Genomic DNA, 72,089 nt, shown 5'->3' with positions numbered 1-72,089 from the left:
CATAGAACATAGAACATTACAGCACCGTACAGGCCCTTCGGCCCTTGATGTTGTGCCGACCTGTCATACCGATCTCAAGCCCATCTAACCTACACTATTCCATGTACGTCCATATGCTTATCCAATGACGAGTTAGATGTACCTAAAGTTGGCAAATCTACTACCGTTGCAGGCAAAGCGTTCCATTCCCTTACTACTCTCTGAGTAAAGAAACTACCTCTGACATCTGTCCTATATCTTTCACCCGTCAATTTAAAGCTATGCCCCCTCATGCTCGCCGTCACCATCCTAGGAAAAAGGTTCTCCCTATCCACCCTATCTAACCTCTGATTATTTTATATGTCTCAATTAAGTCACCTCTCAACCTTCTTCTCTCTAACGAAAACAGCCTCAAGTCCCTCAGCCTTTCCTCGTAAGACCTTCCCTCCATACCAGGCAACATCCTAGTAAATCTCCTCTGCACCCTTTCCAAAGCTTCCAAATCTTTCTTATAGTGCGGTGACCAGAACCGTACGCAATACTCCGAGTGCGGCCGCACCAGAGTTTTGTACAGAGTTATGTCTGCTCCATAAATTGATTACTCCTCACATTGTGGGCTAAGGCCCTTGTGCCAGGTAAAATGGGGTCTGTCTGAAGTCAGCACCATGTTAAAATAGCCCCATGATGTGCAGTGTTTCCTCTTGCTCAACAATGTTCCGACCTGCAAAAAAAGATCTGTTTCAAATGAACTTTCGATGTTTCGATATCCACATGCTGCCCACTATTTCTGCAGGCCACAGTCTTCTTGTTTCAGAAAATCCAGGCTTTAATCTTCAATTACTCAACCAAGGAACAAGGAGTTGATGAGTATGGGTGGAATCAGGTTTAAAGGCAGAGAGTCCTATAAAAGGCAGTGCTTGGTCAGTCATCACTTATCCATTTGCCCTGACTTGTCATTCATTTTACAGGGGCTAGTGAGGTATGGGGAGCACTGCCTTCTTTCTTTAAATGCCTCTGCTTACCTCTTTTATTATTTTACCCATAGGAAGTAGAACACCACACCAGGTGGCTAGTCTGGTGGCTTTTACTGAACAACCTTTTGGAGCTCGTCTTTGCCTACAAGAGGCACCACGTGGTCATTTCCAACCTTGCCCCATACCTCTCAAACTAAGTGATACTCAACAATAACCTTCCCACTGACTTTCAATTGATGTTCTGTCAGGTGACTCACGTCCTGACAATACCCTTTGGACTGTATGTATATGATGGAGCTGAATTTCACAGGAAAATTGTGACTACCCTTGACATCAAGGTCACTTTTAACCCCGTTTGGCATCAAGAAACGTCATCAAAATTAGAGTCAATGAAAATGAAGAGGTATCTCCTTGCCAGCTAGAGTTATACTGAACAAAAACAGGGATGGTTACGAATGTTCAAAGTCAATCATCTCAACCACAGGACATCTCTGCATGAGTTCCTCAGACCGGTATCCTCGGCTCAACCAGCTTTAGTACCTTCATCAGTGATCTTTCTACCATCATAAGGTCAGAAGTTAGGATGTTTTCTGATGATTGCAAGAGGTAAAGCATTGTTCACAACTCCCAAAGTGCAACAAGACCTGGGAAATGTTCAGGCTTGGAATGATAAATAGCAAGTATGGACAAAAACACCAGGCAATATCCTCCTCCAACACAAGAGAATTCAGCTGTTGTCTTTTGATATTCAATCCACTGCTCTCAACTTTCAGGAGGTTATCATTGACCATAAACTGAACTAGAATAGCCTAATGAGCACTGGTTACAAGGACAGTTCAAAGGTAAGGAATTTTGCAGCAAGTAACTCACTTCCTGACTCCCTAAAGCTTGCTCACTATCTACAAGGCATAAATCAAGTGTGTTGGAATAATATCCGTATACTTGGATAAGTGCAACTTCAACAACATTCAAGAAGTTGGATATCATTGAGACCAAATTCTGCCTTAGGAGATCAAGGATACATTCTAAGGTGATGCTGGAGGTATCAGTCCAGGGAAGGAAAGTACTTACACCAAGACTCTGTGGCCGCAATTGGAGTGGTGAAAATTGAACACATTGGAGATAATCTTACAGAGTAGAGCAAGAGGATTTGGTTAACAGCATTGGTCGAACATGTGTAAGGCCACAGTGAGGTCAAGGAAGATGAGAGAAATACTGTATTATGATTCCAAGCTCAGAGGAGGTATTTGTCGCTTTGATGAGAGCCACTTAAGCTCTGCTGCAAGGACAAAAGCCAAACTGGACACATTTATATATGTTAGAAAGTTGCAGATTGATTTGAGCTGACAAAATGCTCAAGAGCCATGACAAGTGCCCCTGAGTTCTTAAATCAGGAGACAGAGCCTGGCTATTTTTTAAGGTTGACTTTGATTAGTATTGCCTCACAGAGATGCCTATCTACATTCTGCAAGGACCAAAAATACAACCTAGAGTGCTTTTGACACAGTAGGACACTGCTTGCATTTCATGTACATGATGCTATGTTTGCAAATGACTCCAGCCTGTACTCTGCAGGTCAGTGATTGATACATTTTCCTTTTGAGGGGCCTTCCATTGCTCACAAGTGGAGCATGCATTGTCCCCCAGAGAAAAAAGAATGGACTCTGCCAGTCTGGGTGCAGTCACAGCCATTTCCCATTCATAGGGCACAATTAGGGATCAAGAGATCGTGGAAGGTAAAGCAGGGATTGAGAATCCCAGGCTTAGGATGGTCATCAGCACCCCTTCTACAAACCTCCATGTCCATTTCTATCTAACATTCCCGGGACAGCCCATCATAACACATTCTCCACATGTGGAGACAATAAGAACTGCTGATGCTGGAGTCAGAGATAACACAGTTTGGAGCTGGAGGAGCATTCCAGGCCAGGCAGCATCAGAGGAGCAGGAAAGTTGACATTTCGGGGCCATTTCTGAAGACGAGTCCTGACCTGAGTTGTCAGCTTTCCTGTTCCTCTGATGCTGCCCAGCCTGCTGTGTTCCTCCAGCTCCACACGGTGTTACCTCATATTCCCCCGTGTTCCCATCCACCATCTGGAGCTATGACTGCAACTTTCATCCTAATTGTCAGAAGTCAAATCCATGGATGAGCATGTGACAAGTGCCCTAGAACGTACCATAAGATGTTACTTTCTCATGAGGAATGCTTGCATCTAGTTCCTATCTGGCAGGTGACGAATAGGAGTTTACATATTCCTGAGATGAGGTAAGGTCATAATGAAGATGATAATCAGTGATTATCCACTTTAATAGGCCTCTTGCCCCTCACTTGTGAGAATCTCATCTCAACATCCAGGACTTGGTTGGAAAATAAGACTGGTCAGTCCTGGTGTCATAAAAGTCCTCAATCAACGTCTTGCTTGATTCTCACAAATTGTTTGCCATAACCCACATTGTTCACAGCCAAAGAAGATTCTACCCAATGTCTTATCAGTAGTGGGTCCAGCCTAGGACTAAAACAAGGCATTAAAAAGTTCCTGATGCTGAAACTGTTAATAAAAGTGAGATAATGAGGTGTAGAGCTGGATGAACACAGCAGGCCAAGCAGCATCAGAGGAGCAAGAAGGCTGACGTTTCGGACCTAGACCCATCTTCAGAGGCCTGAAACATCAGCCTTCCTGTTCTTCTGATGCTGCTTGGCCTGTTGTGTTCATCCAGCTCTACACCTTGTTATCTCAGATTCTCCAGCACCTGCAGTTCCTGCTATCTCAGTTATTAAAAGTGTTCAAGTTTTATGCACTTGAACAGAGGAAGCCCTGTGGAAATGGCCTTCATACTCCTAACTCCCAAATATAAGTTCCTAATTTTTGACACTCTTGCTCTCGTCAGAGACACTGTTTAATTCTGCTTTGCTGCCCTTTCACACAGTGCGTGTTGTATTATCCTATAATAATACTCGACAACATCTCCACATATGCCGCAAGGTTGAAGGTCATTCATTAACATCTACAATGAACTGTCAACGAGGAAAGCAAGCCTGTGCCTGGTGACCCAAACAACAACTCTAGCCACTGCAAATGTTGTGCTAAAAGCTCTGTGAATGTTATCAACAGAATTGATTGAATTCTACCTCCAGGCGTTCTGAGCAACCTGTAGCCAATGGCTGTCTTCCAAGACAGGATCTTCCTAGCAGTCCTCAGCAATCTCACAGCTTGAATTCTAAAGCTCATCTTAACATATTTTCAGCCGATCTTGAAAACTGGTTTAAAAACAGAAAATACCAGGGAAACTCAGCAGGTTTGGCAACATCTGTAAACAGAGAAGAAGAGTTAAACAGAGTTTCAAGTTTGATGTAACTCTTCTTGAAAACTGAAAAGTGATCAGCCTATCTCATATTATCCTCGAAGGATGGAGCATCTCATAAGTTTGAGCAACAGGTAAAGCTGGCTGTTTCACACTGCTACTATCTAGCAGCAGCATGAATGTTATTTGCCACTAACAAGATGCCACCATCAAGCCAGAACACAAATGAGTGATGTGGCATATGAATTTCAGTGCCGGTATGTTGCCAAGTATATGTGCCACAGAGATTTGTGTATCAATTCAATGTACATATCCGTTCTTCTGTTCACAACAAGAAACACACTGACTGTAAGATAATAAAATGTGAGGCTGGATGAACACAGCAGGCCAAGCAGCATCTCAGGAGCACAAAAGCTGACATTTTGGGCTTAGACCCTTCATCAGAGAGGGGGATGGGGAGAGGGAACTGGAATAAATAGGGAGAAAGGGGGAGGCGGACCGAAGATGGAGAGTAAAGAAGATAGGTGGAGAGGAGAGTATAGGTGGGGAGGTAGGGAGGGGATAGGTCGGTCCGGGGAAGACGGACAGGTCAAGGAGGTGGGATGAGGTTAGTAGGTAGATGGGGGTGCGGCTTGGGGTGGGAGGAAGGGATGGGTGAGAGGAAGAACCGGTTAGGGAGGCAGAGACAGGTTGGACTGGTTTTGGGATGCAGTGGGTGGGGGGGAAAGCAGGGGTGGTTGTGTGGTGCAGTGGGGGCAGGGGACGAACTGGGCTGGTTTAGGGATGCAGTAGGGGAAGGGGAGATTTTGAAACTGGAGACGTCCACATTGATACCATTAGGCTGCAGGGTTCCCAGGCGGAATATGAGTTGCTGTTCCTGCAACCTTCGGGTGGCATCATTGTGGCACTGCAGGAGGCCCATGACGGACATGTCATCTAGAGAATGGGAGGGGGAGTGGAAATGGTTTGCGACTGGGAGGTGCAGTTGTTTGTTGCAAACTGAGTGGAGGTGTTCTGCAAAGCGGTCTCCAAGCCTCCGCTTGGTTTCCCCAATGTAGAGGAAGCCACACCGGGTACAGTGGATGCATTATACCACATTGGCAGATGTGCAGGTGAACCTCTGCTTAATGTGGAATGTCATCTTGGGGCCTGGGATAGGGGTGAGGGAGGAGGTGTGGGGGCAAGTGTAGCATTTCCTGCGGTTGCAGGGGAAGGTGCCGGGTGTGGTGGGGTTGGAGGGTAGTGTGGAGCGAACAAGGGAGTCTCATTGTTCCCCAACCCCGCACGGCCCGTTTCTATCTCCTTCCCAAAATCCACAAACCTGCCTGCCCTGGTCGACCCATCGTCTCAGCCTGCTCCTGCCCCACCGAACTCATCTCCACCTATCTGGACTCCATTTTCTCCCCTTTGGTCCAGGAACTCCCCACCTATGTCCGTGACACCACCCACGCCCTCCTCCTCCTCCAGGACTTCCAATTCCCTGGCTCCCAACACCTCATCTTCACCATGGACGTCCAGTCCCTATACACTTGCATTCCGCATGCAGATGGCCTCAAGGCCCTCCGCTTCTTCCTGTCCCGCAGGCCCAACCAGTCCCCCTCCACCGACACCCTCATCTGCCTAGCTGAACTCGTCCTCACACTCAACAACTTCTCTTTTGACTCCTCCCACTTCCTACAGACTAAGGGGGTGGCCATGGGCACCCGCATGGGCCCCAGCTATGCCTGCCTCTTTGTAGGTCACGTGGAACAGTCCCTCGTCCGCACCTACGCAGGCCCCAAACCCCACCTCTTCCTCCAGTACATTGATGACTGTATCGGCGCCGCCTCTTGCTCCCCAGAGGAGCTCGAACAGTTCATCCACTTCACCAACACCTTCCACCCCAACCTTCAGTTCACCTGGGCCATCTCCAGCACATCCCTCACCTTCCTGGGCCTCTCAGTCTCCATCTCAGGCAACCAGCTTGTAACTGATGTCCATTTCAAGCCCACTGGCTCCCATAGCTACCTAGAATACACCTCCTCCCACCCAACATCCTACAAAAATCCCATCCCCTATTCCCAATTCCTCCGCCTCCGCCGCATCTGCTCCCACGATAAGACATTCCAATCCCGCACATCCCAGACGTCCAAGTTCTTCAAGGACGGCAACTTTCCCCCCACAGTGATCGAGAACGCCCTTGACCGCGTCTCCCGTATTTCCCGCAACACATCCCTCACACCCCCCCCCCCCCCCCCCCACAACCGCCCAAAGAGGATCCCCCTCGTTCTCACACACCACCCTACCAACCTCCGGATACAACGCATCATCCTCCGACACTTCCGCCATTTACAATCTGACCCCACCACCCAAGACATTTTTCCATCCCCACCCCTGTCTGCTTTCCGGAGAGACCGCTCTCTCCGTGACTCCCTTGTTCGCTCCACACTACCCTCCAACCCCACCACACCCGGCACCTTCCCCTGCAACCGCAGGAAATGCTACACTTGCCCCCACACCTCCTCCCTCACCCCTATCCCAGGCCCCAAGATGACATTCCACATTAAGCAGAGGTTCACCTGCACATCTGCCAATGTGGTATACTGCATCCACTGTACCCGGTGTGGCTTCCTCTACATTGGGGAAACCAAGCGGAAGCTTGGAGACCGCTTTGCAGAACACCTCCACTCAGTTTGCAACAAACAACTGCACCTCCCAGTCGCAAACCATTTCCACTCCCCCTCCCATTCTTTAGATGACATGTCCATCATGGGCCTCCTGCAGTGCCACAATGATGCCACCCGAAGGTTGCAGGAACAGCAACTCATATTCCGCCTGGGAACCCTGTAGCCTAATGGTATCAATGTGGACTTCACCAGTTTCAAAATCTTCCCTTCCCCTACTGCATCCCTAAACCAGCCCAGTTCGTCCCCTCCCCCCACTGCACCACACAACCAGCCCAGCTCTTCCCCCCCACCCACTGCATCCCAAAGCCAGTCCAACCTGTCTCTGCCTCCCTAACCGGTTCTTCCTCTCACCCATCCCTTCCTCCCACCCCAAGCCGCACCCCCATCCACCTACTAACCTCATCCCACCTCCTTGACCTGTCCGTCTTCCCCGGACTGACCTATCCCCTCCCTACCTCCCCACCTATACTCTCTCCACCTATCTCCTTTACTCTCCATTTTCGGTCCGCCTCCCCCTCTCTCCCTACATATTCCAGTTCCCTCTCCCCATCCCCCTCTCTGATGAAGGGTCTAGGCCCGAAACGTCAGCTTTTGTGCTCCTGAGATGCTGCTTGGCCTGCTGTGTTCATCCAGCCTCACATTTTATTATCTTGGAATTCTCCAGCATCTGCAGTTCCCATTATCTCTAACACACTGACTGTACCCAGCCCATCTGCACGTGAAAAGTTTGCAGCAGTGTCCAACATTGGATGACTCTAAAATTGGATATCATTTGCTAAATAGCCTTAAATATGTTAAGAATTACATTGACATCTAATTAAGGATTATCAGTCAGGCTCACGGTGAGGTGTGCTTATGTGTACTAGAAGCTACATATATATTTATCCACAGGCCCCTGTTCTTTGCAGGTAGAAGAACAAGTGCAAAAGCTGAGATAACAAGGTGTAGAGCTGGATAAACACAGCAGGCCAAGTAGCATCATAGGAGCAGGAAGGCTGACGTTTCGGGTTTAGGCCCTTCTTCATACAATTTTCCAAAGAAGAATCTAGGCCCAAAACATCAGCTTTCCTGCTGCTCTGATGCTGTTTGGCTTGCTGTGTTCATCCAGCTCTAGGCCTTGTTATCTCAGATTGTCCAGCATCTGCAATTCCTACTATCTCTGCTCTTGTTTCAATGCCACATTATAAGTGATCACTGTTCACTAGTTTATTTTACAGGCCCTTGACCAATCAGAGTCAACATGTCTGGTTTAAAGTCTGGTAATTAAGAGTCATTCATCATTAACTGGAGTCTTCTCCGTGGCAATGCATCTACCAGTCAGAGCCTATTTGCTAATTAATTAGCATTTTCCCTACATACAGTAGAAATGTTGATTTTTCTCTTAAATTAGCATTCTTTTGAATGATCCTGACGAGTGTCACATGAAAACCTTTGACATAATCTCTTTTTCAATCATACTCATAGTCAGGTTTGTGAACGGTGTGATTTTCAACTTGCCTTATACCTGATTTCACAGTCATATTCTTACAGGCAGTTGATTGATGAAATTGTGTCATCATGATCTGCTCGACCACAGTGGGTTTGGTTTGAACCACGTGAATTGTGACTATACCAATATCCGTGCATACTGGTAGCCCTGTCACTGCTGGACCATTGGTATTTACTCAGTAAAAGATTTCAGTCAACCAAAGTGAGTTATATATTTAAATTGCAGTGGATAATTCTGCCAATGTGTGGAATTGGTGATTTGATATATACTGTAGAATGGTCTCTTACAGGTTGTACAATGGAGTGTTTCTGGTTGAGATACGTATCCTTCAGGAGGTGCAGCAGTAAAATGTTAGCACCAGGTCCTGTGTCAATTTTAGCTTTGGAGTGCATAATTGTGCCATTTCAGGGCATGATATTCAAGGTTGTAAATGTTTATGACCATCTTATACGAACCTCATGGGTTAACAAAATGGAAAGCTTGGGAATTTGTTTTTTGCTTGTTTGTCTCTGAATTTTATTTATGTGGTTGCCTTTATGAACCTTCTTAACACTTTCCTTGCTGCTAAAATTGTGGTGTTACACCAACTTGTTAGCCACCTGAGCTTTGCTCTGGGCTTTCGACATGATCCTTGGAGCCACGTTTCCAGCATATAAATGCTAGCCCTAACCCTGACCTTTGGTGACACATGCTTTACAAATAACAAGAAAAGCTGGATAGCTTTTGGGTAGATTTGATCATCTGCACCAGCCACAAGTTTTGGCGGTTAGGTGCAGTTTTGCTCACTATAGAAAGATTGTTGATTGCACCTAGAACATGTAATTGTTGTTAACATGCCACTATGGTTTCATAATGCAGTTTCAAATAATAGGTCAATGATATGGCCCTTTTCTTGCCTATAAGATACTTCCCACCAGCTCTAATTCATATAAACATGTTACTAACTCAATGAATCTTCCTTATAGTTCCCCGGTGGAAAAGTCACACTAAGGCCCTGCACAGCATCTTCTGACAGGCTAGTGAATAGATTTTAGTGGTTTCTATCTGTGTGACATGAATTGGATTCTATTAACCCTGATGATAGTTTTTCCCTTGTGCTGGTCTTTGAGAACTTTCTAGATCTTTTCTGGATTTTTCTGAGAGAATGACTTGATGTGTTAGTTCATAATTAAGTGCTTGCATTCCATTTCTCTTTGCAAATATTTCCTTCTATTTAAGTACAATGTAGTGCAGTGATTATTTATTTCTGCTACTAGTTTTCTTCTGTCTTGTTTTAGTTTTTGTATTTTCCTTGCTCCTGGTTCTCTTTTTTTTCTTGATTGCTGATCCTTTTCTGGTTTTGGTCCCTTTAAACCTATTGCTTTAAGAACGTCAGACTTGTCATAACAGGTTTCAGCATGAAGAGGGAATTTGCATCAGGTAAGGAGTGATGACATCATGATATTTTTATATTTACATCAATTTGGATCAAGAAAATTGTGGGACTGACTGACCTCTGGACCCAGGAAAAGCTTTTCATGTAGAAATACACAGTTGCTTAATGCTTTAAAGACAAACTTTCTTCTAGGAGAGCTATGAAACTGTGCTTTCAGGTGTATTTAGCGGATTATTTCTTTAAAATCATTTCTGACTGGTGTATAGCCTTTAGTTTTGAATTAATTTGTACCTTTCGCATTTGTATTTTTAAGTAAAGGTAATCTTTGAATTTATGATATCTTGGAAGACTTATCTTCTAATCAAAAGGAATGAGCTGTGTTTTCTGGCTGATCTTTAGATATCTATGACTGGCTATCACAGAAACTGACTCCAAGAAACTGATGCTGATGATTGTCAGAATTCTCTGATGTTGAAAAAACTGTTGTCTAGTTAGCCTTCAATTAGTTTTCCCAATATCTACCACCAAGATATTGCAGTCTTTTTTAAATTACTTTTTCATTGGATGTTGGCTTCATTAGCTCGGCTACTATTTATTGCCCAGTCTTTGTTACACTAGAGTAGGCAATGACGACTTGCCTTTTTGAACTGCTATATCCCATTTTGTGTAGGTACACTCACAATTCAATTCGGGATTTCTAGGGTTTAGATTCCGTGATACGGGAGGAACATTGTTCGATTTCCAAGTTAGGATGGTAAGTAGCTTGGACAGGAACTTGCTGGTTTTGGTGCATCTATTGTATCTGTTACCCTCATCCTTCCAGATGGCAGTGAATGTGAGGGTTGAATGGTGTTGCTGAAAGAGCACTAGTGAATTGTGGCAGTCTATCTAGTAAATGGTACTTTGATGTAATCTGTGGGGTTTAAATGTATAAGTTTTAATGTTAATTGTTGCAAGTTCAGATTTAAGCTAATAACTGGTGAATTTTCTGTGCATCTGAAGTTAATAATTAACTTGAAAGTATTTCTGTAAACATAGTGATTTACTTAAAAATCACAGTCTTTGAATCCTGAATATAGAGTGCATTAGTTTCATGGTCTTTTATTTATTATTAAGTTGTTTGTGGCCCAGCGTGGTAAGTAATGGGGCCTCAAAGGTATGTTAGAGAGTTCTGGAACAGAAACCTGGAAAATAGGAGTAGGAGTATTTCATTCAGCACTCTGCCTCACTCAATATGACCATGACTGATTGTTCAACTCAGTACCCTGTTTATGCATTCTCCCCATTCCCTTTGGTCCCTTTAGCCCTAAAAACTTTTTTTTGAATACATTAAATACTTTGGACTCAACCACTTTTTATGGTAGTGAGTTCCACAGGTTCACCTCATTCTGGGTGAAGAGATTTCTTCTCATCTCAGTTCTAAATGGCCTACCCTATGTCCTTAGATTGTAACCCTTGGATTCCCTATCATGGGAGCATCCTTCTGCATTTATACTGTCTAATTCCATTGGAATTTTATGGGTCACTGTGAGATTCCCCCTTTATTCTTCTAAACTCCAGTGAATACACTCATAACCAGTTCAATATCTCTTAAAGTGTTAGTCCTGCCATCTCAGAAGTCAATCTAGTAAATCTTTGTTGTACTCCTTCCATAGACAGAACATCATTCCTCAGATATGGAGGCCAGAACTGTAAATAATATTCCAGATGTGGTCCTATCAAGACCGTGTAGAATTGCAGCATGGTGTTCCTGCTCCTACACTGCTGAAATCATGGCTATTCACTTTCAGCTCACTGTGATGTGCTCTCCTACCTCATCATTACACAGTCCCACATAGTAACCCCAATAAACCCTAATTCTATAGTGTCAGCCTTTCTGGGCCTTGGAAAATGTGTTCATATCAGGTGTTTTGCCAACTTCCACAAGCGAAATACTATAGATGTTCTGAAATCAAAAATACTGACAGTCTCGTTGAGTATTTCCAGTGTTTTCTGAACTTCCATTATTTGTGTTATTGCTTGAAGAAGGGCCATATGTCCTTAGTTGACCTTCTGGGATCAATGCAACAACTGTGGCCATGAAAATCATAAATTACTGAATTTTATTAACACCATATTAAAAAGCATGAATACCTGCTACTTCTCAAGGGTTTTGGATGTTGCCTCTCAATTCCTAGAGAAAGGAATAGGAAAAAACAGATCCCTCTTACTTCTTAAAGTATTGAATTTGTACAAGTTTAAAACAGAAACAACACTTTTGTGGGCATCTGCTTAAAGAGTATGGATGTAAGACATTGTTGATACTTGTTTAAGAAAAGAAGCAATCAAATGAGTCATTATCTCATCATAATGGCCTGGTCAGTCCCACTCCTTTGTTATCTTTGAATCTCCCAAAATCAAAGCTGAATCTCCCAGGCAAAACTCCAAGCTGTCGAGGTGAATGAAAGTTGCAGCAGTGCACTGTGTTCAAACTTTGAATAATATCTAGCTTGCATGGTTTTCTCATTGTTTTCCAGTTGGTAGAAAAAGTTTGAAAAGTCGACCCAACATATCAGTGAAGGCAAACTCTCTCCTTATGCTTCCTTGAAACCACTAAATTTTAATTTGGAGGTTAAGATTTGTTTGAACATCTTGCAAAAAGTGGCAAGTTCATAGTTTGGTTGGCTCTTCTTAACCTCTGCATAAGAAATGGACTTGCGCAGTCAGGCATGGGAGTGAACAAATCTCAAAACCATCTGCCAATACTTATTGACTGTACTTTCTACCAGAGTGTGGAGATGTTAGATCAGTTGAAAGCTACAGCTTGATGATTGTTTCGCTATTGAGTTTAAGAGATGTTTAAAGTGTGCTATAGAGATATCTATAACTACAATATAAACTAATGACTGCTATTTGGTACAGTGTTTCAAGTGAAATCGGCAGTGTTTTTGAAGAGTTGGTCTATCCATGCAAGGTATCTTGCTTCATCAGTTTTGACAGTTTTCTCTTCCCAGCTCAAGCTAGGATGTGGTCTGAGGATCAACCTATAGTCTCCTTTGCAAGAAAACTGAATACAGGAGAGCAGAATTAGCAAATTAGTTTTAAATAAAGCAAGAAAACCTATTGCAGTAGAATAGTATACATTCATTAGATTCTGATGTAAAGTTGCTGATTTGAAATGCTAACTTTGTTACTCTCCACAGTCGCTGCTTGAGCTGTTTTATTCTAGCCTATTCGTTTTTTCTTTTCATGACACAAAGACAATAGTTTTCTTCTGGCTGAATAAAAATTGTTGCCCAGTAAATTCACCCTGTACTGAAAGACATCTGTGCCTTCGTCAAATCACAAGTAAGAGCCACTGTTAATTCCTGTGTATAAGTAGATACAGGGCAGAGTGAGTCAACTCTCATGGAAGTTAGAACAGTAAGGGGGAACCGTAACTGATTACTTTGTTACACTTGAGAAGGCAATGAAGAATTGGTTCTTTGAACCGCTACATCCCATTTTGTGCAGGTACACAAATCATTTAGGGAATTCTAGCGTTTGGATCCAGCGATACTGGAGGAACATTGTTCGATTTCCAAGTTAGGATGGTAAGTAGCTTGGACAGGAACTTGCTGGTTTTGGTGCATCTATTGTATCTGTTACCCTTGTCCTTCCAGATGGCAGTGAATGTGAGTTTGAATGGCTCTGTTGAAGGAGCACTGGTGAATTGTTGCAGTCTATCTTGTAAAGGGTGCTCTGATGTAATCTGTGGGGTTTAAATGTATAATTTTTAATGTTAATTGTTGCAAGTTCAGATTTGAGCTAATAGCTGATGTCTTTTCTGTGCATCTGAAGTTAATAATTAACTTGAAAGTATTTCTGTAACCATAGTGATTTACTTAAAAATCATAGTCTTTGAAGTCTGAATATAGAGTGCATTAGTTTCAGTAACCAATTACATCAATTTTATGGCAGCTGGAAGCATGGTTAGAAACCAAAGGCCTATGTGTGCTTCCAATTTGGGGACATTAATAACTATTCCCTTTGGTATTTATTGTGTTTGGGACGATGAATATAGACTGCAGAGAGGACGAACTGCTGGAGGAAGGCACTATATATATATCAAGGCTGTTCAAGGAGCAATTCTCCCACCTGCACCCCAGCAAGGACTAAAGTATGAAATGCCTGAGGATGTCCTTGTGGAAATCTGTCAATGTTTGCAGGCAAACTACACATCAGAGCAGGGCTAACACCACAATGTCGTTGAATGTGAGTGTGGCAATTAACCGTTATATTTCAGGCTACTTCTAGGCTGGATATTTGTAACGTCTCGCACTTTGCTATCAATTGTTGTGGAAGCGAGATAACTGAGTCTCTTTACAATAGAAGATAACGTCTATTCTCAATTAACCAGATAGAAACACGGAAAGTTGGCGCATAGCTTTCTCAATATTGCAGGCATCCCTGTGCTGTAGGATGTCCTTGAATTTATATACTCTGCTTTAAGAGCCCTGTTTTTCAATGTGCTTTATTGGAATTGAGAGTCTGTCAGATATTCTCAGAATTCATTTAGTGGGTTCTCTTGCTGGACCAGCATTATGGCCCATCCCTAATTGCCCTCAGAATTCTTGAAATATTGCAGTCAATTTGGTGTAGGTCGATCCATAATACTGTTAGGGAGGGGAGTTCTAGGATTTTGGCACAGTGGCTCTGAAGGAACTGTCAGGAGGCTAACTGGCTTGGAGGGGCTTTTACAGGTGGTCAGTGGCCCATATATCTGTTGCCCAAGTCTTTTTAGGTGGGAGTGGTCACAGGTTGGGTAAGAGCAAAAGTAGGCTACTCAGCCAATCACGCCTGCTTCGCCATTCAGTGAGAGCATGGCTGGTCTGATCATCTTCACTTTCACTTTCCTGACTTGTCCCTGTGATCCTTGATTCCATTAATGATTAAAAACCTGTCTATCTCAGTCATGAACATCATTTATGACTCATCCTTGACAGTTCTCTATGAGAAAGAATTCTGCAGATTCTCTACCCTCTGGAATTAGAAATTCCTTCATATCGCTGCCTTAAATGGGTGCCCCCAGTCCTGGACTCTGCTGTAAGGGGAAACACTCTCTCCAAACCCACCCAATCATGCTCCCAAAAAATCCTATATGTTTCAATCAGTTCTACCAGTTCATCTTTGACTGGCTGGCTGACAACAGTGTGTTTCTGAACTGGTTATTTTCTAGGTGGCATTTGAAGTCCCTTTATACTCTTTAAAGAAAATGAAATCAAGATGTGTGCAGACCCAAAGGGGGACAGTGTTGATTGTGAATTAAATAAATCACTTATAGTCAAGAGTGTAACTTATACATACATATGCCCTTAACAGTAATTCCACTTGCGTCACCTATCCTCATCGCGAAAGATGGTAATTTCTGATTCTTCTGCTACAGTATCTGTCTGGCAGGACAGTGACATTGAACCATGCTTCAAAGTAATGAGATGTTCAGTGGCATAAATAGGTTCTGAGGATAGCTGATGCAAGTGGAATTACTGTTAAGGGCATATGTATGTATAAGTTGCACTCTTGACCAAAAGTGATTTATTTAAGTCACAATCAACACTGTCCCCCTTTGAGCCTGCACACGTCTTGATTTCATTTTCATCGTTGGCATCACAAATTTTCCCCTATGGATACCTCAGTTATCCATTCTAAAGAAATTTCTCTTTCATATTGAGCTCTGTGTACTTCCAATGTACAAACTTCCAATGTATAAATTTTTAAATAAAGTTCTGTGACTGTTGCCTTTATAAATCCTCCTTTTGGAATCATCATCTAAATATTGAGAATCGGTCCATTAAATTTGAAATTTCTTCTGATTTTTATTCTTTAAACTGTATTGCCCAAATTTCTCTAAATTTGCTTTTTTTTTTAACCATCTTAAATAAATTCTGAAGCCATCCCAATGCTCTAGCCCAGCATAAAATATTATTCTGGCCCTTTCACTCTCTTGTAGGTGTCTCTGTCTAGCCTACTTGTGATAATGACAGTGCTGATTTTGGTGAGGAGAGGGTTCTTTTTTGTTACTCCCTGTTTTCCTTTTCTACTCTTTATGTCATTTCATAGTTTTCACTGTTTTCTTTCAGGGATATCTAACATTACTTCTGGAGACTTCCTCACTTCCCACAGACCTTCCTTCACTAAGGGCTTTGCCTTCAACTCAGTACGACTGGCTTTTTCACTTCCTCCAGTTCACTTCCTCCACTGTTGTGTCCATGTCTCCTATCATCTCCTTGGTGAAATTTTGTCTTTGGACTGCTAAATTCACTTGGTTCCTGTTCCAACTCTGCTACTACTTAGGGGAGGTGTTGTAGTGGTATTGTTGCTAGGCTAACAATTCAGCCCACCATGGTAACGTTCTGGGGAGCAGAAACAGAATGCTGGAGAAACTCAGCAGGTTTGGCAGCATCTGCAGAGAGAAAACAAAGTTAACATTTTGAGTCCAGTGACCCTTCATTGAAACAAATGTTCTGGGAACGTGGGTTCAAATCCCACCACTGCAGACGGTGAAATTTGAATTCAATAAACAAAAATCCAGATTAAAAGGCTAGCCTAATGGTGACCATGTAAACCGCTGTCAATTATTGTAAAAATCCATCAGGTTCGTCAGTGTTCTTCAAGGAAGTAAAACCTGCTGCCCTTGCCTGTTTTGGCATGGATGTGACTCCAAGCCCATCGCAATGTGCTTGATTCTTAACTGCCTTCAGGGATGAGAAATAAATGGCAACTTAGCCAGAAATACCAAGGTCTCGTGATTTTTTAACCACATTTCAGTAACTGACTGACTATCTGTCTATACCTTCCAACAGCAACAATAATCTTAATGTGGTGAATTCACTTTTCTTCAAAAAATCTTTTCTGTTATCCTTGGGGTCAAAGGGATTCTGTATGTCTGCCACGAATGACCATATTGTATTTTCAGATATTAATGCTGTCAGTATTTGATATTCTTATGGGAGTAATCTGGTGCCACAAATACTTCTTTCCCTATGCTGGGCCTATGGCTATCTAATAAACAGCGGGAGAAGATGACTACTAGTGAGCCTGAACAGAAGAAGCACTTGTCTGACATAAATGAGTTTATTGCTTAGTAGAAATAGATACAATTTATGTTGTTAATCAGACATAATTACTAAAGACTCTCAGGAGCTGTACAGAAAACATCTGCTCCTTGGAAGTACTCATGCAGAACCCAACTGTTTCAACCCAAAGATTGTGATGTACCATCAGTTTAGTTGGAGCTCAATATGATGTGAACATTAACTAATTCAGTGCCATCAGCAGATATAGCATGAAACAATGCTTATGCAAATTCTACTGTTCAGAAAGACCCCTGAAGCACTTAGCAGGATGTTTATCAAGATTTCTGGGAACATGTTGCACAACTATGCTGTGGATGACTGAGGAACAGGAATACAAGGAGAAGGAAGAGGCACAAAGCAGGCAGTCTAGATAGCTCATTACGTAAGATGCCGGAAATTTCAATCCAAATTCCTTTTTCACCAACAATTGCATATCTTCATGTTCCTAATGTTGCTGAACTCAACTACATCAGCTTGGCTACAGTGTAAGACAAAAGTTATCAGAAAAAAAAGTTATTTGTTTTCGAACTGCCACTACCTGTCTTTGTCAGCAGCTATTCACTAACAAGTATGATTGCCTACTTAGGAAATTCTGTTTCACTGGCCAAGGGCTCTATAGGTCGTTGTGTGGCTGGTAAGTCTGATCCTAGAGCCACATTTCCCACCATGCATTTGGCGTATGTTTCCTGGTGGTGGAAATGGCCCTTGGCCTCAAAAACATTGGCAATCCTTTCTCCAGTTCCTTTTCCATACAGTAGTTTCCTCTAAGGCATGTTTGTTTTTATGAATGAGGGTCTCTGATGCGTTGATATCTGTGTTGCATCTCTTGAGGGAAAACTTCTGGGAGTCTTTGAAATGCTTCCTTTGTCCTTGTCTTGTTCAAGTGCTTTCCTTGAACTGGATGACAATTTGCTTTAGTAATCAGACCTCAGGCATCCTCGGCAAATGGCCAGCCCAGCAGAGTTGGTTTCAGATGATCCTGACCTTAATGCCGGCCCTGTTAGATCCTTCAACAACACTGATGTTAGTGTGCCTGTCCCTCCAGCTGCTGTGGAAAATCTGTCTAAAACAATGTTCATGGTACTTATCAAGGCCCTGAGGCGGTATCAATATGAAATTCAACTTTTGAAGTAACTTAGAAGAGACAGAAGGATGCCTGTCTAATACAGAAGGATCTTCGCCTCAGCATGGGTGCCACAGTCATCAAAGACACTCATCCTTCAGTGTCCCAAGGTGGTGCTCAGAGATGGATACAATATTGAATTTCCACATCAATGTCAGCCTCACCTGAGTGGTAACTTCCCAGATGGTGGAAATGTTCCAAGTTTAGAAGGATTTCTCCATTGATCTTAATGGAAGAACAGGTCAGAACATGGCTTGGGGTGTGTTGGTAAAGGATTTGAGTCTTCTGCAGGTTGAGGCTGAGACCAACTTTTCGGGATGCTTCTGCAAAGATATTAAGTAAGGTTTGAAGATTCTCTTCGAGAGAGCAGAGTTGACATTGTCATATGCACACTGAAGTTCTATAAGTGAGGTCAGTGTCATTTTCTTCTTGAACTTGAACCAGTTGAGGTTGAAAAGTATTCCACCGTCCTGTAGCCAATGTTCACACCACTGGGAGGCTTAGTAAGACCGTAAAACACAGGAGCAGAAATTAGGTCATTCAGCCCATTGAGTCCGCTCTGCTATTCAATCATGGCTAATAAACTTCTCAACCTCACTCTCCCACTTTCTCCCCATAACCTTTGATCCCCTTGACAATCAAGAACCTATCTCTCTCCATCTTAAATATACTCAGTGACCTGGCTTCCACAGCCTTCTGTGGCAGTGAATTCCATACATTCATCACTTTCTGGCTAAAGATGTTCCTCTTTATCTCTGTTCTAAAAGGTCTTCCCTTTTACTCTAAGGCTGTGCCTTCAGTTCTGAGACTTCTATCAATGGAAACATCTTCCCAACATCAACTCTGTCCAGGCTGTTCAATATTTTGTAAATTTCAATTAGATGCCCCTTATCCTTCTAAACTCCATTGAGTATAGACCCAAAGCCCTCAAACGTTCCTCACATGTTCAGCTTTTCTATCCTGGGGCCATTCTTGTGAACCTCCTTTGAACCCGGCCCAGAGCCAGTACATCATTCCTTAGATATGGGGCCCAAAACTGCACACAATACACCAAATGTGGCCAGACCAGAACCTTCTAGAGACTCAGAAGTATATCCCTGCTTTTATATTCAAGCCCACTCAAAATAAATGCCAAAGTTACATTTGCCTTCCTGACTACTGACTCAATCTGCAAGTTTACCTTGAGAATCCTGGACTAGAAATCTTAAGTCTCTTTGCACTTCTGAATTTTCTCCCCATTTAGAAAATAGTCCATGCTTTTATTCTTCTTACCAAAGTGCATGCCCTCACACTTTCCCACATTGTACTTCACCTTCCACTTCTTTGCCCACTCTCCTAATCTGCCAAAATCCTTCTGCAGCCTCCCTGTTTCCCCAATACTACCTGTCGTTCTACCTATCTTTATACCATCTGCAAACTGAGCCAGAATGCCCTCAGTTCCTTCCGGATCATTAAAGAATAAAGTGAAAAGTTGTGGCCCCAACATTCATCAACAGAACACCACTTATCACCAGCTGCCATCCAGAGAAAGACACCTTTAGCCCCACTCTCTGCTTTCTGCCAGACAGCCAATCTTCTATCCATGCTAGCACCTTGCCTCTAACACCATGGGACCTTATCTTACTCAGCAGCCTCTTATGCGGCACCTTGTCAAATGCCTTCTTGAAGTCCAGGTAGATAACATTCGTTGGCTTTCCTTGGTCTTACCTGCTCATTATTTCCTCAAAAAATTCTAACAGATTTGTCGGGCATGACCTTCTTTTGATGAAGCCATGCTAACTTTGCCCTATTTTACCACGCACTTCCAAGTATACAGAAATCTCATCCTTCACATTAGACTCTAAAATCTTATCTATGACTGAGGTTAGGCTAATTGGCCTTTAATTTTGAGTCTTTTCCTTACTCCCTTTGTAAAGAGTGGTGTTACGTTAGCAATTTTCCATTCCTCTGGGACTATCCCTGACTCTAGTGATTCCTGAAAGATCACCACCAACACTTCCACTATCTCTTCAGCTATCTCCTTAAGAACTCTTGGGTGCAGTCCATCTGGTCCTGGTGATTTATTCACCTTCAGGCCATTCAGTTTTTCTAGCACATTCTCCTTGGTGATGGCCACCATACTCAGCTCTGCCCCCTGACTTCCTTGAATTTCTGAGACATTACTCATGCCTTCGACTGTGAAGACTGATACAAAGTGCTCTTGGCAAGGGGAAGAATGATTGTGATGAAAACAGAAAGAACGATGGGGCAATGACACATTCCTGCTTGAACTCAAAGGATTCTATCATATTGCAGTTGCTGAGGACTGTTGCTGACATTTTTCGTGGAGGAGTTGATGAATTTCATGTTGATGAATTTCACTGGGCAGCCAGCTTTTGACAAGATCGTCTATAGCAGTCCCGTTGTAGAAATTTTTATTTCTACTTACCTAGTAATGAGACTTGACTCCAGCTTCCATTCAAAGCAGTTTATTTTCTTACTTGGTGTAAACACTGTAAATACCAACACAAAATAACTGTATATTGTCTCGGCTATTTCCTCATTCCCAATTATTAAATTGGCCTTCTTACCCTCTAAAGGACCAATGTTTACCTTCACCACTCTTTTACAATTTACATATTTATAGAAACTTTTGCTGCCTGTTTTTATAAATTCTGAGCTAGTTTACTCTCATAATCTATCTTGCTTTCCTTTATAACTTTTTTTGTGGTGTTCTGTTGGCCTTTAAAGATTTCCCAGTCTACTGGTTTCCCACTACTCTTAGTTTTTTTGTATTTTTTTTTTCCCAGTCTGATACTTACCTTTATTTCCTTAGACATCCATGGCTGGCTCTCTCTTTTCCAACAGTTCTTCCTTATCACTGGAGTATACTTCTGCTGAGCACTGTGAAAAATTGTTTTGAAAGTCCTCCACTGTTCCTAAATTGACCCACCATAAAGTTTGTGCTCCCCTTCTACCTTAGCTAACTCCTTCCTCATTCCTTCATAGTCTCCTTTGTTTAAGCACAGGACACAGGTACTGGATTTAACCTTCTCACGCTCCATCTGCATTTTATATTCGACCATACTGTGATCGTTCCTTCTGAGAGGATCCCTAACTGTGAGATCATTAATTATTCCTGTCTCATTACACAGGTCTAGATCTAGGATAGTTTGCTCCCTCATAGGTTCCATTACATATTGTTCAACGAAGTTATTGCAGATGCGTTCAATGAACCCCTCCTCAAGGCTGCCATGATTGATCTGATTTGACCATTCGATATGTAGATTACAATCCCTCATGCTAATTGCTGTACCATTTTTACATGCATTAGCTTTTTCTACGTTTCTTGCCCACCCCACCATGATGTCATTATTTGGTGGCCTATAGACCACACCTATCAGTAACTACTTCCCCTTGCTATTCCTAATTTCCACCCAAATGGATTCAACGTTTTGTTCAGTACAGCCTATATCATCTCTGACTATTGCCCTGATATCATCCTTAAAAATCAGAGCAACACCGCCTTCCCTTACCTTCCTGTCTGTCCTTCCGAACAGTTTGATACCCCTGGATATTTAACTCCCAGTCATGACCATCCTGTAACCATGTCTCTGTAATGGCCACTAAATCACACCCACTTGCCATGATTTGCACCGTCCACTCATCCACCTTGTTTCGAATGATCCGAGCATTCAGATAAAGTGCCCTCATGCCAGTTTTTACATCTTCTTTTTGGGTCCTATCACCTCCATTACCAACAGCTCTTGAGTTCTCCTTCCCTTTAACATTTTTCCTAATTTTCCATGGAGTTGAAACTTCCTCATCACCTGCTAACCTGCTGTTTTGCCTTATATTTATTGTTATTCTCCCTCTACTCGTGCTTCTCCCTTCCCCCGTTACTTACTAGTTTAAAGCCCTATTAGCCACCCTATTTACCCTTTTCACACGAACACTGGACCCAGCCCTGTTCAGGCAGAGTCCATCCCAGCGGTATAGATCCCTCCTGTCCCAGAACTGATGCAGTGCCCCAGGAAAAGGAAATCCTCTTTCTCACACCACTCCTGGCCATGTGTTTACTTCTCTGATCCTTGCCTCCCTATGCCAATTTGCATAGGGAGCTCAGGCAGTAATCCAGAGATTATGACCCTTGACCTGTTTTTTTTTAATTTTGTTCCTAGCATTTCATAATCCCAAAATAGGTCTTTTTTCCTAGTCCTGCCTATGTTGTTGGTACCTAAATGGCCACAACAACTGGGTCCTCCCCCTCCCTCTCTAGTATCTTCTCAAGCCGGTCAGAGATGTGTCATATCCTGGCACTAGGCAGGCAACACACCCTCCGGGATTCCCTATCCTGCTCTCAAAGGATACTGTCCATCCCCTGATGATGGAATCCTGTGCAACTACAATCTGTCTTTTTGCTCCCCCCCTCTTGAATGGCCTCCTGGACCATGGTGTTATGGCCAGTTGATTCATCCTTCCTACAGCCCTATTCCTCATCCACATAGGGAGCAAGTGCCTCATACCTGTGGGACATTGTCAAGATCTGTGGGTCCAGTATTCCCATCTGCAGTTAACTCCCAAATTTAATGGGTGGAAGCTTACCCCGCGCTTCCTCCTGGACTCCTGCCACTGAAACAACTGAAAGGCCGCAGGTGGTTACATTGTCATTTAATTGATTAAAAAAAAAGTTCAGATTATCATCAAAAATGATGTGTGCTCTCATTTGAAGAGAGGAGCATTGACAAAAGTGGCAGAAACTTGTATATGAGTATCAGCAAAGGCTCAGTGACTGCTGGAGCCATACAGTCATAGAGATGTACGGCCTGGAAACAGACCTTTCGGTCCAACTTGTTCATACTGACCAGACACCCTAAATTAATCTGGCCCCATTTGCCAGAATTTGTCCCAAACCCTCTCATCCCTTCCTATTCATATACATTTCCAGATGCCTCTTAAATGTAATTGTACCAGTTCCACTGACAGTTCATCCCATACACGTACTGCCCTCTGCATGTAAAAGTTGTCTTTTAAATCTTTCCCCTCTCACTTTAAACCTATGCTCTGTAGTTTTGGACACCCCTGCTCTGGGGAAAAGACCTTGACTATTCACCCTATCTATGCCCTTCATGGTTTTATAAAACTCTATAAGATCACTCCTCAGCCTTTGACATTCCAGGGCAAATAACCCCAGCCTATTCAGCCTCTCCCTTTAGCTCATACTCTCCAACCCTGGCAACATCCTTGAAAATCTTTTCTGAGCCCTTTCAAGTTTAAGAGCATCTTTCCTCTGGCAAGGAGACCAGAATTGAACACAGTCTTCCAAATTTGGTCTAACTAATGTTCTGTACACCCACAACATGACCTGCCAATTCCTCTCAGCTCTCAATCAAAACATACTACGGTCTATCCATAGTCCATGGACTTTGTTCAGGTTAATACCCTGGTGTTCTTCAAAAGGAGAACTATATTGTTTTCATTCCATAGATGTTAAACTGACAATGTTCTCCCAGGTGAATGAAGCTCCCATGCACTATTTATGGGATCAGGGATAAGCAAGAGAACCCTTGACATGGCCTCAGCAATATTTATCTCTAAACCAAAGGCAGCAGCAAATTAACAGTTTTTTGGGGGGATTCTGCTACATGCAAATTGACAACCATACTTGTTTACACTTGCTTTTAGGTTTTCTGAGATTGCAAAATGCAAGTTCTTTCTCTAAATTGTCTAACCTTAAACATCCCAAAGTACTTTATAGAGGCACAGTTAAACACTAAAGAACATGGGAATTACTGAGCCCAGGCATTGCCACTGCACTGAATTAAGGACCAAATTACAATCAACAATCTAGGATGTTTTGTAATGATGTGATGATTAACTAATTAGAATCTCCAAGGGAGTTCCACAGTTGTATAGTTAAACAAAACCTTGGAAAAAAAATTAACAGAATTAATAACAAGAGGATGTTTAAGCTAATCACAGCTCTTTGTGATTAATTTTAAAAAAAGGACACAAGAGATATCCTTCCGGCATCTGGTTGTAACTCCACCTGGCAAATCCAGAAAATAATTGTTGACATGAAGGCATTGTGGTGACCTCATGTAGCATGGGAAATGTTGAATGAGGAACCAATTTGTGATATGATGCTGCACTCTGGAGAGTGCAAACCAAGAAGCCTGTCACTCTTTATGCTATAGGAACTGCCCTTTTTAATGCTTTATGCAAGTCTGCTCGAGACAGGCCTAACTTAAATCAACACTAAATGAGCAGTTTTGTTAAAGTTGAAACAGGAATAATTTTGTTGCATTGATGGCTACCCCAACAGCTGGGAAGTGCCCTTACTGGCCAATAACAGCAGGCTGTCATTTTGCTTCTAGAAGTTGATTGACACGTTTGAACTACTCTCAGTTCATCATTGGATGTGTCCTTTAAATGTCCCAACAACCTTTAGCAACAGGATTAACACAGAAATTATTGCCCTGCCATCAGAGAACAAATGAAAATTAAATCCTTCGGTAGTAGGAATGGTACTTAGCTTATGTTGCCAGTAACTTTGGCAATGTCAGGGAGTCATAAACCTCTAAAGGCATCCTAGTAGGGCTTTGAAGAATTTCTGCAAATTCTAACATTATGATGAAATGGACAAGTAATTTATCCTACTATTTATATCATGATAATGTGAAATTAAGATTGTCCATGCACATAATTTTCTGCCCTAATAAACCTATTTAAAATATGTAGCCTCTGAGTCATACACAACTGGCAGAGATTGATGGAGTCAATAAACTGCAGGTTAGCTACACAGATCCAAGACAGAAAAAGCTTTAGTGAAATTGTGAAATCTCAGAAAATTGAATTTAAACCCATGGATTATAATATTGAATTTAATGTTGCAGCATTTCATTTATCTTAATCTATTCTCATGTCATTGATAATTCCCAGTTAAAGATTATCAGTAAATTATTCATAGCTATGCATCATTTGAAGTTTTCATATTAATTTCTGTAGGTTGACTCATTCCTTCACGCACTCAGTTAAAAGATCCTGGAAAAATAATTTTAATGCTGATTTTTGTTTTGAAAAAGAGATGTTAAAAAAAGGCATCTGTAAAATAGTAATGAATTTCACAAAATACAAACACAAAGTTATAAGAATGTCTGCTTTAAATTCATTTGTTCTTGAAAGTGTGCATTGTCATCTTCGAAATGGCGGTAGAGAACTGATGTTTAAATGTGTTCAAGCTTGATTTAGATAAATAATTGTTGGAAAACTGGGTCAAGGGTTATGGGGTGCAGACAAGAAAATGAAGCAGAGACCATAACTGGATCAGCATTGGTTTTATGGAATGGTGGAGCAGGCTCAAGGGCCAAATGCCCCATTCTTCACCTCAGTGCTAAGTCCTAGATCTGCATTTATTGTCCCTTCTTAATTGTTCATTAAGCGGTTGTACTGAAACTAATATTTTAACTCTTGAAATATTTGGGGTGATGCTTTTTACAATAGTTTTAACTAGAGATTCCGACTGATCCAATATTGAAAGTCATCCATGTCAGGATAGCATACGATTTAGAGGTGAGAGTTCCAATGATTTTTATGCTCCTTTTTTCCTTCTTGTTAATCATTGGAGAATAACATTTGTGCCATATACTGGCAGTTAATGACCATCTTGAACAAATAAAAGTTCAGTCATTGCCTCTAAACTGCAGTTGCACAAGGATCTATAAATTCACCACACCGTCATTATCTTTATCTTGTGGGCAACTGCTAACCAGCTTAACATGACAAGTCAGATCAGATCAGCACGATGGCTATTAGAACTCTTGACAGATTGATGCTGTGATATAAATGGTCTACCTCTGAATCAGTGAAGAATCTAACCCACTTCTCTCCAGAACTGGCAAGGTGAATTTTCGAATTTATTAACCACCCTTCAAAAGTAATTAACAGAAAAATCAGAGGTAACATGAGGAAAAATAAAAGCCTTTACACAATACTTTATTATGAACTGGAATACACTGCCTAAAATTGTAATTGAAACAAAGTCAATAGTAACATTCGACAGGAAATTGGAATAACAACAGAGAAGAAAAGCATTTTTGAAGAATGGGGAAAGATCAAGGGCATGTGACAAATTGGATCAATCATTCACAGAATGAGTACAGGCAACACAACTCATATGGTCTCCATTATGCTCTATGATTCTGTAATTAGAAAACAGCTCCATGAAAAGAAATCTGTTCTCTAGTATAAGAAATGGAGGTGGTCTTACTGTGGAGTCGGTACTACTTGAACTTGGGCCTCCAGATTCAGAAATGGGGACACTACCACAGTGCCACAAGAGTGCTTAAATGGTTGGACAAAGTGACAATTTTAAATCCTTAAACCTGACTAGAAACTGGTCACATGATTACTGTGGCTATGAAAGCTAGTTAAAGTCGAGGATTCCTGCAGCGAGTAATTCCCGTCTGACTCCCCAGATCCTGTCAACTATCAGTAAGGCACAATTCAGGAGTGTGATAGAATACTCCCAATTATGTGGATAAGTGCAGCTCCAACAACACTCAAGAAGCTGAGCACCTTTCAGAACAAAGCAGTCTTACTCGATTGGTACCATATCCATAACCATCCACTCCCTCTACCACAAACATTTATTGGCAGCAGTGTCACCACCTACTGCAGAAATTCAACAAGGCTCCTTAGACAGCATCTTTCAAACCAATTACCACTTCCATCTGGAAAGACAAGAGCAGCCGATACATGGGAATACTATCACCTGCAATCTTTCCTCCAGTTACTACCATCCAAACTTGGAAATATGCTACCGTTCCTTTAGGTCAAAATTTCCTGGAATTCCCTCCCTAGTAGCATCACATGTGCATTTACACCAGATGGGCTACAGCAGTTCAAGAAGGCAGCTCACCACCACCTTTTCAATGGGAACTAGCAACAAGTAACAAATGTTGGCCCTATTGGTGAGGACTATATCACATGAATGGTTGCATGGAGTGTTTTTCAGTCACGTTTCCCCTTGTTCTTGCAATTCCAGATGGGAAACCTCAAGCTATTAATGACCTGGGTGAGGAGGGGTGAACTGACTCCCCTCCAGCCTCCCCTTTGGTTAGTCAATGTTAATTTTGAATAGGATGCCTTCGCTTGAGGATAACTTTCCTCCAGACCTAAATGAACATATGTTTTAAACAGAATAATTTTTGCTTAGGCTTTCTTGAATCAACAAAAGTTAACAACAAACTGCAAGACACAAATAGAATTAGTAGCATAACACAAAAATATGGACATCAGAAATAATAGGAGATTCCAAATACATAAAAGCTTTGTTTTAACAAAATTCATACGGATCAGCCGCTGAATTGTCCTTGAAGAATGGTAAGTTGAACATTGTGACCATTGCAGTAGACATCACCCATAACACTGATGTTCATAGTTGAACAGTCGATTTTGAGCTCCTTTCCTTTGTAAGCTCGTCGGCCCATTTTTGTCCTGAATCACTTCGGCAGTGGCTCACTAGCATTCAGAGTGAGACAGAATATCTTTCCCTTTTTTTACCTGCAGGCCAGGAATGTTTAAATGGATGTTCACAAACCTGTGACCCTTATTACACACTAGTCCAGACATGAAGATGTCAGGATGTCAGGCTGTTAATCTAGACAGATGAGTGTTACTGTCAGTTTATTTTTTAACTCTTTGTTATACATTTCTGGGAAGCTAAAACACAAACATTCCGTGAGACGTTACCTTCTGCTGAGAGGATGAAAATAGTTGGCCCAGCTATAATTGTTTCCAGTTACATTTCTCTCTCTGTTTGAGATTTCCTGAGACTTGAAAAGTGCAACATTCGATGAGCCCCAGAAGGGACTTTGCCTCCACAATGACTTAGCATATACGTGCACACAAGTTTTGGTTGTCACAGATTTCTTTTAAAAGTTATATTTTGAAGTTAAAAGCTATCAAAGTCCATGACATGTAAGGGTCCTGACCCATCACCATGATAAATAGAAGGGGGCGGAAGTAAAACAATCGCAGAGATTTTACTTTGTGTGCAACTCACATCAGCAGCAATTCACTTCTGAACTTCAGTTTCACTGTGGAGATGGCCTTAAGGAGTTTGAGAAATATTTGACAATGAGTGTCTAATTACTTCATTTTAACTTTGAGCTAAATGAATAGGGAAAAGGTGCTGAAATTTAAATCCAGAGCCACAAGGGTTAAGTGACAACGTACAATCTTTTTCAACAAAAGTTTGTTTCTGAATCAGGAAGTAGGGTGTGAATATCTCAGACTATGTTTGCATAGAGCGCTGGAGTGGGGTCTCTCACCACATGATTCATAGCTTCTCAGGTTTCAGAGTTTGGCTATGCTTTGAAAGGTATCTTTCAAATTTTTGTTGCTGAAGCAAATAGCTCGAGTTGGGAAATTTCCAAGCTCACCACATCACCTTGGTGCTACAACACTTAAATTCTGGGGCAGGTGCGAGATAAACTCAAGATGGCCACCCACCAGAAGCATAGTATAGACAGGCCTGGTTAAAATGCCACCTTGGTTCTCTGTGACTTCAGCCCAGTTGTTTGGTTACACTTTATTGCCTCTAGCTCTCACCCCTTACAGCCCTCCACTTACAAATTACTGAGCTCTACCATCTACCAACAACAGCAGGAATATTGAAATCTGCAAGTTTCCCTTCAAACCACACACCATCCTGACTGTGATCACTCTGTAACCTCGGAAGTCAATTGTTTATGGAACAAATGTGCAACGGCCCATGTTCAACATTAAGCTGTGTTCGAGTAGAGTGAGCAGCACTGGTAACTGCTCATTGTGATTTGCTTTGACTCTTCCATGTACATCAAGAAGATTGAGCAACCCCTCAACATCTGACAAGACTGAACCAATGATCTTCTGTTTGATTCTGTTTGATTTATTTATTGTCATGTATATCTTGTTGAAAAATACAGTGAAAATTGTTGTGTAGCGTCGCCACTCTCTGGCACCATCTTAAAACACAGAAAAATAAACCAAAGCATAGAATATGATGGCAGAAAAATGAAGAAATTAAGCAAGTGTCCAACTTTACAGTCCTTCATGTTAAGTGCTCTGTAATGGGCCATGGGCCTGGTGTGTGTTCCTCTTGCTGCACTCTCGCTGCTGGAACAAAAGTCATCACTGTTTCACACCATTGCCTCCACCCAACATGCTCGCCACAAAGAGACTTTGCTGTGTCTTGCCAATGCAGACACCACTCATCCTGCCAGGTACCACACTGGCCTAAACGCAAATCCACTATCGCCATGAGGCTGCTTCGGGCCCAACTCCTGATGCAGCCACTCCTGGTGCCACAGGGTCTCGTTCTGGGCCCAAACCCACCTCCACGAATCTGTACTGAATGTAGACGCTGGCGGGAACCCAAACTCTCCTCCACGGCAGGAGCCATGAGTCGGTACTAGGACCACCTTGACAATGCAGAATCTGTGAGGAAACCAAACTCTCTCTGCCATGTGTCCGCACTGCTGGGCCCATTCATCACCATGACTGAGTTCTTGACCAATACGTAAATCAAAATGGAAGAGAAAAGACAGAGGCAAGACTGAAAAGAAGAAAAGAAAGAAAAGAAAACCAGACAGTGCAGACGAGCCCTGGGCTCAGAAACCTTATTCTACCTCCATCTTTCCAAAAAAACACTGCAATAAGTGGTAAAAGTAGCCGATGAAGCATTCTGCAGTGCATAAATATAACTTTGAGTATTAAAAGTTGTAATATAGTGCCTTTGCTCTGCTGGTTGTATCTGAAGCCAGCTTGGTCACACATTAACTTTAAAAAATGGTTCAGAGCTAATAGGAACTGCAGGTGCTGGAGAATCCAAGACAACAAGGTGTAGAGCTCGATGAACACAGCAGGCCAAGGAGCATCAGAAAAGCAGGAAAGCTGACATTTCGGGCCTAGATCCTTAACAGGCTTTCCTGCTCCTAAGATGCTGCTTGGCCTGCTGTGTTCATCCAGCTCTGCACTTTGTTGTCTCTTTAAAAAATGGTTGTTGAGTTGTGAAGTAATGACAATTGTTCTTGGACCACAGGGAGTAGACAGTCGCTTTGTTGACCATGTTAATATTAGTTTAAGCACATTATTTTTGAGCTCTGCAATGACCATATTTGATGTGCATGGGGAAGAGCCAATTTGTTCAATTTGCTGTCTGTTTTGAGTTGTTTCATGTCCTGTGATGCAAAATCTGTGAAAGTGGAAGAATTTACAAGTCAAAATGAGCATTACAGAACCCCTTAATTTCCCTGATAATGGCAAATAAGGAAGGACACTGTTGGATATAGTTGAGCACATTAATGTGTGGTGGGATTTCAAGTTAATAGCTAATTATTTTAAAAGTGTGCCACCAGAATGCTCCTGACTTAGGCTAGGTAGGATATAAACCTGTCTCGGGTAATATTTTTGTGTTCTTTCCCAAAATAGGAATTGTTGAATCATTATAAGTTTGCAGGGAGTTTGTGGTTGAACTGAAAGAAAGTCAACAGTAGAACAGAAGTCCCAATACAGATACTTTGCCATCAACATTGATCAGAAATGGCATTGAAACTGAGTAAATCTTAGAATGACTTTCCATGACGTTCAACATATGCTACATCTCACTCGAGAGGAGAGATTCCTCCAGCTATCAAACTGAAATAGTCCTCTTCACCAATGACCTTTAAAATTAAAGTGATTCCACTTTAAGCAAGAGTTGCACTTCTGTTTTGCTTGAGCTAGACATGCTATCAGCAATCAATAACTCCTACAATCCAGGCACAATTTTGAAGGTGGTATATTCTCTGCTGGAAGCTATAGCATTTAGTTATCACGAGCAGAACCTAAGAGTTCTGAATAATGTGGGCTATAGAGAGAAATGTGGGAGTCCCATGAAAAGTTGGGCAAGGCCTTTCTTGAGACTGGGATCAACTCATTACATTTTCAAATAGAGTTGAGACAAGATTGTCACTAGGGAGCAGTGAATTGTCTATTAAGTGTGGTTATTGCTTGTTAACAGCCCCATTAATAATTAATCTTGTCTCATAAATATACAGCTTTCTACTGCACCACCTGCCGTGAAGAAACTAGACATAAAAAATTTCCAATATAAATGTCCGAGCAAGTACCTAACAACTTTAGTTCGCTGATTGCTCCTCTGGGCTGCCATCTCGCACATCAAGCAATCATGTCTCAGGGTACAGTCCAAGAATACCAGCTGCATGCACCTCACATCCATGGATGCTGGAATACAACTTCTGCCAGCCTCCCAGAATCCTCATGGCATTTTTCCAATCCACTTGTGGGATACTTCTGCACTTTACATCTGCACTTTGGTGTGCACCAGCAGCTAACATTGAAAGGCTGCAGCGAGAACACATTGTGCGCAGGGTTTGAACCAGGCTACATCTCAGGGCTGTTCACTTGCCCTCTGAGCACTCACTCACTTAGCTCCTATCTGCATGATCATAGCATTTCTGCCTTGTCGAGCCATGCTGTGCCTTTTAATCTGATAACACAACAGCCAGAGTCTAAATGCTCACAGTACTGCTGTATTGGATTGCTTTTTAGCACATACACACTCAAAGTCAAGCTGCGGGTCATGCTTGTCAGTAATGATTGATCAGTAGACAGCTTACTGCAAGATTGATTTCTCACACCTACAGCACGTGCCAACAGTTTGCAATGAGTGTGTGATAGACTAGTGGTGCTATTATTAACGTATGGGGCCAGGTAAGATTCTGGGGAACTGGGTTCAAATCTTGCTGTAGCAGAAGACGGAATTTGAATTCAATTAAAAAAAATACTCTAATGATGACCACAAAATCAAAGTTGATGAGGGAAAAGATCTGTTTCATTACTGTCCTTTAGGAAAGGAAAGTGCTATCCTTACTTGGTCTGGCCAGATATGACTCCAGACCCACAGCAATGGGCAATAAATGCTGTCAGCCTGTGAATGAGTGAAAAAGTGTCACACTGAATGATTTTTAACTGGAAGTATGTTGGGGTTGGAGGGTTAGTCCTCTGTGAAATCAGCGGAGGCTGTATCACTCAGGAGGGCCTGGTACTATCAAGTCAAGGATGGAGTCTGCGCACAGTCCAAGGCTGGGCCGTAGTCAGTCAGCCATTTGGGTGTGATGTGGGTCAGGAGAAATATTTGACTAGCAACCAGGACATCAGCTGATTTTTATTGTGATTTACGGTTTCATTTTGCAGTCAAATAAGGCACACAAAAAGTTTCAGAATGCCTGAACTTTGTCCAGTTTAAAATTAGGGTGCACACACAGCTACCCCCACCCCGATTACCATTGGTTAGCGGAGCTGAGTTATTCCTCTGTAACTGGCTCTCAGATACAGCATCTTACACAATTCAAGTTTGCGTCAGCAATTTCGGTGTATTTCCAATTAAACTAATCATATCACTGAACGACTAAAAGATAAGCAGAGTTGTGTTCCACACCCGGTCATCATGATGTTTTCCCAGGCTTTCTTATCTTTCTTCTTGAAACTTTCCACAATGAATACTGTATTCAATTAACATTTGCCAGCTGCACCATGTTAACTGCCAATTAATTAGATACTTGTCTATTACTTTGGGACCTTTCAAATTCCTTATTACAGGAAATACAAAAGAATATTGATTTTTGATCAGTTTTAATGAAGCTATGTGGTTACACCTCAGGTTAGAACTCTTCAGCAAACAACTTGTGTCTTAATGTGTTAATTCAATCCACAATCTGGTGTCTGCCAGTCTCTGTCTTCATTCCTCCCTGTAATGATAAGAGGGCTCTGTTTACTGTCTGAAACTGGTTTGAATCTTTTCCTCTCATGCTTTTAGTGATTTTTTTTCTACATATGTGGATCTGTAACTACTTCAGAATCTATATCTATGATTATCTGAAGAATCTTAACTAAAACCTATTCTTAATATTGTAACACATTGATTATATAATTTGAGAGATTAGTGTGAAAAGATCTTACCTGTGTCTCGTGCATTAACAGCAGCAGCTGACCTTGAGTTTACAGAACCACTGTTGTTTCACATGTGAAGACTATATTAAGCAAATGTTTTCCCTTGCATTCAAACTACTGTCAGCCTTGTTCTGCTGCATTTATCATGGGCAGCCCTAACAGGCCATCATAAACAGTCAGGGAAATTGTGTAACATCGTGGGGCTAGACAGCAGTCAGTCATGGAAATCTGGACGTTGATCAATAGGCCAGGGATAGGGTTTTGGGGAAAAGATGAGTGGTCTGTGGCAATAGTGGGTGGGGGCTGTGAGGGAGATTGGAAGAATGGTGTTTGAGTTGGATACAAGGATGGAGTTGGAGAATAGTTGAGCTATAAGGAGGTTAGGCAGCACATGGGAGAGCATGGAAGGCTATAGGAAGGCTATTGGTGGCATGGTAGCTCAGTGGTTAGCACAAGTGTCCCGGGTTCAATTCTAGCTTCAGATGACTGGCTGTGTGGAGCTTTTCACATTTTTCCCTGTGTCTATGTGGGTTTCCTCTGGGCGCTCTGGTTTCCTCCCACAGTACAAAGGTGTTCATGTTAGGTGGATTGGCCATGCTAAATTATTTATAGTTTCCAGGGATAGGCAGGCTGAGTGGATTGGCTGTGGTAATATGGAGTTGCAGGGATAGGGTTGGGGGCTGTGTGGGTGAGATGCTTTTTGGATGTTTGGTGTAGACTCAATTGGCTGAATGGCTCTTTTGGCACTGGAGTGATTCTAGGGGAGCATACAGGAGCACTGTGGGTATCATTAAAATGTAATGTGGGAGTTCAGGGGCCAAAGAGGAAATTTGGAGGTGATGCTCTATCTGATGGGCTTCCACATTATAGGGGAAAGGGGTCATATTGTTGGCTGCCTGGGTAGTGCAAGGGTAAGTGGAGACTCTTTAGTTGGGTTTGGGGGATTAGTGGTGGCCAAGCCTGATGATAAGGGTGTCCACCACAAGCTCTGCCCCCTACCATCACTCTCTGCTTGCTAGAGGTGACTTATATCTAGAAAATATCTGGCATAATGCTCATGGTGGGCGTAATCAGTGTCAGTCTGACAGGGAAAAGCACGTGAAGACACTGAAGGCAAAAGGGATCAAATTTGTTGTCGCAAAAGGCAGCTACACTTCATCTGTAATTGTATCATTGAAAATGTGAAATTCATCCAGTGTGAAAGTATTTGGGTTTCAAATTCTGGTCACAGACAATGTTAACCACATCTCTGGCCATTGCAAACTGCACACTGAGATCTCAACAAAGCAAGTGTTATCAACTCCAACTTTAAAAGCGGCAGATACTGGTCACAACCAAATCAACACTCGCGAGATTTCTAAAGGTACTGCAGGGCACAGAAACAATCCCCCTACACCTGTACTTTCAGCAGAATGCCAGACATTACTGCATGCAGTGATAACTCCTGTGGATGATGTGGTGATGGATGGGAGTGGTTCAGAGCATGTAGAACTATCACAAGAGACTGTCCTGTGATACTCACTGGCCTATGCAGTACCTCTACCAATTGGGTCACTATCCCCAAAGAGCCAGGAGAACTTGACACATGGCACTTGACAGCATGTCTCTTCATTTGGAGGAGTGTGTGCAGCTTTCATGGTGCATGCCACACTGAGCCTTCTCTGAGCTATGAACCTGTTCTGTTGCTTGCATAAGGAGCAGGTTTGACAGTAAGCCCAGGAGTGCCAGCAAGTACCGTACAGCCTGAGCATCAACCAGCTCAGGCATGGGTTGAAGCCTCAGAGGGCCCCTTCAGAAGGGTCTGGGACATAGGAGGACCAGTGTCTTACACTACCGAATCTATTTTCTTGGGATGAGATTGTTGCAAAGTGGAGGCAGGCTCTGTCTGTCCTGGATACTGTGAAGGAACTGTGCCAGCTGTTGGATTGGGATCTAAGAATTGCATGAAGAGTAGGGGGATGGACTGCCATCTCTCTATGGCTGTGAGGGTGATGGCTGCTGCTTCAAACAGCTGTATGACAAGCTCCTCCCAGAGAGCAACCTGGGTGTGAGCATCAGTCATCTGACTACAAATGCATCAGGGGACTAATGCCATTACAATCAATATGCAAGGTCACACCGGATCACCTCATTTGACTGTGACAGCTGTAGCCTGGCCAATAGGATTCAGAAACGTGGCTGGCTTCCCAAAGGTCTACCCAAAGAGTGCTATTGGCAGGACATAATTGCATTGAGAGGGCCAAAGCACAATGCTCTGGGGTTCATCAACAGAAAGGGTTTCCATTCTATTCATGTTCTGGTGGTCATGGGTTTCACTTCCTGGAGATATGTGCTAGCTATCGTGGCAGGAACAACAACTCCTCCATCCTGGGGCACTTTCATGTACCTGCTACTGGGTTTGAGAGTTGAGGTGCCTTACAAGGCTGGTTTTGGGGACCAGGGCTGCTGAAGATGCTGTATCACTATTTGGAGCATCTGCAGAAGCCATCGAGACAGCATGTACCTCACCACTTTAGCATGCTGTGCGCTTTACAATTGGGGCAGGCAATAGGGTGATATGCTGGATGCTGAAAAACTAGGAGAACGGGAACAGTCTTCTGAGGAACAGAATGAAGACATTGAGGAGGGGGAAGCTTTCCTTGCACATGATAGAGCTTAGCTGTGTCAGTTACTGCAAGCCAGACAAAACGTGATTGACAGTCAGTTGAGTAGATGATAGTGGGGTGTAGCAGATAATAGTGAAATCTAAAATAATTGTTGGCCAGCATGCCAGCCTTTAGTTTGGGTTGTGGGGGACAAAATGTAGCCTCTGCAGATAAGGTGCTGCTCTGCAGTGGGCACTAGGGAATGTGTAGTGGGGATTTAGAGAGGGTGATAGAGCGGGATGTGGTTGAGGACAGGTCAACTCTGAGGCCTTGTGGTTAGAAAACAACTAGGACAAAAAACCAGCACCTTTGTGACAGGAAGAATTAGAGATGTCAGCAGAGTGCCATGAACGACATGTGTTTGGGACTGATATGAAATCACTTTGTTGGTGAAAGGCAACTCTGTAATGCCAATGCTTGGTCTGCTATTTGAAGATGGCACTTACACTGGGGTTGCTAGGTTTATTCTGTGATATCTGGTGAATGACATATTATTCTGGCTGTGGGGATATGGTAGAATAGAGCTGACATTGAGTGAGAGAGGTACCATAGGGATATAGGGACAATAGTTAATTAAGTAGTTAACAAAATTAGTTAATGAGGCGAGTTTCAGCTGATACAAAAAGAAATCTTTCTAAACTTCACACTGAGAAACCTTCATGAAACTCACTGAAGTTGACACTTAGCCAAAATATCATAACATTCAGCGAAAATATTTTTCAGGTGCAAAAAGATGGGTGCTACCAAGTCCAATTTCTCATCCCATTTGTGAGAATCCCATACTGATTTCCCAAGAGGAAATTAATGGGTTATAATGCTGACCTATTTGTTTAACAATCTCTTTATTTACAGAGGGGAGAATCAATGTCAATTGCATTACTCATTGAATTCTTTTGTCTCCAGCTAAAGAATTTATCAAAGTTATCAAAGCAAACCTCCGGATAGGAGAAGGAAAAGCATTAGCTTTAGCTTGTAAAAGAGCAATGTTTCACTGAAATAAATCATAAATACATTTAGATAGTAATTGCACCAGTCAGCTTTTATATGTTTGGAAAGTGTAAAATTAAACATACAATGTTATTTATTTCTGTAGTGACAACAACCAGTTAACGGAATTAACAGAATTAAACTTTAGGGAGCCCCAAGTTATTCCAAAGCATTGTTGTTGTTTAACTAGCAAAAATTACTTCTACCCTCATGCATCAGCTTGTAGGGTTATCTGGCACTGAAGAACGTCTGAACCTAGAGATGGGGCTGACTCTCAGTTCTCATTGTCGAGCTTGACTGGATGTTCAAACCTAAACAGATCATTGTACTTTGGACCAGTATTTGGTTACAATTCATTTGGAACCACAACTGCATCACCAGACGAAGATAATAAAATGCGAGGCTGGATGAACACAGCAGGCCAAGCAGCATCTCAGGAGCACAAAAGCTGACGTTTCGGGCCTAGACCCTTCATCAGAGAGGGGGATGGGGGGAGGGAACTGGAATAAATAGGGAGAGAGGGGGAGGCGGACCGAAGATGGAGAGCAAAGAAGATAGGTGGAGAGGGTGTAGGTGGGGAGGTAGGGAGGGGATAGGTCAGTCCAGGGAAGACGGACAGGTCAAGGAGGTGGGATGAGGTTAGTAGGTAGCTGGGGGTGCGGCTGGGGGTGGGAGGAAGGGATGGGTGAGAGGAAGAACCGGTTAGGGAGGCAGAGACAGGTTGGACTGGTTTTGGGATGCAGTGGGTGGGGGGGAAGAGCTGGGCTGGTTGTGTGGTGCAGTGGGGGGAGGGGATGAACTGGGCTGGTTTAGGGATGCAGTGGGGGAAGGGGAGATTTTGAAACTGGTGAAGTCCACATTGATACCATATGGCTGCAGGGTTCCCAGGCGGAATATGAGTTGCTGTTCCTGCAACCTTCGGGTGGCATCATTGTGGCAGTGCAGGAGGCCCATGATGGACATGTCATCAAGAGAATGGGAGGGGGAGTGGAAATGGTTTGCGACTGGGAGGTGCAGTTGTTTGTTGCGAACTGAGCGGAGGTGTTCTGCAAAGCGGTCCCCAAGCCTCCGCTTGGTTTCCCCAATGTAGAGAAAGCCGCACCGGGTACAGTGGATGCAGTATACCACATTGGCAGATGTGCAGGTGAACCTCTGCTTAATGTGGAATGTCATCTTGGGGCCTGGGATGGGGGTGAGGGAGGAGGTGTGGGGACAAGTGTAGCATTTCCTGCGGTTGCAGGGGAAGGTGCCGGGTGTGGTGGGGTTGGAGGGCAGTGTGGAGCGAACAAGGGAGTCACGGAGAGAGTGGTCTCTCCGGAAAGCAGACAGGGGTGGGGATGGAAAAATGTCTTGGGTGGTGGGGTCGGATTGTAAATGGCGGAAGTGTCGGAGGATAATGCGTTGTATCCGGAGGTTGGTAGGGTGGTGTGTGAGAACGAGGGGGATCCTCTTGGGGCGGTTGTGGCGGGGGCGGGGTGTGAGGGATGTGTCGCGGGAAATGCGGGAGACGCGGTCAAGGGCGTTCTCAATCACCGTGGGGGGGAAGTTGCGGTCCTTAAAGAACTTGGACATCTGGGATGTGCGGGAGTGGAATGTCTTATCGTGGGAGCAGATGCGGCGGAGGCGGAGGAATTGGGAATAGGGGATGGAGTTTTTGCAGGAGGGTGGGTGGGAGGAGGTGTATTCTAGGTAGCTGTGGGAGTCGGTGGGCTTGAAATGGACATCAGTTACAAGCTGGTTGCCTGAGATGGAGACTGAGAGGTCCAGGAAGGTGAGGGATGTGCTGGAGATGGCCCAGGTGAACTGAAGGTTGGGGTGGAAGGTGTTGGTGAAGTGGATGAACTGTTCGAGCTCCTCTGGGGAGCAAGAGGCGGCGCCGATACAGTCATCAATGTACCGGAGGAAGAGGTGGGGTTTGGGGCCTGTGTAGGTGCGGAAGATGGACTGTTCCACGTAACCTACAAAGAGGCAGGCATAGCTGGGGCCCATGCGGGTGCCCATGGCCACCCCCTTAGTCTGTAGGAAGTGGGAGGAGTCAAAAGAGAAGTTGTTGAGTGTGAGGACGAGTTCCGCTAGGCGGATGAGAGTGTCGGTGGAGGGGGCCTGGTCGGGCCTGCGGGACAGGAAGAAGCGGAGGGCCTTGAGGCCATCTCCATGCGGAATGCAGGTGTACAGGGACTGGACGTCCATGGTGAATATGAGGTGTTGGGGGCCAGGGAATTGGAAGTCCTGGAGGAGGTGGAGGGCGTGGGTGGTGTCACGGACATAGGTGGGGAGTTCCTGGACCAAAGGGGAGAAAATGGAGTCCAGATAGGTGGAGATGAGTTCGGTGGGGCAGGAGCAGGCTGAGACGATGGGTCGACCAGGGCAGGCAGGTTTGTGGATTTTGGGAAGGAGATAGAAACGGGCTGTGCGGGGTTGGGGAACAATGAGGTTGGAGGCTGTGGGTGGGAGGTCCCCTGAGGTGATGAGGTCATGAATGGTGTTGGAGATGATGGTTTGGTGCTCGGGTGTGGGGTCATGATCGAGGAGGCGGTAGGAGGTGGTGTCGGAGAGTTGGCGTCTGGCCTCGGCGATGTAGAGGTCAGTACGCCATACTACCACTGCGCCACCCTTGTCCGCGGGTTTGATAGTGAGGTTGGGGTTGGAGCGGAGGGAGCGGAGGGCTGCCCGTTCTGCGGGGGAGAGGTTGGAGTGGGTGAGAGGGGTGGAGAGGTTGAGGCGGTTAATGTCTCGACGGCAGTTGGAGATGAAGAGGTCGAGGGAGGGTAGGAGGCCTGGGGGTGGTGTCCAGGAGGAGGACTTGTGTTGGAAGCGGGTGAAGGGGTCAGTGGAAGGAGGGTTGGGTTCCCGGTTGAAGAAGTAGGCATGCAGGCGAAGACGGCGGAAAAACTGCTCTATGTCCGACCGTGACTGGTACTCGTTGATGTGTGGTTGTAGGGGGACAAAGGTGAGCCCCTTGCTCAGGACTGACCGTTCGTCCTCAGTCAGTGGGAGGTCTGGGGGGATGGTGAAGATTCGGCAGGGCTCAGGGTGGCTGTCTCCTCTGGGGTTGCAGGCTGTGGAGGTTGTGGGCGGAGCGATGATGTCGTCGGCCGTGGGCGGGGTTCCGTCGGCCGTGGGCGGGGTTCCGTCGGCGTCGGCCGTGGGCGGGGTTCCGTCGGCGTCGGCCGTGGGCGGGGTTCCGTCGGCGTCGGCCGTGGGCGGGGTTCCGTCGGCGTCGACCGTGGGCGGGGTTCCGTCGGCGGTGGGAGGATCGGGGTGGGCGGCAGCAGCTGATGTGAGGGTGGTGTGTGGGCTGTAGTACCTGGACGTGGAGGTGGTGACTGCAGCAGCGGTTCCGGAAGTTCTGTGGCCGGCGGAGGCCGATGTGACGTCATCGGTGGGGTCTCCGGCCGTGTCCTCATGGTCAATGGCGGCGGGTGCATGGTGGGGGAGGGGCAGGGACAGAGTCGGGATTTGGGAGGCGCAGGAATCCTCTTGTGGGTGGCAGGGGCCAGTGAGTTGGTTGTACTTACGATTTTTGGTGTCCAGTAAAGCTGAGTGGAACTGGGTGTTCAGTCTGTGGATCCTGCGGAGGATAAAATTTACAATCCGACCCCACCACCCAAGACATTTTTCCATCCCCACCCCTGTCTGCTTTCCGGAGAGACCACTCTCTCCGTGACTCCCTTGTTTGCTCCACACTGCCCTCCAACCCCACCACACCCGGCACCTTCCCCTGCAACCGCAGGAAATGCTACACTTGTCCCCACACCTCCTCCCTCACCCCCATCCCAGGCCCCAAGATGACATTCCACATTAAGCAGAGGTTCACCTGCACATCTGCCAATGTGGTATACTGCATCCACTGTACCCGGTGCGGCTTTCTCTACATTGGGGAAACCAAGCGGAGGCTTGGGGACCGCTTTGCAGAACACCTCCGCTCAGTTCGCAACAAACAACTGCACCTCCCAGTCGCAAACCATTTCCACTCCCCCTCCCATTCTCTTGATGACATGTCCATCATGGGCCTCCTGCACTGCCACAATGATGCCACCCGAAGGTTGCAGGAACAGCAACTCATATTCCGCCTGGGAACCCTGCAGCCATATGGTATCAATGTGGACTTCACCAGTTTCAAAATCTCCCCTTCCCCCACTGCATCCCTAAACCAGCCCAGTTCATCCCCTCCCCCCACTGCACCACACAACCAGCCCAGCTCTTCCCCCCCACCCACTGCATCCCAAAACCAGTCCAACCTGTCTCTGCCTCCCTAACCGGTTCTTCCTCTCACCCATCCCTTCCTCCCACCCCCAGCCGCACCCCCAGCTACCTACTAACCTCATCCCACCTCCTTGACCTGTCCGTCTTCCCTGGACTGACCTATCCCCTCCCTACCTCCCCACCTACACCCTCTCCACCTATCTTCTTTGCTCTCCATCTTCGGTCCGCCTCCCCCTCTCTCCCTATTTATTCCAGTTCCCTCCCCCCATCCCCCTCTCTGATGAAGGGTCTAGGCCCGAAACGTCAGCTTTTGTGCTCCTGAGATGCTGCTTGGCCTGCTGTGTTCATCCAGCCTCGCATTTTATTATCTTGGAATCTCCAGCATCTGCAGTTCCCATTATCTCTGCATCACCAGACGCATCAGTCTTGGATCAGTTCAACTCCAAAGAAAAATATTCACCTTGCCCTCAAAATGAAAACAAGTGGGGATTTGAACCATAAATGCACTGCCCTGCACTCATCTGTTTTTATGCTTTCAGATGCCCAAATATTCTTACAGTGAGCGTTTGCCACATTGCCCAGGAAAAAGAACAAGCGCAACTCTACTCTTATCCTAAGAAATCATTGTCACTTGATGTAGCATTTGCAACTGACATTGGAACTCAGCAAATATTAAGAAACCTAAGACAAAGGAACAAGAGTAAGTCATTGTGCCCATTCCCGGCTACTCAATAGCTTTTCACCCCTTTGCTTACTGATAATATATCTACCGCTGCTATATAAGCATTTAAACACTCAGCTTCCACAGCCTTTTGAGAAACAGGTTCCATATGTAATGACCCACTGACAGGAGAAATTCCTCCTGATCTCCATTTGAATTGAGACAGCACAAATCTCTCTTCCTACACACACATTTTCATTCTGAAACTAAATTAATTGGATCTGAAACTCTGCCTCTTAGCTCTAGACCCAAAGCAGAAACATCCTCTCAACATCTACCTTGTGAAGGCCCCTCAGGTTCCTGTATGTTTCAAAAGGCCACTTCTCATTTTTCTAAACTCCAACGAATACAGGCTCAGCTTGTTCAACTTTTCCTCACAGACACACCCTTTATCCCAGGGATCAAATAAGTGAACCTTGTCTGAACTGGAACCACTGTAAGCATGTCCCTCCTTAAATAAAGAAACTAAAACTGCACACAGTACTCTTGTTGAAGTTTCACAAATGGCCTCTGCAGTTGCAGCAAGATGTTATTTTCTGCTCTTCATGTTAAAGACCAACATTCTACTTATCTTATTAATAACTGCATGTGCCTAATATATTTTGTGATTCATGTATGAGGACACTCAGATCCCTCTGTACTGCAGCACCCTGCAATCTCTCTCTAATCAAATACAGCAAATATTTTATTAACCAGCATCTACGTGACCAGTAGAGCACCAGTGGATGGAATGTTCCGGATAATAAAGAGGCACCCGCAACTGCAGTAAACCCTGACCAAACCACATTTCAAGACATCAACAACCGTCAAAAGCTTTACGTGAAAACATCAACACACTTCCCAAAATCAAAGTAAAAACACACAGTAAGTTTTATAACTGAAATGCAAGGTGTATACTCATCGCTGTTATGCTTTATTTACAGCACAAATACCTGGCCATCATGTAGATTGAGGTGTACAATTTGTGCCAGTTCATCAAGAGTGTCAGTAGATAAGGTGCTAGTTAATACAAAGTTTGCTGTAATATGTTTTTACTTTATTTGGTTTTGACAGCTGATCGGCATTTATTACTTATGAGGTTGTTGATTTGCTTGCCAAGCTGGCTTGTTTTTGTTCGGATCTTTTGTCACAAGGGAAACCTTCGCCAACTGACTGAGCTCTACCCACTTCCTCCACGAATACCTCAGGAACCAGGTGCTTCTCCGCAGCATGAAATACAAACCTCCACTCAACAACTCACAGACATATAAAACAGCTGAACAGAACAGATGCAGAATGCTACGACCAATGATGTCCATAACCGACTCCACAGGTACGAACAAAAAATTGCGTGCCAAAAATCACTGAATCTAAGCTCAATGGACCAGCATTGAACTACAGCCCTAGAACATGTCATCACCATCAATCAACAGATAATCAAAGCTATGATGAAACATCTGAACATAAACAAGCCAACTCGCTGAGCAAGCCAACAACTTCACCCACAACTCGAGCTACAGACCTTTGCCGATACTTTAACTTAATTACTTACCCCTCACTGCCCTTGAGAAGATGGCCCTTTTGAATTGCTGTTGCTCATTTGGTGTGGGTACTGTAACAAGACTGTTAGGGAGGGAGTTCTGTTATTTGATCCTGTGAGAGTGAGGGACAGTGATATCTTTCCAAGCCACAATACTGAATAGTTTGGAAGGGGATTTGCAAGTGGCGGCATTCCCTGCTGCCTTTGTCTTTCCAGATGGAAGTGATTGTGGGTTTGGAAGGTACTGTCTCAGAAGTCTTGAAGAATTTGGGCAGTACTTGCTGTAGATGGGGTACACTGACTCTCTTGTGGATGAATAACCTATCTAACCCATCCTTAAGAATTCAATGACCCTACCTACATTGCTGTCTAGAGGAAAGAATCCTTCGGACAAATGGCCTTCTAATAGAAAGAATTTCATAGAATCCCTAAAGTGCAGAAAGAGGCCATTTAACCCATCGAGTCTGCACTGACCTTCCAAAGATCATCCTACCTATCCCCTACCCCATCCACTTAACCCCACACTTACAATGGCTAATCCACCTATACTTACGTCCTTGGACACTACTGACAGTTTAGAATGACCTAGTCTGCACATCTTTGGTTTCTACTCATCCCCATCTAAAATGGAAGACCCTTACATTTAAGCTGCAGCCCCCGGTTTTTATTTGACCCACAAGACGAAACAACCACCAGCACCAGTATCCTCAGGATCTTACAATTGTCAATAAATTAATCTTTAATTCCACTAAACTCTATGGGATACAGCTCAAACAGCCATACTCTCATCATTAGAACTATTACTATTACTTCTTAAGCGTCCTGCCGGGGTGGTGCAGACTGAAGTTAGGCTTTGAAGGCCAAAAGCGGGTTGACACTGTGCTAAAAGGCCATCTGAAATGCCCCCAACTGAAAGTCAGCTGTCTTCCATTAGCCATGCTGTAAACCGCAGGTAGCGCTTCATAGGAGTGTCAGCACAGGCAAAGGTACCTGCAAAAAGGGCACGAAGGTGAATAATTCATTTCTGTTTGTACATTGGTTTGATGCTGTTTAAAGATATTTATAAAAAGGAGTTTTTGGATGGCCTTTGTTATGATACTATGTGCTTATACCTTTTAAGAGTAACCTGAGCTTCCAGTTGCTTGTCACTTTAACACACTACGCTGTTTCCTGGCCAATATCTCTATCCCAGGCTTGTTGCAATGCTCCAGCAAAGCTCAGCACAAGCTGGAAGAACAGCACCTCATTTTCTGCTTGGGCACCCTGTAGCCTTCTGAACTTGATATCCAGTTCAATAACTTTAGGGCTTGAGCTATCCCATGTCCTTACCCCGACCTCCACCTTTTTATCAGAGACAACAAGGTGTAGAGCTGGATGAACACAGCAGGCCAAGCAGCATCAGAGGTGCAGGCAAGCTGACGTTTCGAGCCTAGACCCTTCTTCAGGAATGCAGGCCTTTTTATCACATTGTCTGCTATTATACCTAACCCATTGTTAATAACTAACAGTCCCCGTTAATAGCTATTCATCCTCCAAGCCAGATTGTTACGCACTCCCTTGTCTGTCAAATTGTTCCTTTTTCTCATTGGGCTCTATCCCCACCTATCATTTTCTCCTTAACCCCTCTTCCCATTCTATCTTCTGCATATAAACCGACATTTTCCTAGCTGCTATCAGTTCAGAGGAGTGCTAACTGTAACTTCTTCCATAGATGCTACCAGACCTGCTGAGCTTTTTCAGCAATTTCTGCTTTTGTTTCTGATTACTGCATCCACTGACCTTTCAGATTTTACCCTTTTTAAGAGTGTCTATCTTAAATTACTGTCAATCATTACAACATAAAACAGGATATGATGTATTAGGATATGGGGATAAAGTGGCAACAGGGTATTAAGTTGGATGGGCAAATTCATATTGAAAGGCATAGCAGCCTCAAAAAGTTGAATAGCTTACTCGTGCTCATATTTTCTACATTTTCTATACTTGTACCACAAAGAAGCTGATTATTTTCTAACTCAGGACACTGCGTCTCCACATAAAATTGGTCTGGAGTTTAAATTAGGGTCAGAATACCTTGATAAATAATACCACATTGTAATATTTACTTTTATACGCAAATTAACATCTGTTTTTCGGACTATGTTGATCATTAATTGACGCTAATGGCCATTTATATGTAAAGAAGCTTGGCTAATAGTGGCTTGAGATTCAAACTTGTTATCTCCTGATTTACAGGGCTGTCAAAGTCTACAGTCAGCAAGATGCAGATTTGTGCAGCACATTCTGATGATTTACAGACATTTGTTTTGAGTCCACGCAAGTCCTATTACTGTTACTTCGTAATACATAAATCACAAAATGTGATAATTTCTAACTCACTTTGTCATGTTGGGCTTAGATATCACTTTACTATGAGCTGATACTACATTAAGGAATGGGTCACAGACACATAAATCAAAAGAGATTTTAAAAAAGCAAGGCTATTAGTATGATATACACCACTTACAAAGCCAGTTGTTTACAGTGCTACGATAACAGAAAATACTGAAGTTTTGTGGAAAGTTTACAACTAATTGGTTTGCTTACAATACAGAGCAATCACTTAAAAATGGGAATGATTCCCTATTTTACCCATTCCAGTACGTTCATGGTCAAATCATGTTTCCATAGTGGTACAGTTCATATTGCTATGTAAGCAAGTAAAAGGGAAAGGATGCAATGGTTGAGATGAAGGACAATCTAGAAGATTGTTGAGAGGAAATTTGGTAGACTGGCTGTATGTTTGCTATGCGAGCATAGGACCCAGTATACTGGAAGTGATGTATAGGAATTGGATAGAATTCAAATTTAAAAACTAATTAGCTGAAATGCTTACTGCCAAAACCAGCTCACGTGATTTAGTTAAAAAACAAGTCACAATCTCACTTAATAGCAAATATGTGCCTTGACTATTAAATGCTCAGTAATAGGCAGTGGGCTATTATGGAATCCTATTGCAAAATATTTTAAATATCAACACAATTTTTCATGGATTAGCCAAGGTAAGTACTGCTGTGCAGAGATTCCTTGCCATTAATTGGACCTATTTTACATTTTTATATCAAGTGCAGTCCTGTTTGAATATATTTAACATAAATTTAAATACAACTTTGAGCAATATGGAAAGAAATGTTTTCTATCTCATTTCAGCAGGTGATGAAGCCTGACCTTCCTGAATATTGCCAATTTTCTGGGTGGAGAGGTCAGAAAGATGAGGGATGATTTGTCTGGTCTCTGCCCCCTTTACAATGAACTGGGAATTCTCAGACTTCCCTAGGGAATGTGTGAGATCAGGAATAGAATAAACATGCCTGCAGGCAGCACTTTTTTTAATCAGTGGAAATGTATATCAGGGTGGCTTTATAACAACTTCACTGCGAATTGGTGTGGGTAAAAATTCCCCATCTCTGGTCAAGCACAATCACCTTGGCATTTCATAACTTGTTGGAATATCCACTTGAGCATATAGGTACAAAGACACACCCTATAGCTGTACCTGGAGGACTATATGTCATTTTATTGTCTTTCTAAGGAAAATGTTATGTGCAATGTTGTGCTTTTTTAAAAATCTAATGTTCAAAATAAAATAAATATTATCAGTTCCCTTTCAAAAAAAGTTCCTTTACGAAATGGCCTGTCATGCTGTCTTTAAAACGCAACCTTAGAAATCATTGTTTATGATTTCAACAGATGGGCATCCTGTGACTTTGTCGGATATTTGTATCTATTTAAAATAAGTGATTAATATGTCATAATAAAGATATTACAGTATCATATGAATGAACTACACATCATGATCAGTAAAGTTTAGATTAATTGTACTTCTTAAAGAAAGGTCTTGATTCTTTTTAAATAGAAGAGTGAGTAGATGCAATAGTACTGTATTATTACGGAAAGGAAAAATCATTTTAAAAATGAAATTTGCATGTGTGTACCATTAGTGAATGGCATGGGCTTGAGTTTATAAGAATATTTATCAGTCTAGCAATAATTAATAAACAGAATGTAAATATATAGATGTTTGTGGCAGGTATTTGTCTAATCCCTCAATAGTGCCTTTTAAAAAAAATCCTTTATAAAGTTGGCCATACAACAGATGATATCTATGGGCTGTAGAGTTACACAAGGTGATTTTTGTCTTGCTACCTTCCCTTGATTTCTAGTTGCCTCTTCAAAAGAATATATTTCTGTGACTAACCCGTATTCCAAAAGACTATTGCTGTCTGTCCCCAACTTGTCTCCAAAAAAAAGTAGCTGTGAAGGAATGAATGCTTCTCCTTGACTAATTGCTGCCATTTTCTCAGTGTCAGCCTAACCCAATCAGACTGTCAATACTTTCCCCCAAATCTGCAACCCATAACTTCCAGTTTGATTCCATTGAAAACCTGATGTGTTATTCCCCACAACATTCCTGCCACCACACACTAAACCTTGGAGCTCACCAAATCAGTAAGCAGCCTGTCAGCAGTTCATGAAGAATTGATATTTGAATTTGTTCAATTAACTAAGATTCGAGCACGAAGGTAAGTTGGACTTTGAGTTAGGCTGTGTAATTGTTTTTTCGACTGATGTGGAAGTTGCCTTCATGATTGAAATGTTACTAAGGCAATGGTGTCCTTGTCAGCATGCTGGATAGCCAAAATGCCATAATTGCCCAGGAAGTTGAAGCCCCCGATTGGAAATGACCTGGCACCTGGAACAATCCAAAAAAGCCCTCCCCCTCCTCACCGAGTATCAGTCAGAGCCCCTGGATGGTTTTGACTGACCTACCTGAATAAGTAGCCAGGTAAAGTTAGAGCGAGTCAAACCATTTGCCGAGAATGCAAGGATTCTCCAAAGTTGATGTCTGCTGAGGAAAAAGACAACAGCCAAGTAGTCATAGAGTCAGGTTTCACTCTTGCTTAACTCAATGACTCTTAATAACATTAAACTGTATTTGCTTTATCTTCCTGTTTGTACTAGACACCTTCCTATCATTTCCCTTCCTCTAAAATGATCACCTAGATTTATGATAACAAAGTGTGGAGCTGGATGAACACAGCAGGCCAAGCAGCATCTTAGGAGCGCAAAAGCTGACGATTTGGGCCTAGGCCCTCCCAAAACGTCAGCTTTTGTGCTCCTAAGATGCTACTTGGCCTGCTGTGTTCATCCAGCTCCACACTTTGTTATCTCGGATTCTCCAGCACTTGCAGCTCCCATTATCTCTGATCACGTACATTTGTGTGTATGTTTGATATCATGAATTATTATTTTCTCTTGGGTTAGTTGATAATTGGTTTCCTGCTTCTTTAATTCAGGGGAAGTTTGGCAATTTGCTTTGTCATTTTCAATCAAACTGCATTTAATTGAAGTGTGACAGTTGCATGCAAACATAAAGAAAATAAAAATGCTGGTTGTAACTGACTAAGAGGATGCAAAAAGCAAGGAACAAAAACCCAACATTTCTTCAGAATGGATACTGAAGAAGGGTAACTGGACTCAGAACTTTGACTCTGCTTTCTGTCTACAGATGCTGCCAGATATTCTGAGTTTCTCCAACAATTTCTGTTTTTGTATCAGATTTCCAGCATCACAGTTCTTTCATATTTTCTTTAAATAAAGCAAGGAGTTGATTCGTCCTCCACATCTGGTCGCAATGTGGGTTAATTATTTTATTCGACCTGTTCGAAAAGTAAAGCATAGTGCTATGGAAAATCTATTTCACGACTCCCATTCAGTATATTTACACCACATATCTTCTGTAACACTGGCAGTTACATCATATTACAATAAACTTGTTAGCTTCCAGACTCCACTAGGAGAAGGTGCCCTTTATGAGTACAGTAAACTAATCTAAAGTCACTTTTGAAGCAAGTGCTACAGCCATCTTCATATTGATACTCATGACATGTATTTGCCCACTTGCAATAATTCTTGCCTGAAAATGTGACCTTTGTTGATTTTTTTGGGTACTTTCTCCTCATTGTTTCAACTATTAAAATGACAGGAACAAAAAGCTCAGCAGGTCTGGCAGCATCTGTAAAGAAAAAAAATAGAATTAACGTTTCGGGTCCAGTGAGTCTTCCGCAGAATTATGTGTTTGTTCCTGATTTACAGCATCCACAGTTCTTTTGGTTTTTATTAAAATGATAGGCCTATCAAGAATATGCTTTAAAACTAAACTGCACAGCCAATGTACACTCAAAGGAATTTACGCTCCTTTAATTTAACCAGGAATATCGTGTCAAAATTGGGAAACCTGTCATATAAAAAAAATGTACCATAGAACAGTTTAACATTTCAGAATTAGGCATTCATCTTGAAACCAACCAAATTTATCACATTCATATGATTTAATGAAAGACTGCAAACTAAAAAGGTAATGGTTAGTATTTTGCACTTCTTCCTGGTTCCCACCACCACAAGAGCAAACTGGCAGGCAAAGGTCTTAAAATCTGCTGGAATGGCGGGTAATGTTAGGTAAAAGCAGATACTCTGTATATCAACTACTCACCTCCACTACCACTTCACCAGTGCAAAGGTAGGTGTTTGTTAACCTTCCCATAGCTTGAGCTAATTGAGGCTGTGTTCATGGGGGTGCCCATCCTGTGTGAGCACCCTGTATCTAACAGAGGGAATGCCTAGAGAGCAGCCGTCTTATGTACCCAGCCAGCTTTCTAATCACAGCCCATAGCTCCCTCACTGAACCTGCATAACTGACCCTAGCTAGGCTACCCCCAGCTCGTCCCCACCTCCCTAACCTGTTCTTCCTCTCAGCTATCCCCTCTTCTCACCTCAAGCCCCACCCGCATTTCCTACCTACTCAGTACAACCTAACCCCTTGACCTGTCCGCCCTCTCTGGACTGACCTATCTCCCCCCACCCTCCCCACCTATACTCTCCTTTACTGGCTCCATCCCCGCCTCTTTGACCTGTCTGTTTCCTCTCCACCCATCTTCTCCTCTATCCATCGTCAATCCGCTTCCCCCTCTCTCCCTATTTATTTCAGATCCCCCTTCCCCTCCCCCATTTCTGATGAAGGGCCTAGGCCTGAAACATCAGCCTTCCTGCTCCTATGATGCTGCTTGGCCTGTTCATCCAGCTCTACACCTTGTTTTCAAGGATACCCCCTCATTCCTGGTTATCCAGCCTCAATCGCTGTTCCTTGTTAAGGACTGAAAGAACTGCAGAGGCTGTAAATCAAAGACAGAAATGGAAATTGCTGGAAAAGCGGCCAGTTTTAAGGAAGGGTTCTGTGACCTGAAACGTTGAAGGGGTGGCATGGTGGCTCAGTGTTAGTATTCCTGCCCCACAGCGCTAGGGGCCTGGGTTTGATTCCACCCTCGGGCGATTGTCTGTGTGGCATTTGTACGTTCTTCTTGTGTCTGTGTGAATTTCCTCAGGGTGCTCTGGTTTCCTCCCACAGTCCAAAAGTGTGCAGGCTAGGCGGATTGCCCATGCTCAGTTGCCCATAGTGTTTCAGGGATGTGTAGATTAGATGGGTTATAGGGTAATAGGGCTGAGTGGGATGCTGTGTGGGTCAGTGTGGACTTGTTGGGCCAAAGGGCCTATTACCACACTGTAGGGATTCTATGAATTAACTTTGATTTCTCTGCACAAATGTTGCCAGACTTGCTGAGATTTTCCAGGAATTTTTATTGCTGTCTCTTGTTAGGGGTGGCTGCACCCACTGATACTAAGGAATCCAGAGTACTGCCAGTCATGTTTTTTTTATTCATTCACAGGATGTGGACATCATCATTTGCCCATTCTTAATAAGTCAACCATATTTTGAAGTGTCTGTTAGCCAGACCAGATAAGGGCGACATTTTCCTTCCCTAATGAGCATTAATGAACCATTAGGCTATTTCTAACAATCAGCAATGGTTTCGTGGTAACCACTAGACTCTTAATTCCAGACTGCTTTCTGTTACATTTAAATTCCACCATGCACAGGACCCAACGTATCTGGATCATCTCCCCAAACATCTGATTTGCAATGTCACAGTTAACCTCCTGATGATGGTAAAATCCAGCCATAGCTTCAAGGATGAGAGGAAGCAGGCTCAGTGGGCAGATCGCTGTGAAAAATCCAGCATTTAAACCACTGCAGTCTGCCGGGAGGAAACAGGAGAAAATGCTACCTGGAGAGGCAGAATATTTAGTGGTGCTTAAATGTATTTTTTCAGATACACATTTATCTATCCCTTCATTACCAAATTTTTAAAAAATCATTATTCCCCAATATTGTAGACTAATATTGATGCAAGATTAGATTGTGAGAAGCTGTAATAATGTTTTAAAATAATTACATGTATCTTTTGGAATAATCCACACGTATGCCAAGCAGAAATTCCAAGACGTCAGCATGTGGTCTTTAAGCAAGCTGTTTCTGAATGGATGATTATTGAATTATTTCTGAAAATAATGATTTTCCTTTTTGTTTTGGGGGGTAGATGTTCCCACTTGGCCTTAGAGTCGGAAAGCATGGAAACAGGTGCTATGGTCCGACTCATCAGTGCTGAGTAGACATCCCAATCTGACCAGTCCCATTTGCCAGCTTTTGGTCCCTATTCCTCTAAACCTTTCCTATTCATATACCCGTCCAGATTCCTTTTAAATGTTGTTATTGTACCAGCCTCGGCCACTTCCTCTGGCAGCTCGTTCCATTCATGCACCAACTTCTGTGTGAAAAAGTTACCCCTCAGATCCTTTCCAAACCTTCCACCACTCACCTTAAACCTGTAGCCTCTAGCTCTGCACTCGCCTACCCTAGGAAAAAGATCTTGGCCATTCACCCTATCCATACCCCTCATGATTTTATAAAGCTCTATAAGATTACCCCTCAGCCTCCGACGTTTCAGGGAAAATAGCCCCAGCCTATCCACCCTCTTCCTGCAGTTCAAACCCCCAGTCCTGCCAACATCCTTGTAATCTTTTCTGTATCTTCTCAAGTTTAACAGCATTGTTCCTATAGAAGGGTGGCCAGAGGTGGGTGCAGTATTCCAAAAGTCGTCTCACCAGTGTGTTGTACAGCTGCGAGACAACTTTCTAAATCCTATACTCAAAGCTATGACCAATGAAGGCAAGCATGTCAAATGCCTTCTTCACCCTCCTGTCTACCTGCAACTCCACTTTCAACAAACTATGCACCTATGTTCCTGGGCCTCTCTGTTCAGCAACACTCCATAGAACTCTATCATGAACTGTATACGTCCTGCCCAGTTTGCCTTATCAAAATGCAACATCTCACGTTTATCTAAATTAGATTTCATGTGTCATTCCTCGAACCATTGGCCCATGTGATTGAGGTTCCATTGTACTCTGATATAATCTCCTTCACTGTCCACTGCACTGTCTATTTCAGTGTCATCTTCAAACTTACCAACCATCCCTCCTACATTCATGTGTAAGTGATTTATATAAATGATGAAAAGCAGTGGGCCGAGCACCGATCCCGTGTGGCACACCACTGGTCACAGGCCTCTAGTCCAAAATGCAACCCTTGACCACCACCCTCTGTCTCCTAACTTAGAGCTAATTTTGTATCCAAACAGCTTGTTCTCCTTGTATTTCATGTGTGATCTAACCTAACTAACCTGCCTTGTCCTTCCTGGAAAAGCTCAACAAGTCTGGCAACATTTGTGGAGAGAAATCAAAGTTAATTCATAGAATCCCTACAGTGTGGTAATAGGCCCTTTGGCCCAACAAGTCCACACTGACCCACACAGCATCCCACTCAGCCCTATTACCCTATAACCCATCTAATCTACACATCCCTGAAACACTATGGGCAACTGAGCATGGGCAATCCGCCTAGCCTGCACACTTTTGGACTGTGGGAGGAAACCAGAGCACCCTGAATCTTGTCCAACGCCTTACTGAAAATCCATATAGATAATGTCCACTGCTCTGCCTTCATCAACCCTCTTCATCACATCCTCAAAAAACTCAATCAAGTTGCTGAGACGCAATTTTCCGTGCCCATAGCCATGCTGGCTATTCCTAATCAGTCCTTGGCTTTCCAAATGCGTGTGAATTCTGTCCCTCAGTATCTCTTCCAATAACTTACCCACCCCTGACATAAGGCTCACTGGTCTATAGTTCCCTGGCTTTTCTTTACAGCCTTTCTTAAATGATTGGTAGCGCATTAGACAACATCCATTTGGCTGGCTTCACCGTAGAAGGTTTTGATGATGCAAGCGCCCCAGCAATCTCTTCCCTAGCTTCCCATAAAGCTCTGGGATGGCCTTGATCCAGTCCCAGGGATTTGTCTATGTTTATATGTTTAAAGACCTCTAGCAGCTCCTCTTCTGTTCTTCAAACTTGTTTCAAGGCATCACTATTCATTTCTCCAAAGTCCCCAAGCTTCCATGTCCTTCTTCACAGTAAATTCTGACTCAAAATATTCTCTTGGTATCTCACCCATCTCCTGCGTTTCCTTTGATCTTTAAGGGGCCCTGTCATCTCCCTCGTTAATCTTTTGCTCTTGGTGTATTTATAGAATCTGTTTGGACTTTCCTTAACTCCATTTGCCAATGCTACCTCAAGTTTTGTTTTTACCCTTCTGATTGACCTCACTTCAATTTAGAACTTTAACTTTTTGATCAGCTCTGTCATTTTCCACAACTGTTTTAAAAGTAATTGAATTATGATAACTTGCCCCAAATTGCTCCCCCATTGACCTCTCAGTCACTTGCCCTACCTTATTTCGCCTCAGAAAGTCAAGTATTTTCCATAACTCCATTGTCGAGATACAATGCTTTGGTTAGCTTGTTACTGATCCATGATGTAAGGGAATCTCATAAGACCTTTCTGAAGTTGCAAACTCCAGAATTTCGTTGGATCACACAAACCGATGATATGCAGCACTTTGGGGAAAATCGGCAATGCTTTCAAATCACAGTGTTGCTGCTGATAACTGACAAAAAAGAGGCAAATAAAGTTGTAGATTCTGGCGAATACTGTTTGGTACAGTCATGACCATTGACCAGTATTGCTAATGCCACATTAAACGATCTAGTGCTGTAAGGATTCAGGGTCAAACTTACTTTCAGAGCATCAAGTAATAACACAAAATGATTTAGAATTTCTTGATCATATTTTGACCTCTGTCCTCAAAGAACAACTGCCCCAATTACTCCAATCTGTCTACATAACTGAGGTTCTCACCCCGGAAAGATTTTTGTGATTAAGGAAGGACAGACTGACTTGGAGGTGGGAATCAGAAACACGTCAATATTTTGTCTGTGTAATGAGGCCTGATGAAGGATTTTTTTGATAAGGGGGTTTCTGAAAAAGAAATTAAGTATTTTTGCCACAAAATCTGAGGATGATGCTCAGTGGAATGGATTGCTGGCAAGTGGCAGACAGAATGATCACACTTGTTGCTCACCAAAACGAGCAAGAAACTCAAACCATTTTGATGGTCCATCAATATGACTGGAAGCAACATCCTGCCAGTATAATCTTAGTGCCAGTAGGCAACTTGCCTAGGGGGTGTGAGTGCAGGAAACAGGCAGGGCCCTGGTAAACAAAGAAGTTATCATTTGGGAAGGTTTAATTGAGACTCATGTGTTAAAAATATTGTGTTCAATAAACAAACTTTTAAGACTGTGAACACATCCTCAAGCAATCACTTGAAGGAATGCAGATTGGGCCAGCTTTCCTTTCATGAAGAGTGAGCAGGTCCAGCACTGTACAAATTAACATAGGTTCGGCGCATTATCTAAGGTATAGACACTGATTTGCATGAGATAACAAGGTGTAGAGCTGGATGAACACAGCAGGCCAAGCAGCATCAGAGGAGCAGGAAAGCTGATGTTTCCGGCCTAGACCCTTTTTCCATATTCTGAAGAAGGGTCTAGGCCCGAAACGTCAGCCTTCCTGCTCCTCTGATGCTGCCTGGCCTGCTGTGTTCATCCAGCTCTACACCTTGTTTTTTCAGATTCTCCAGTATCTGCAGTTCCTATTATCTCTGATTTGCATGACTTGTTTTTACTGAGATTGCTCACTGGCCATATCTCGATGTCTTCACAAATTATGACAATGAAGCTTTGGCCAGGAAGGGAATGGAGTAAGTCTGCATTTTTGGAGCTGATATGACTTAATTCTTTCTGGTAGGTGCCAGTAGAAAGACCAAAATAGGGAGGACATCTTTATTTCAGAGTGATGAAATCACAACGTGAATGAGTTTGTAACACGTTTTGAGAACAATTAGATATTCTGAGCTTGTATAATATCTATGGTACAGAATTGTTACTGATGTTCCAAAAGAAGTTTATCTCTGTACTCCCACAAACTCATTCACCTGTTGGGAAAGAATGCTATTTATCTTCCAAAACACTGTGTAATTCTTTCAACTTGCTGTCACATCTTAAACAAGTGCAATGAATCGTCAGTAAACTACACCACGACCTTAGTGCCAGTACTGTGGGGATTAGAATCACAATCATCACATTTGGCTTCAAGGCTGCATTCAATGCTCTCATTCTTCACATTTGAGAACGTTCTTGCTCCAGTAATCTTCTTGGTCTATATCTTTATTTTTTGCAATTTATGGAGTTAAAAAAGTGATAAGTGACTACTTTTGCTTTGTGCTCTAACTTATTAGCTGAGGATTTCTGGGTCCACATTATTCAGGTGCACAGCCCTATTCTCCTTCAATTTAAAGTGTTCTTTGGCCCACCAGGCGCAGACCACCTCATTGCTTCCTGCATATATCAAATCTATATAGTGCTCCTTTCTATTTAGCTTCCACATGCCAGCTATTTCTATTTCTAATGCGTTATTACCATGAAATACCGAAGAATCATTGCCTGTCATAAAAGACAAGGATTTATATTGTTTATTTAAATATAATGGTCAGCTGTATCATGGCCCATATAGAGACATGTAGGTTAAAGATATAGTATTAATCATCGGCATTCTTTGTTTCCATTTTAAAGATAAAAGTTGACCTATAAGGTAGTTAATTATTTACAATTTACTTCCCAGAAATGGACTATTCATATCAACTGGGGATGCCAATGTTTATTCTGTTATGGGCCAGACCGAATCCCCTCAAATACATTAAGAAGATGGCCCAGACAACAACTTATCTTATTTTTAAAGGCAAGTGTCGGAGATACAATTCAATTGGTCTTGAAGCAAAATGCACTTTATTCTCACAGCCCAGTTAAAATACAGTCAGTTCTGTTATAACGTGATAATTGTGTTCCTGCGCAACATTGTGTTGTAGGAATAACAGAGCCTATGGGAAAAGTGGGGTTAGGGGTAGATGACCAAAAAAAACACTCAAAATTGCACAAAAATCACTCAAAAGCCTAACATGAATGATAGCACAGTTTGGATAAATACTTAATTCATATCTAAGAATGAAATGAAAGTAAATTTAACACCTTACCTTGAAAAAATTTGAAGAAGACTTGATGGGAAAGGAGGTTTTGAGATTGCTCTGGTTTTAATGCAGGGGCTGAGGATCATCATCATCATCACCATCACTTTTCGGTACAGTTGTGGTTGCAGGGTTAGGGTGAAAAATACTTAATCCAGAAGTAGATGGCTGTGGCTCATTGTCTTCTGATTGTGTTTGGGAGTTGGCTTAAAAAAGATATCCAGTTTTTACTACTTTGCATTTTTTTTTTCTTTCATGAACAAGCTGTTCGTAGGGCGCCAAATAAGATCTCATTTCATGAACTGCTACCCTGTTGTGTTCTGCATTGTAATCATTGTCCTCTAAGAGCTGCAACTGCTTCTCAATTTCCCTCAGGACAGAAGATGAAATAGAAGCGGAAAGCTCTTGTGTTGCTAAATCCTGAGCTTCATCTTCTTCCACTCCAGCCTCCATTTCCCCCTCAGCGACAGGTTGTAGAAGATGAGCTGTAGAACGGTCTTCACTGTGGGACTCAAGCAGCTCCTCAACATCCTCACTTGCATGTTCCTCGTCTGTACTGGCAGCTTTGCAAATCAGCCATTGCTAGCATTAAAGGCAGACACATCTGCAAGACGTTCAGCTTTTTTTCATTAGATTTTCATAAAATGATAAGACTTTTCTTCTGTGGCGAGAAAGGTGGTGCTAGATCAATTTTTCGTTTGTTCTTCTATCCATGCACTTAGAAGCTGCTCCATCTCCTCAAATTCCTTTGTCTGTGCTCACAGATTTGCTAGTACTCAGACTTGGTCTAACAATACAGTTTGCTTTAATCTTTTTCGCTTTAATCTAATGGTGCATAAGGTAGACTCCGTTATTCCTATTATGTCAACTATATCATGTTCTCTCATTATGCTCAAAACACTTTATAACATCAAGCTTCTCTTCCAGTGTTTTATTTCTTTTATGTTCAGCAACCATAACTTTATCACCAGGATACTTCTTGTTAACATTCTTGTTACTTTGTCCTCGCATTTTTGTGGGTAACATCGCAGAATTTGCAAAAGAAATGAAAATCATGGAGTACTGTACCTCTCACAGAAAGCACTTCATGACAAAGTATGTGAAATGATCATATGATGCTGGCACAGAGACTCTTTCAGTGCTAACATTGCACATGCTCAGGACAAAGACCGCGAAGCGACCATGTGATGTCGGCGCATACTCCTCCGCGCACCGATGGAATCTCGTTATAGCCAACTCAAGTGCATGTTTTAGAAATAGAATTCTCCTATTCACCAGTGATAATGGGAACTGCAGATGCTGTAGAATCCAAGATAACAAAGTGTGGAGGTGGGTGAACACAGCAGGCCAAGCAGCATCTCAGGAGCACAAAAGCTGACGTTTCGGGCCTAGACCCTTCATCAGAGAGGGGGATGGGGAGAGGGAACTGGAATAAATAGGGAGAGAGGGGGAGGCGGACCGAAGATGGAGAGAAAAGAAGATAGGTGGAGAGGAGAGTATAGGTGGGGAGGGGATAGGTCAGTCCAGGGAAGGTGGACAGGTCAAGGAGGCGGGATGAGGTAGTAGGTAGGAAATGGAGGTGCGGCTTGAGGTGGGAGGAAGGGATGGGTGAGAGGAAGAACAGGTTAGGGAAGCAGAGACAGGCTGGGCTGGTTTTGGGATGCAGTGGGTGGAGGGGACGAGCTGAGCTGGTTTTGTGATGCAGTGGGGGGAGCGGAGATTTTGACGCTTGTGAAGTCCACATTGATACCATTGGGCTGCAGGATTCCCAAGTGGAATATGAGTTGCTGTTCTTGCAACTTTTGGGTGGCATCATTGTGGCACTGCAGGAGGCCCATGATGGACATGTCATCTGAGGAATGGGAGGGGGAGTTGAAATGGTTTGCGACTGGGAGGTGCAGTTGTTTATTGCGAACTGAGCGGAGGTGTTCTGCAAAGTTGTCCCCAAACCTCTGCTTGGTTTCCCCAATGTAGAGGAAGCCACACCGGGTACAATGGATACAATATACCACATTGGCAGATGTGCATGTGAACAACTGCTTGACATGGAAAATCATCTTGGGACCTGGGATAGGGGTGAGGGAGGAGGTGTGGGGGCAAGTGTAGCACTTCCTGTGGTTGCAGGGGAAGGTGCCGGGTGTGGTGGGGTTGGAGGGCAGTGTGGAGCGAACAAGGGAGTCACGGAGAGAGTGGTCTCTCCGGAAAGCAGACAGGGGTGGGGATGAAAAAATGGCTTGGGTGGTGGGTCGGATTGTAGATGGCGGAAGTGTCGGAGGATGATGTGTTGTATCTGGAGGTTGGTAGGGTGGCATGTGAGAACGAGGGGGATCCTCTGGGGGCGTTTGTGGCAGTGGGGGAGTGTGAGGGATGTGTTGCGGGAAATGCAGGAGACGCGGTTAAGGGTGTTCTCGACCACTGTGGGGGGAAAATTGTGGTCCTGGAAGAACGTGGACATCTGGGATGTGCGGGAGTGGAATGCCTCATCCTGGGAGCAGATGCAGCAGTGGCGGAGGAATTGGGAATAGGGGATGGAATTTTTGCAGGAGGGTGGGTGGGAGGAGGTGTATTCTAGGTAGCTGTACCATTTTTTCATCCCCACCCTTGCCTGCCTTCCGGAGAGACCATTCTCTCCGCAACTCCCTTGTCTGCTCCACACTCCCCTCCAACCCCACCACACCCGGCACCTTCCCCTGCAACTGCAGGAAGTGCTACACTTGCCCCCACACCTCCTCCCTCACCCCTATCCCAGGCCCCAAGATGATTTTCCATGTCAAGCAGATGTTCACATGCACATCTGCCAATGTGGTACATTGATTAGATTAGATTTCCTACAGTGTGGAAACAGGCCCTTCAGCCCAACAAGTCCACACTGCTGCTTGAAGCATCCCACCCAGACCGATCCCCCTATAACCCACACACCCTGAACACTACGGGCAATTTAGCATAGCCAATCCACCTGGCCTGCACATCTTTGGACTGTGTGAGGAAACCGGAGCACCAGAGGAAACCCATGCAGACACGGGGAGAATGTGCAAACTCCACACAGACAGTCGCCCAAGACGGGAATCGAACCTCGGTCCCTGACGCTGTGAGGCTGCAGTGCTAACCACTGAGCCACCATGTATCCATTGTACCCGGTGTGGCTTCCTCTACATTGGGGAAACCAAGCAGAGGCTTAGGGACTGCTTTACAGAACACCTCCGCTCGGTTGGCAATAAACAACTTTATCTCCCAGTCGCAAACCATTTTAACTCCCCCTCCCATTCCTCAGATGACATGTCCATCATGGGCCTCCTGCAGTGCCACAATGATGCCACCTGAAGGTTGCAAGAAGAGCAACTCATATTCCGCTTGGGAACCCTGCAGCCCAATGGTATCAGTGTGGACTTCACAAGCTTCAAAATCTTCCCTTCCCCCACTGCATCCTGGAACCAGCCCAGTTCCTCCCCTCCCCCCACTGCATCCCAAAACCAGCCCAGCCTGTCTCCGCTTCCCTAACCTGTTCTTCCTCTCACCCATCCCTTCCTCCCACCTCAAGCCGCACCTCCATTTCCTACCTACCACCTCATCCCGCCTCCTTGACCTGTCCACCTTCCCTGGACTGACCTGTCCCCTCCCTACCTCCTCACCCATACTCTCCTCTCTACCTATCTTCTTTTCTCTCCATCTTCGGTCCACCTCCCCCTCTCCACCATTCACCAGTTGTGTTATAGCCGAGTTGCCGAGCCGGAACACACATTATTGCAGAATCGACTGTACAGACAAAGTAAGAATAAAAAAGTGCTCAACTATAACTCTGTCAACATACTTACATGTATGTTTACTACTACTGATCAAGAGAGTATCATCCCATAAACACACCCTTGGCAGAGGCAAATTCCATAAAATGGATTATGTCACATACAACATTTCTCCTTTCCGAAAGGAAGATTATCCAGAGAAAACTCTGTGTGTGTGGGTCTAACAGAGAGAGAGAGACAGAGAGAGGACTCAAGTGTTTTGTTGTAACAGGGAGAGATGCGTAGCATCTTTCAAATCCTAGCAGATACTGAAAGATAAAAGTAAAATCATGCTCCCGTGGGAGCTTGACTCCAACCCATCATACTGCTTCTATTCTTCCAACTTTTCAATAAAAGACAAAGCTATCTGGGCTCCAAACAGACAGCTCAACTCCAAGTTTGCAACAAGATAATAAAATGTGAGGCTGGATAAACACAGCAGGCCAAGCAGCATCTCAGGAGCACAAAAGCTGACGTTTCGGGCCTAGACCCTTCATCAGAGAGGTGGATGGGGAGAGGGAACTGGAATAAATAGGGAGAGAGGGGGAGGCGGACCGAAGATGGAGAGTAAAGAAGATAGGTGGAGAGAGTATAGGTGGGGAGTTAGGGAGGAGATACGTCAGTCCAGGGAAGACGGACAGGTCAAGGAGGTGGGATGAGGTTAGTAGGTAGATGGGGGTGCGGCTTGGGGTGGGAGGAAGGGATGGGTGAGAGGAAGAACCGGTTAGGGAGGCAGAGACAGGTTGGACTGGTTTTGGGATGCAGTGGGTGGGGGGGAAGAGATGGGCTGGTTGTGTGGTGCAGTGGGGGGAGGGGGCGAACTGGGCTGGTTTAGGGATGCAGTTGGGGAAGGGGAGATTTTGAAACTGGTGAACGTGGTGAATTGTGGTGAACTGGTGAATCAATGTGGACTTCACCAGTTTCAAATTCTCCCCTTCCTCAACTGCATCCCTAAACCAGCCCAGTTTGCCCCCTCCCCCCTCTGCACTACACAACCAGCCCAGCTCTTCCCCCCCACCCACTGCATCCCAAAACCAGTCCAACCTGTCTCTGCCTCCCTAACCAGTTCTTCCTCTCACCCATCCCTTCCTCCCACCCCAAGCCGCACCCCCATCTACCTACTAACATCATCCCACCTCCTTGACCTGTCCGTCTTCCCTGGACTGACCTATCCCCTCCCTACCTCCTCACCTACACTCTCTCCACCTATCTTCTTTTCTCTCCATCTTCGGTCCGCCTCCCCCTCTCTCCCTATTTATTCCAGTTCCCTCTCCCCATCCCCCTCTCTGATGAAGGGTCTATGCCCGAAACGTCAGCTTTTGTGCTTCTGAGATGCTGCTTGGCCTGCTGTGTTCATCCAGCCTCACATTTTATTATCTTGGAATTCTCCAGCATCTGCAGTTCCCATTATCTCCAAGTTTGCAACATTTGCTTTCCAAAGAAACATAACAGAACAAATCCTTCTTAAAGGCTCATAACAACTTTCAACATAAATACTTCTTGTAATTGTTCCAATACTTCCTCCCTCACTAGGTTATTTTGCTTTCTTTTAAAAACATTGTTCTGAAGATGTGCTATCTACAATATTAATTTATAATATGAATGGCTAGTCATATATGCATTCAACTTTTTGAAATGAATGCTTTTCAAGGCAATTACAATTGGGTGCAGCAGCAAAAATGTTGCATTTGCAAAAAATACAAAGCCGCTTGAATGGAGACACCAAGTTTGCAACATATTGAGAATAGATCGTATGATGTAGTCTAGCAGTGGAGGATAGATTGGTTTTGAGCATGGACTGCCAACGGCAACCTACAGCACAGGACAATGGCCTTCACACTCTCTTTCCCTGAAAACCTTTCAGCTAAATTGAAAATCCATAGAAGATCTCATTAGCACAAGTAGAAAGGTTTTTAAAGAAGTGTGAATCTATACCACTGTTTTGAAAGAAAAATCGAAAGAGAATTCAACCACATAAATAATACAGGAAAACTCTGAGTACCAATTGATTGTATGAAAAGTGATTTCAGCTGCTCTCCAACATTTGAACAATCTACGAATTATGATAGTTGCATGTTTTTGAATATCTTTTTATTCATACATTTTGTATCTCATTCTTAGTTAAGTTTTATTTACAAAAAAACTAAATTATTTATTAGTTAACTTTAAGAACCTGGCTAACTTGCTTGTGATCTGAGCGTCAGACAGTCCAAAACATGTAATTGGTGGATATAAATTCTATTTTAAATTCGAACTCTGTTGTGGCCATTGGAGCAGTGAGACAGGGAAAGGAATCAGCCAGTGCTTCCTTAGTCTTAACAGCATCTATGCTAGCCACCTCAACTATCCCTTCTGATACTAGGTTCCACATTCTAACCACATATGAACATAAATAGGAGCAGATAACATTAACATTTAACCTGCATCTCAATTCGAGAATCTCACACTAAAAGATACCATATTTTTCACTTGTGAGACTGCTTACTGAACTGGAAGGTGGACTGCTATACTGAAAAAACTAGGAGAGGATTATGCAATCTGAAAATCATGTGTTGCATATTGTAGAGTTGTGCAATACTGTGTTGCTCTTTGGAATCAGTAACAGAGACAGTTCAAGACTGAATGCAAGACCAAGCAAGTGGAACTTTGGCATTTATTGCTTAAGGAACAGAATGTAAAAGTAGGGAAGAGTCGCTGCAAATGCACAAGGCATTAGTGAGACCACATCTGGAATATTGTTTATAATTTTAGTCTCCTTACACGAGGAGAAATGTAGTTGCATTGGAAACAGTTCAGAGGAGGCTCACGAGATTGATTCCAGAGGTGAAAAGTTTGCCTTTTGAAGAGAGACTGAGCAGTTTAGGCCTGTACTCTCTGGCATTTAGAAAAATGAGAAGAAATCTAAATGAGGTATGTAAATTGGTACAGGGGCTCGACAAAGTAGACGTAGAAAGGATGATTCCTTACGTGGAGCAATCTAGAATGAGAGGTCATAGTTTTAGGGGTAAGGGTAGTAGATTTATAACAGCTGAGGAGAAATTATTTCTCCAAAGGGCCATGAATCTGTTGAATCTGTGGAATTCATTACCTCAGATGTGGTGGATGTTGGGACATTGAGTAAATTTAAGGTGGAGATAGACAATTTTTAAATTAATAATGGGTTGAGAGTGGACAGTGAGCAAAATGTGGCGTTGACGCCCAGATGAGATCAGCCATGATTATATTGAATGTCAGAGCAGGCTCGAGGGGTTGAATTGCCCACTCCTGCTCCTAGTTCTGCCTAACCACAGTATCTTAATTTTCTAATCTGCAGAGTGTTAGAATAATGTAAATGCTAAAAGCAGCACTGTAGAAAAATCATCCAGAACCAGTTGACAAAAAATATTCACCAAATCAACCATAGAATGGAAGAATGACAACCATGCGACAGACAAATGTCAAAGGAAATGTAAGGAAAATTTTCTACTTTGTGGTCTGAATTTATTATCTTCAGAATTTTGTTTTCCCTGTTTCGGCCTTAAATTGATTCCCTTTTCTACTGAGGCCAGGCCCTCCAGCCCTAGACTATCCCATTAGGGGAAACAATTTTTAAATTAATAATGGGTTGAGAGTGGACAGTGAGCAAAATGTGGCGTTGACGCCCATTTGATCATTTACCCTGCCTCGTCCCTCATGCATTTCACATTTTCAATAAGATCATCTCTCATTCGTCTAAAATTGAGTAGACGCCCAATCTGTTTAACTTTTGCTCATAAAACAATCCCTGCATATCTGGGATCATCCTAGTGAACGTTGTCTGAACTGCCTTCCATATTTTCCCTTAAATAAGGTGACTGAAACTGCTCACAGTGCTCCAGATGTGATCTCACCAGCACCTTGTACAGTTGCAGTCAGTCTTCTCTATTTTTATACTGAAACCCCTTTGAAATAAGGGCCAACATTCCATTAGCTTTCCTGATTTCCTGTGGCACCTGTGAGCTAGCTTTCTGTGTCTTGTGCACAAGTACCCTCATGTACCTCTGTGTTGCAGCTTTCTGCAGTTTTTCTCCATTTAAATAATACTCTGTTCTTTTGTCCTCTCTTTCAAATTGAACAGCTTCATATTTTCCCACACATACAACATTTGCTAACATCTTGCCTACTTACTTACCTATCAATATTTCACTATAAACTGTTTGTATCCCTCTTGTAAATTGCTTTGCCAGCTACTTTTTTTTTGCTGTCTGCAAATTTGACTGCAGTACATTTGCTACATTCCCCCAAGTCATTAATATATGTAGTCAACAGTTGTGGTCTCAGCACTGAGCTCTGTGGAACCACAGGTCACCAACCTTTTTGCTTCTCTCCCATTTTGATTAGGGTTGTCACATTAGCAGTTTTTCTGCAGAATCCAATGATTTTTGGAAAATTGTAACCAATACATCCATGATCTCTATAGCTACTACTTTCAGGATCCTAGGATGCAAGTCATCAGGTTCAGATGACTTTCCTGCCTTTAGCCCCATTAGTTAGGCTAATACTATTTCTCTCGTGATGATGATATTTAATTCCTCCCTTCTATTCTTTAATATTAATGGGATGTTTGAAGCATCTTCCACTGTAAAGAATGAAGCAAAATATCTGTGTAACTCCTCTGCCATTTCTTGTTCACCATAACTATCTCCCCACATTCATTTTCTAAGAAGCCTATATTCACTTTGATCTCTCTCTTTTCCTTTTCCTATATTTAAAGAAGTTCTTATGGTTAGTTTTTATATTCCTCACTAGTTTTCCCTCACAGCTCATTCTCTTTCTCATTATTATCTTTTTACTCTTACATTGCTAGATTCTAAGTCCAGCCCCAGTGTTTGGGGCTATTACTGACTTTTACCTCCTTATATGTTTTCTCTTTCAAATGTATAGTCTCTTTAACTTCCTTAGTTAGCCATAGTTGGTTTATCTGTCTCTTAAAATCTTCCTTCTCTATTGCGATATATTTTTACTGAAAGACATGAATTACCTAATTAAATGTCTGTCACTGCTTGATCACTCTTTCCTGGTCATCTATCTGCCCAGTCTACTTTGGCTGACTCAGTACTCATTTCATTGTAATGTTCTTTATTTAAGTTAAACACAGTTGTTTCTGACCCAAGTATTTCATCATCAAACTAAATATTAAAATCTGGGATTTGCTTATATTAATACATAGGACCCTGTTCTATGCAGTCAGAAAGCATAGATAGAACACACAGTGCCTGTTTCAATGCAATACCTTAGTTGATAGCCATTCTCTGTTTTATTTTACAGAACAATGTATTGACCAATCCGAGTCAACCTGTCATATTTAAAATCTAAACAAAACTGAACAGTTACCTGTCAGTCACCATTAATTATTGCATCCTTTATGACATTTTTTTCCCAATCACAGTCTACTTGTCAACCAATAAGCATTCTCCTTTCATATATTTTTGTAACATTTTGTGATGAGTGCAAGACAAAAAGCTTTGAAAAAATGTGTCATTTTTTAGCAGATCTGTCGTTCATTTAGCGTTTCATTGTTGCTGGTTTGTAATTCCTTGTTTATTGATTTTTGTTTTGTTTTGGACTCTATTGATCCCCATTTTAAACATTACCTGTTATTCTTTCTTAATCTAACTCCATCATTTTATTCTCCTTCCCAAGTTCCAGTCTCAACACCTCAAACGAACATTATTCCAATCTACTACTTTGATCTTGATCTTGGTTATATCTTTTTCAACTACTGCTGGAAATGTTGTTTTATTCCAATCACAATTGCTTAGATGCTCCCCTATGCATGGTTCTCATATCTGAGTTTAATTCTTAAGTCTCATTGCAAAATCCAGCAATGGCTTACTTTTCGTAGAATCTCAGAATTTGGCAAGAAGGAAATCTTGAGCATGCTGTCCAAATTTTAATCCCTTTGTCTTTAGCTTCTCTAGCTGCCAGTTTGTTTGAGATTAATTGAAATCTCTCATGTTTATCATTTCTTCAATTTACTCATTCCATCGATCACTTACATGTTTTTCTAATCACTTCCTCTCGCTATGAAATGATGTGTAAAATATTCTATTATTGTGCATTACATCACATCGAGGTCCTGATGCCTGTAGAATAGTCTTAAATTTTCGACCCTTGTTGGTAAACTGAGCAGGATGTGTGGAGAGCTTGAGAAAAATATTATCCTCCAATTCCCTTCAACCTCCCTCAGGACCTTCTAAAGGGCCTGCTTGAAGTAAGATAATGTTTTGCTTTTATTTTCCAACAACCCTGAACAATACTGTGCACAAAAGTACTCAAGATTGCAGCGTAGCTCAAAAAACTAACGACGCTTTTTTAAGATTCATTTTTTGGATCCAAGAACTGCTGGAACAAGACCAGCTCCGAACTATTTCAGCCATGCCGACTTTTAACTGCCTTTAGCAACAGCCAATCTAATCATCAAAGTCACATAACCCTTGTTATGTTGCTGGCCTCAGAACAGGCAATTCCCACTTCTCAGAGGTGCTTGACACTTTTGATTGGGTGCTAAGCTCACTTTCTGATCAACAAGGCCATTTATGTTTGAAGATCACATCACATATATGATGTAGTTCAGGCCCAGAGAATAGGGTGAAAGCATTTGCTGATATAAGGACAAAGAGTAAAAAAATGAATGGGGCAGAGGTGGCATAAATGTAATATCACAGAATCACTGAAATGTTACAATGTAGAAGGAGGACATTCAGCCTATCATGCCTGACTATATTTGGCATTATCGTTATTACAATGGAATAGATAGGAATGGATGGTGTGAAGAACCATAGGATGAGAGTACAGGTGTGTGAGTTTTCACAAAAGGTATTAGGGTGATCGTGAGAAGTAGCTAAAATGCATAAAGTTGTAGGGATTGGCTGGGGTAATACAGGGTGACTGTGTTTGGGGACTGGGAATTTGTGACTTAAAGATTGGAATGCTGTTTTATACTTTACTGTTTATTTTTGAAACTTCAATATAATGCCAGTGTAGAGACAGGTTTTCCACTTAGCCCAGCTCCATACCAGGCATCCTCCACTCCCAGTCTGGGGTCACCAATAGCAACTTCTACTATAAATCCCTCCACTCTGAACATCACAAGTCCAGGGAGTCATTTTCAAAAGGCAGGCTTATGAAGCCAGGAATTCTTCCAACTCTGCACATCCAAATCATGGATGGAAACCTGTCCCAAAGACACTGACTGTCTCAAATTCTTAAAGCTTTAAACAACAACACGGGATGCTGGAGTCAACAAGCATATACATTACCCTTTATTTGAGAAAAGGTTTGTACTTGCTGTCTGCTAAATTGGCTAAAGCAGTTTTGTTCAACAGGCAGTCCATAGGCTGCAATGTGGCCTGCCAAGGGGTCCTGTGTGGCCCCTGTGCTATGTTCAAAATAAAGGTAACGGCACCAGGAATGTTTTGGAAGAAACCATTTGTCCAATCAGAAGCCAATTCTCTCATACTTTTGCTTCTAAGCTCACTAGTAACAGGCCACTGCGGGAAGGTTGTCCACACTAACTGGAGCATGTCAGCAGTGCTTCAGTTATAATCAATTTTGGAACAGGGATGCACAATGGAAAAATTTTGAATAAGGTCAGTAACATTCCCAATAAGCTTTTGTGGGTTCTTTCTTGCATAGGGCCTTTGATTGGTACTGAAACATTATACATCTAAAAGAAGGACACAGCAGAAGAGGCCATCTAGCTTGGAAGCTTCCCTACTCTAGCCTGGCAGAACAGTTGTGGCTAATATACTTAAGAAAAGACATTGTATTGACAGCTGAGTGCTGCAAATAGCATCCACTGGTGGACGAGGGGGTGGGGAATGCACTCCCAAAAAATATTCCATTGATTGATGTGACCAGAGGAAGCATTGGCCCAAATTTTATTTTATACAAGTGATATGAACACTCCATGCCAAGTTTGTGCATTGTCTCCTTTAATAACCAGTGGGATAGCCTGATAAGCATTATCTTACACACGTGGTCTGCATCTCTGTGGTAAAGTGGAAAACATATGGACTCTTTGAGATAGCAAGAACTGCAGTTGCTGGAGTCCGAGATAACAAAGCTGGAGCTGGAGGGACACAGCAGGTCAGGTAGCATCAGAGGAGCAGGAAAGTTGACGTTTCGGGTTGGGACCCTTCTTCAGAAATGTCAGCTTTCCTGTTCCTCTGATGCTGCCTGGCCTGCTGTGTGTCGACAGCTCCCCACTTTGTTACAACAAAAACCGAAAGAAATGCGGATGCTGTAAATCAGGAACAAAAATAAAGTTGCTGGAAAAGCTCAGCAGGTCTGGCAGTGTCTGTGGAGGAGAAAACAGAGTTAACGTTTTGGGTCCGGTGACCCTTCCTCAGAACTTTATTATTACACTTCATTATCCACATGTATTCTTTGTCGACATTATGCAATTGCTAGTTTTTTTGGAATTTATTTTATAGATTTATGTATTTATCCATTCTTTACATGAATGCACATTGCTTCATGGGATTAATTTGATCTTACATGAGTTGTGAGTATCACTGACAAGGCCAGCATTTGCCCATCTTTAAGTGCTCTTTGAATTGATTGGTTCTCTCAACCAATTCAGTGGGCATTTAACAGTCACCACACTTGTCTGTGTCTGGAGTCACACGTAGGCCAGAGTTCCCCAAAAGGGCAGTTGTGGACCACATGCTTTTTCATGACATTTGACAATGTTTACGTGGTGATCACCAGCATCTTTAATTCCAGACGTTTTTTGAATTCAAATACCACAGTCTGCTATGGTTTGATTCAAACCCATGTTCCCAAAGCAAGAACAAATGGCAACATGTATCCCATCGTGTGGATCGCCAGTAATTTTTTTGCTTTCCAGTTCTAACACAATCGAGCCAATATTGGATCTACCAGTGGTCCATCTTAAAGCAACAAAATCAAAATTAAAGTGGGCTATAAATCTTCTTAGTCTGTCAAGTTCAGTTCACGTTTGCAGTGACATTAGCCTTGAAAAATCAGAAATAGAGAGGAAAATAAAGGCAAAATAACTTAGAACCTGTTGTTATAGATGAGTGCACTTGGTAGCCATCATTAAGTGCATAAGAATTATTGTATGTCAATAACCATTTTAATACTCAGCTTCATCCCATTAAAACAGTGATAGGTAAATCAAAAGATCAATGGGCACTTCCTCATTCATTATTGTCTATTAGTCATCTTTAAATTTACCATAATCTCACATATTATCGGTATACATTGTAGACATTTAAATTAAAAGTGCAAATGGAAGTTGTTATGATGCAGATCAAAACTAATGCATGGTTATCCTCTTGTTAGTAATAACACACATTTGGACTGCCAGGATTGCTGAGGTCATAATTTTTAATGTTTATTCTTGCAAAAAGGAATGACTTGCCAATGAATTGTAATTTACATCCAGGTGGTGGCATTACACAGCCAGTGGGTGCATAATTAATGCAATTGCCCCTAGCAGTGTCTCACGTACAAAGAAGAATACTTCAAACAGAGAAGCAGTCATCCCTCAGCTCCCCAGCACTCTGATGGTTTTTGAAATCCCATCCTTCTATCTTGAATTAGCCCCTTTCACTATAACCATTCTCTCAGTGAGTCTGTCCAAAGAACCCTAACCTCAACCTTTAGCTTCACTCTTTCCCTAGAACTCCATAAATTACATGCTGATAAGACTACTAACCATTAATACTTAAATGCTCAGGACCAACCATGTCCTAGTCTGTGGACTAATTTGGGAGCACAGCCCCAACTGAGCACAACCCAGCTCCGGATAGCATCTCTGAAGCACCTCAACTGATATGATCCCTGTACAACTTGCAATAGATCTTTAGGACTGACCACAAACCAGTTCCTGGGCTTCAAGGATGAAGCAACTGACTACATGTAGCCAGCCCAATGGACAGGAATCAGACAAGTCTCTTGAATTATTGTGACAGCACACCTTTCACATCACAAAATACTGGTCCCTTTTGACTTTCAGACATGGGCATTTGGTAGAAGTACATGCAAGCCAGAGAGGCTGGTAGATACAAAGTCAGGGCAAAGTTACATTTAATGCTCAGAGGTAAAATACACATTTTGATGCAAGTAGAGATGATAGGAACTGCAGGATAGTAGGACATGATTTCTGAAAAAGGGTCTAGGCCCGAAATGTCAGCTCTCCTGCTCCTATGATGCTGCTTGGCCTGCTGTATTCATCTATCTCTGCATCTTTTTATCTCTATTGATGCAAGCATGAGTGCAAAGTGACCAGGCAGAAGCATGCACATCATAAATGTCCCTGAGTTCAAAGTGAAGTCCGAAGGGACTGAAGTGCTTTGCAAATTGGTCTGAAACTACTCATGATGATGTAGTGAGGCTGGTGGTTTAGCAATGCCCAGGGAAGACAGGGTGGAAGAGGACAGTAGGACAATCAATGAAATTTTGGAGCCAGTGGATAAAGGCTCAGAGGAACAGCCGGTGGGTTGTGTTGCTTTGTGACAGCGCTGGCTGACATGTCAGGAATTTGCATCTTGTAGTTTCTCAGGAAGGAGGAGTTTCCTGAAAAATTGGGAGCTGCGTAGTGATGAGACAGAATTAGTTAATAATAAGAAGCAAGTGCAAGGAAATAATGTAATTGCTGCTCATTAGTGAGATTTAGAATTTGCCATTTAAACCTCAAGGAGAATTTCGGAATGGTGGAATCTGATTTTGCCATTCTCACTGTATTTTCCCAAGTTTCTCGTCATCACCTGTGCTGCTCAAGACAACGAAATATTCTGCTCAATCTTTCAGAATTGGGAAAGATAACTGGTGTGAAAAATTAACCTGTTCCTCTCTTTGCTGATGCTGCCTGACCTCTTAAAAAATGCTATGTTTCTCATTTCAGATTTCCACTGTCTGGTGTATTTGATATTGTGTGAACTTTCAACTTTGCCTGTACTATTACTACAAGATGAGAAGTGAATGAGCTCATTTCTTTTTAACTTCACTGCTTATGAGCAACAAAGATTTATGCTCTTTTTAGTACCCCTCTCTCTCCAGTTAAAATGGTGTTAATTAGTTTGCAATGTAGCCACAAGGTGCCAAATATCATTTTTCCTTTGAGTGAAAGAAAGAGCACTTTTATGATCTGCTAACCATGACAAAAACACTCATAAAACATTCACCCACTGAAGTACAAAGTAGTACAACTCCAGTACAGAAGACGGATGAAAGGAATACACAGTTTAGCCGTAGAGTATCCCAGAGGTGTAAACCTTTAAGTTGATTGACATGATACATCACCAGGATACAAAGGGGTGATAGGGTGATCGGGTGTGATACATTGATGATCTGTCATGATCATGCTGTTAACATACATATCCTGCAACGTAAGGGTGAGATGTGGACCTCACTATACTGAATATTGTACCAAACGTATTATCACTTCCTGATCTATACATGTACATTACTGGTATGGTGAGTCTGAGTTCCAGTTCAGCAATTTGCTTTCCTCCACATGTCATGCTGCATGACGGCAGAACTCGGTGTGATTCAGATTGCAAGCTTTATACCATTATCTCAATGTTGTATTATGGGGATGACATCACAAGCCTGTCCCTTAAAGATATAGCACATATCTCCCGTGAGACATAACACACAGACTGAAACTGTAATTGTTTAGCCAGTGATTTAAATGATCAGCAGTGAAGCGTATTTCAGTTGTCCTTTAAGTTATTACTATTCTGATGTTTATTTTTCATCCAGATTTTCACCAGCCACTTTTCCTTCTCTGGGGTCAAAGCCTTTTCAGGCTAATTTCAGCTGTTCAATCAGAAATCTGCTGTTTTCC

General features: G+C 43.0%; 1 long non-coding RNA gene across 2 annotated transcripts; it reads left to right on the top strand.

The window, feature by feature from the left end:
* The first annotated feature begins 39,839 nt into the window (after nt 1–39,839).
* On the top strand, nt 39,840–47,042 carry LOC125451080 (uncharacterized). Of its 2 annotated transcripts, none has more exons than XR_009445636.1 (4): nt 39,840–39,891; nt 41,357–41,517; nt 42,235–42,402; nt 45,293–47,042. It is a non-coding gene; the product is annotated as an uncharacterized LOC125451080 (long non-coding RNA). The 2 variants fall into 2 exon arrangements; XR_009445635.1 differs by lacking the exon at nt 39,840–39,891 and adding an exon at nt 39,908–39,993.
* Nucleotides 47,043–72,089: the final 25,047 nt, after the last annotated feature.

This window comes from Stegostoma tigrinum, chromosome 3, assembly GCF_030684315.1.
Source record: "Stegostoma tigrinum isolate sSteTig4 chromosome 3, sSteTig4.hap1, whole genome shotgun sequence".
NCBI lineage: Eukaryota > Metazoa > Chordata > Chondrichthyes > Orectolobiformes > Stegostomatidae > Stegostoma > Stegostoma tigrinum.
This window is presented reverse-complemented; position numbering and strand designations above follow the sequence as displayed.